Source organism: Perca flavescens, chromosome 20 (genome assembly GCF_004354835.1).
Source record: "Perca flavescens isolate YP-PL-M2 chromosome 20, PFLA_1.0, whole genome shotgun sequence".
Lineage (NCBI taxonomy): Eukaryota > Metazoa > Chordata > Actinopteri > Perciformes > Percidae > Perca > Perca flavescens.
Window position 1 is genome coordinate 30,394,718 of NC_041350.1, and position 72,089 is coordinate 30,466,806.

The following is a 72,089-nucleotide window of genomic DNA, read 5'->3' on the forward strand; positions in this document are numbered from 1 at the left end:
TGTGCGCGACCTGTTATTTACGGTAGTTTGATTGACTCATATTTCTGACTGGGAACAATACAAAGAGGATTACCAACGGCCGCTGGGCAGATAAACTAACGCTAGTCTCGTTACTGTAAGGAGGCTACAATTAAACCTTCGTGAGTTAAAAGTCAATACTTATCAGTGCACTCACCTGTGTAGACCGGCATCAACATGCAGGAGGCGATATATCAATCTGCTCTGTTTTACGCAAACACAGCTCTACTCTGCAAATAGCACATTTTTACAAAACGAGCTAAAACAAAAGCGTTCGGTTTGTAGTCTGCTCTGTATCTTAGTTTGCAGGGAATCTGGAAATTTGGACAAATTCTTATAAACTTAAGCTGTCTGAAGAAACCATCCTCTCCGCTGGAGCGGTAAATATGGACGCATTATAAGACCAAAAGAAATACATGTGGCTACTTAATATGCACGTGAATGACGCAATCGTTATGTTCATGTTGATAATGATGCTGGTTGTGTTATTATTTTGCCACAGCATCGTTTCATTGAAAATGAGGCATACAGGACCTGCTTATCAGTCCATTCATCATTAAAGCTGGGCTTTTCCACTTCAACTTTTCCTTCAGGCTCTTTGACAGTGATAGTTTTGTCAGCCCATTTTCCACCAATCAGGACAGCATACTAAAACCATGTTTCCATAATCATAATAATAACATACAATAATAAAAATACTTACAAGGTCCTGATTATGAGAAATACATGTTATCAAATGTTGCTATGTAATAAAATTACAGATTCCCTGGATATTACATTTTGATGTGATGTCATAATAAAACTTAATGTTAACATGGCACACTAATAAACAAATATTTTGAAAAGGGCGCTTCATATCAAAAAGGTTGCCGACCCCTGCAGTAGAGCGTCTGCACTGTAAGAAGCAGGAAGACCAGTAAATTATTCTGAAATGACAGTAATTTGTTATCTATAATGTAATACATTTTGGAAGTAATTTGCCAAACACTGCAGATTATTAATACAAAATATTATGAAAAAATGATGTATTAAATTGGATAAAGATTACTTTATTGATCCCAGTATGTTATTTAACAGCAATATGTACTGGTATTTTAATATAGGCTTATAAAAAATAAAAAATAAACAGTAAAATCCACTGCTGAGTGAACAGAAAAGCCTGGGTCATACTACTGTCTTTTCTTGATTTGACTCAGTGAGCTGCTCAACCGATATTCATATTTACACACTATATAGGTGATATGAGGTGTTTTAAACTGTGTTAAGTCAAAAGTAACCTCTAAAATCTCATAAAATTAGCCTGAAGTTTTTTTCTTTATATAATCCATTTCAGAACACTTCTCAGGTGATTTATATACCATTTCATAAATTGCAACAGCAGCAAACAACTTAAACAAAACATAAATACAAAACATGATGAAATACTATGTAACTTTTCCAGCTTCAGTCCACCACCAATTCAGTCCCCTACAGGTTGTCTTTGAACTACAGCAAGAAAGCTTGCGAGCTGTAGTTCTAAAGAAACAATCTGTAGGGGGACCAAAGCTGGAAAAGTTACATAGTACGCCTTTAAAACACACAATTTTTAAATGCAGTAAAAAAGGTAACGCATTTACGCATACTGGTACCAAACTTCAACAGTAGTACAAATAGGTTCTGTACTCATACTCAAAGTACACCAGGAGTTTATTTAAATAACACTTGCCTGATGGCTTCTACTCTCTGCTGCTAAATATTCCAGAGTGGTTATTTTACAGTTAGTATTTGGTTTGACATGGCTTTTTTGTAAGAACAGACGAAAAAAAAATTCGTAAGTGTTAGAGCAGGGGTTCTCAACCTTTTGCAAGCTGGGCCCCCAAAGCTGGTTCATTGCAGTTGCCCCCCCCCCTCCAATTTCTTGGCAAAATGTCTGATAAACGTAGCCTCAAATCATCCTCGATTTGTGCACGATTGCGGTATTTCGTTTTGAGTGCAGTCATTTCTGAGAATCCTGCCTCACACAAATATGCCGACGCGAAAGGGAGGAGAATCTCCAAGGTGACGTCACAGAGTTGAGAGTATTCCTGCATCAATGCTGCCCAGAATGACGAAAGAGGGCAGGAGGTCAGTAGCGTAACTAGCCAACACCGGCCCCCTATGCAGGATTATCAAGGCGGGCCCCCCCCCCTACTATAGCATGTGATGACAGCGCAATGTCCACGAGTAGGTTACCATGAATAGGACAGGACAGGATCATAGAGACACAGCATATAAGAGATGGGATGACTGACAACATCAGGAGTAGCCTACCACAACAACAAAATAACACTGGTGAATGCGCATCATAACACATGAAAAAACACACCAGATCAGTCCCTCCAGGATTTCACAGCCTTTTTTTGAGATTGTTGCGGCCCAAAATTCCTGATTTCACGGGAGCTTTTGTTAAAAATTGTGATAAAAGTTGTGGTGTCTTTTGTATGTGTGTTGCAGAAGACAGTGAAAGGTGCAAAAAAATTTTTTTTTATAGTTCTTTAAAAATAAAAAGGATCTTGTTTTGAGGAGAATAATAATTAGTACTATTAATTAATTACTCTGGTTGAGATTTCCTAGGAACCTTAAAAGGCTCAGGATGCTGCAAATGTTGGTATAATATGAAAATGGCTGGTGGATTTAAGACAAAATAATAATTTATTGAATTAATCAAATATGAACATATATGACACTGTCAGTGGCTTGTTGATCTTTACATAGTTAGTTAATTTCCTATCCTGGCCACACACACACACACACACACTCACGCATTCATACGGTTTGATAAAGTACTTATTGGACTTTAACTTATCATTGCACTTACAATAACGAGCATAGCTGTCCTCAATTTAGGTCATCTGCGTTTTTTCCTGCATCCACCGTGTGTGATTGTGTGTGTGTGCGTGCGTGCGTGCGTGCGTGCATGGGAAATGGAGCAGCAGCCCCCCCCGCTGCAGAGAGCAGACAGTACTGAAACAGCAGCCGCTCCAGTGACTATATAATGAGAAATCGTTCCAGCGTACATTGATGTTAAAATGTCTACACGTTGGCAGGACAGTCTGAAATGTTTTGACGGTCTTTCGCTGTACGTTTTGTTGGTAAATGTGAGATGTTGGAGTCACACACACAATCGTCTTCATAACAGAAACAAGGAAATTAATTTGACCCGCTCTCTTTCCCGCTTGGTCAGTGGCTGTTCTCTCATTGCTGACAGGTGCTCAGACGCCGATTGAAATAAATAAAATAAAGTCTGCGAGGCTGGGGGGGAACATGTCGCAGTTCCCTCGACTGATGCGGCCATGCCAGAGGTCAAGTTCTTGTGTGAAGGCGTCCACTCTGTCTGCAAGGAGCAACATCTGAGTTTCTATGAGGAGTGGTGTGTGTCTCCTCTCTGGTCCGACTGCAGGCTGGGACTGCTGCGCGAGGCTACTGAGAGACTGACCGCCTGGGAGGGCTTTTGGACGGGGGAGGGGCTCACGGCAACACCCGCTGCTCGTTGAGCACAGTAGCTGCAGAGTGATACGTGCTTTCGAGTCTCCAAAGTCCACCAAAGTCTCCAATAACACCAGTAAAAGTCGCTAGATTAGTTTTTGACAAAAGAGTCGCCAGGAGGATGATTTGTTTGTGTTACAGTCCAACCACTTGCATTTCAACATGGGGGAAATTCTTTTTCTGAATTCTTTTTTTTTTTTTTCTCCCATCCTGTAGCCTACTTGCGCCCCCCCGGGAGAGTGTCCGCTCCCCCCCAGGGGGGCGGGCCCCACCGGTTGAGAACCACTGTGTTAGAGAGTATTGTCAATTCCAATCCATAGATTTGGAATACAAGGACAGTAATATTAGGGAGGCGGTTTCTGGAAGATGTGTGCTCTGTGATGCTTTTAACCCTACAGTCACACATGCTACAAAAAGAGAGCGACAAAGAGACAGGCTGCCATTCATTTCCAAGGCGGGGCCGAAATAGACAAGGCTATTTTATGCAAATTCTGAGCGTTGCGACAAAGCGACTGCCAATTGGAGTAAAGACAGTGTGAGGGCAGCGTGACGTATGCACGTTGGTTTCTCCAGTCAAAGAAATAATTCAAGATGGTGGAAAACACTTCAGGACATCGTATTTCTGTATATATCTGATAAGTTTGGCATTTTATCTCATATATTTTTTTACTTTTATCGTGAGAAATACACACTTCAAAATCCAAAACATTATTCGTGTGACTTGACAATACCTCTAAAAGGGACTTGTAAGACGTGCTTGAAGGTAGCACCGGAGATTTTCTGTTTACTGTTGCCAGGCAACCAGGAGTAGGCTAGGCACGCCTAGGAGGCCCATCAAGCGAGTGCGTGTCGCTCTCTTGTAGCATGTGTGACTGTAGGGTAAGACTGACTGATATACATTGCCAAGTTGTACACATGAAAAGGTCAAACTCACTTACACAAAATGCTAAATGAAATACCAAGACTTTGACATGGCTAAAATCATCATATGCCCATTAAAATATGCATTCCCTACAGTCTATAATGACAAATATGTCAATAGTCCATTCATTTTTTTTTTTGAAGGGCACAGTCTTCCTTGTTAGTTCTCAGAGGCTCCTCCTGCTCTTGTGTGGGCGCAGGTCTTGCTGCTCCTACATTGGTGCCAGCTTTCCACTTCAGCTTCCTTTGAATTAATGTCCTCCATGATGCCACACCAGTCCACTATTTGGATGAAAAAGCAACTTTTAGTGTCTCATACACTCTACACTGGATTACACAGACATTGGGTCAATCTCTCACATTCCACAGGCATTGAACCAATTTCCTCTGAATCCTGTCAGGCTCGTACACACCGCCTGGCACTGGTTCTGAGCTTCGTCTCACACCGGTGTGGTTGACAGCGTCTCGTGTGCAGTCCAAACCTCAGTGCCAATCCTCTGGTCTGCACACGAACCACCTACTCGCCACTTGCAGTTGGTTGCATCTTGCTCTGCTGGCCTTACACCAGTCTAAAAAAAAAAAAAAAAAAAAGGTTAAACACATTCTTTTAGCCACATGTAGAAAACACAAAAATGTAATGAAACCATATGATAAACAAATCTCTAAAACCTTTCCCTTAAAATGGAAACCATGATAAAACCCACAATAACTAATTTTGATAAATAACTATAAAAGAGCAGTTGCATTTTATTATATTTATACTTTATAGTCACTGTTGATGATCCCTCCATCTGGACATGGCTCGAGATGGAGGCCCTGGGCTTCCTCTGGGCAAGGTAACTCTGCATCTTCCTTGATTACTCATTGGGATTTTGAACCACTCTTTGTCTGGCCCCTCACCTGAGATCGCTTTGCCATGGGAGACCCTACCAGGAGCACCAAGCTCCAGACAACACAGCCCTCAGGTTCATAGGGACACACAGACCTCTCCACCACAATAAGGTGATGGTTCCCGGAGAGGAAAATGATTTGTCAGTAAGATATATTACTTATTTTATATAACAAATAAATAAATAAATACTTAACATGTGCAGCAGGCAGCATAATTATTTAAAAACAATGATTTGTCAGTAAGATAAATATTTTACAAATTATAATAAATAAATTAACAGACATAGCACAGCCAGCATGATCATGTGAATGTAGGAACATTTACAGGATGAAACATTAAAGACACTTTAAAAAAGTGGACATTTAAGGCCAACTCTGGGACTTTGGATATATTGGCTATGTAATGGACACACAAATCATGAATGAAATATGTTTTTGGAACATCCCTAGGGAGGTGTTCCAGGCACGTCCAGCTGGGAGGAGGCCTCGGGGAAGACCCAGGACTAGGTGGAGGGATTATATCTGGTTAATGTTGCTCGGGAAAGGGAAGTTTGGGGTCCCCTGCTGGAGCTGCTACCCCCGCGACCCGACACCGGATAAGCGGACGAAGATGGATGGATGGATGGATATACTCTGTTCCATTCATGTTTACAGTGTCTTTGTTGTCTATGTCCATATATACGAGGGAGCAAGGTGCTTACTTTTAAGGCAAAGAGTACAACTGTTAATTTGTGTAAATGATTAATAGCATAATCCTTGAATGGTATGATTATGATGGCTTCAATTCAGTGATCAGTTCATCTGATCATTTAGGCTACTTACGCATTCAGTCAGTCCGTGATCATCTGCCTCGCTGTTTGATTACGGCGAGACATTAACCCAATTGCAATACCACAGCAATTAGTACAAGGGCACTGCATCTAAAAAAGGACAGTTTGTTATGTACAGAAATGATGATATGGTTAATGATTGGTTAACTTCTACTCATCTTGATTAAAAAAATGACACATCTGTGTAGGTTTTGATAGATATCCACAAAGGCATCTTCTTCTCTGTATTCTCTGACTCTGTCTTGGGTTACAGTATATCAACATTAATGACCTGCCCAATTTCTATCCTTTGGTATCATACATTCTTGATGGATACAAAGTCATTCCACTAAAACACAGTATTGTGGCAAAATAAAGTCCAATTAAAGCTCACTTACTTCTCACTGTAAATAGTTTGACATTAATATAAGTATTACCTGATGCCTGATGTCCCTGCTGTGTTAAGTATATGTACTGTATATTTTTTCTGTTCTGTTTGAAGGTGGCATTTCTTCTTCAGTGCAAATATGAGTGACTCAGAGCGAACCTTCCTAGATGTCGCCATCATGGAAGTCCTACCAGAACTTCCAGCAGTAAACAAAAACCTACTGGAAAATAGAAGAGACGTATGATAATCTACACTTCGTAACGGAGGCTGATTTTGATGACAGCATTAAGACCTGTACAAGCCAGAAAGCTTCTGTTTAGAAACGGAAATGTAAGTAAAAACACCACACACCATCACACAACTATTCAAAATCAAACGCAGACATGGACATTGTGTAATATTGTACAGTGTGAACCACTTGTCATTTAAAGACCAAACATCCAAGAATAGCTCACTATCATCTGTGGAAGACTCAGCTACCCAATCACTATCAATCGCTCTCTGCGTCACCCTGAAGTTCATCTTCAACCTCCTCCAGCAGCCCAGGACTTGACACACAGTGAGACAACAACTTTGACACTCCATGGAGTACATTTCTTGAGGAAGTGATGCATTCTTTGGAGAGGGGAAAAATGCCAGGCCCAAAACTGAGGAGGCAAATGGTCCGGATTGTTGTGACTGAGATGATGGAAAAATGCCCTCATGTAAGTAAAAAGCATTCAACTGACGTTGCAAAAAAAATGGTGGCAAAATATCCCAATTCTCTGCAAGATGTAATAGAGGGTGATATTGTTGGAACAGGCTACCATTCCCTTGTCAAACAGTTGCATAACAGAATTGAAAATGTGAGGCGCACTTAAACACATAAAAAGAAAACATCAGACCAATGTCTCAGACCCTACAGACGAGATCCCATTAGAAGAGGGCGCATCAATGCAGGACACTTACGGATGCATTAAATGGAATGTAAAATTTCTGCCCCTTGAAGAAAGCCAGCAGCAAAAAATGGAAAAACTCAAGGTGATGTTCCAACACACTGATGCCAATCCAGAGGAGGTCAAATGTCTAATGAAGTCCACTTTTTACACACAGCGTCAACATGTCAACCAGGGACAAAGGATCAGACGCCTTAGAGAGGAGGAGTTGTTTTGGTTTCATGAACTGGACATGTCCGTCCACTACAAGGAACTCACTGGGATTGACCTCAAAGAGACATTCACACAAAATTTGGATTTGAAGGGAAAAAGGCTTCTGGACTACATGACCACAGTTTGTGCCAACAAAAGCAAGAAGTTCCTTGAACCCAAATGCAGACATAAACACAGAGCCGGAGTGTGAACTTAGAATCGAAAATTGAAATCAAAGATTTGGAAATTCTCGATAAATTTTTGATTCTCGATTTTGACACTTTTTTTTTTTTAAAGCACAGATTGCTATGCCATTTTTAGACTAGACTTTTATGCAATATAATATCTGATCTTTATTCGCAATGTACCACACAACATTGTCAAATTGAAAACATTTATCAACAACATAATGTAACAACTTATATTTTCAGTCAATTGGAAACTTGACAATTTGTCAATACAGTAAAAAGAGAAAAAAAAAAAAGGTTTGCCAACAATGCTGAGGGCAGACGCAGCGGCGTTTGGCTTTTTTAGCCCCCAACGTCCTCTTCCAGGCAGCGCTGCCTCGGCAGTCTACTAACTTGTTGCTCTCTCTAATCTAACCAATATAAGCTGCTCTGTTTCGACTATAAAACATGTGAAATACTTCAACACCGGTGACTTCAGTGAAAGAGGAGGGGGTTCAAGGGGTTCCGCCATCCATTCCGACATACCCCCACTCCAACATTGAGGTCTAATTGTCGGAGTGGCGGCACTTCCATTGTTTTCAAACGTCCCACGACTGACAATTTTTGTTTCCATTAGGGTTAGGGTTAGGGAATAGAAGCATGTCGGAGTGGCGGCATGTCGGACTGGCAGCATGTAACCGGGTTCAAGTTCTCTTGATAGATCTCCTGCATCTGGGTGGTTGATGTGACGCTCCATTTTTGTGTTCATGGTGACAAACAAATGAAAATGTATATTTCATTAAATTATCAGTTTTTATATACAGTTTAATCTTCCAGAACTAATACATCTGTAATTAATGAGCATTATAATTCAAATATGTAAATATTTAGTTTTAAACATGACATTTGTCCACTGGCATGACTGTCCGGGGTAGCGTTCCTTATCTTAAAACTACTGTATTTAAATGAAAAATAAGTCTAAATACATTAAAATAATTGAATAGATGTTATACTAGAATTAACTTAATGAAATTAAAGGTTATAAGTCTTAAAGTCCCCATTTAGAATAATTATGACACATTACATTTTGTCCGCCAAACTGGTGTCCACCTGGTGTGATGCCATTCTGTAGATATAAAACGGGCATTAATTTGGGCACCCTATCACTGAGAGGGACCCTTCATCATCCAGGAAGTACAGTAGACTTCACTGGAGCACATGGACTGCACACAAGGTGAGTTCTGTCTCAAATATTTTCATATTATTGCTATTTCCGTGCACTGTTGGAAATGGGATCCATTATGCGTTCCTTTGGTGTGACGTAATTAAGTATTGAGCTGAAAATTTTCATCAATTTATATTGATTTACTATTGAAAATAATGTAAACCTTAACACTGTTAGTCAGGATTCAAGTCTCTCATATAGCTAGGCCGCAAACTGGCCTTGATCTTGAAAACGTCCACTGGTGTGACAGCACTGTCCTATAGTGTGACATGAAATCAGCGTCATACTGGTGGAAATGGCTGTCACACCAGTGGATGTAGGCTTTATCAAGGCTTACAAAACCACCACTGAAGCTGTAAAAAGAAGAGCGGATGGGTTTTGACGTAAGAATCAACGCCTTGTGCAAAGACGCAATGTGGATAAAAATGCACACACACAAACGCACAAGCAAAACAGTCAAAACGAAGAACCATTGCTCAAGAAAGGAAGAAACAAATAGAGTCCTTCCTATTTAGAGACAAGAGCAGCAGGCTTCTTCGGGGGAAAGAGGACACTGTTGGGAGGAAAGAAAAAAGACTGGCTCCCAAGTCTTTTTTATGGGAATGTTGGTTTCTTCTTCTTTCTTCTGACTTTATTGTACAAAAAACATTTGAACTTGAAGTTGTAACTTTATTTTAATGAATTTTTAAATTAATTTAAACAAGAAATAAAACATTTTTGTACAAAACAGGGGCACACTGGTACTTTTTGTTGTCCAATGGTATGACGAAATGTCCTGTGGCGTGACAAACTGAATTATAAGTGGAAAAGGCATTTTAATGCACAAATTCATATAAAAAGTGTTGAATAGTATAATAATGATATCATCACTATGCACATATAAGGATGGAATGAAGCTTCATTAGGTTTTATAATAATTATAATGAATATAATCCAGACGTTTGGGTAAAGTCCCTATGTGTGTGCTTATAGAAGGATAGTAACATGATTGTGAATTTTTATTGGTTACTTTTGATGTGGGAATACAATTAGGATTAATTGATAAGGATTGTGCATATTTGTCTTATCAGTCACACAATCTCTGAATTAAATATTAACATTAAAAATGTTGTCACACCAGTTAATAAAAAGTTAATAAAATGCTAAATGAATAAGGAATTAGAAAGGGACACATTCAGTTTTGAGTTATTCACATATTAAGCAATATAATTATATGTCATTTGACATACATTTTAGAAATATATTTTTTTTTCCACTTTGGATTTGAGTTCACGTCAACCACCCATCTGCAGTTGCCAAGCTAACTTTTTAGCTGTAGCTAAGTTACAGGAGGTTGACTGACTCGCAGCACTTCAACACGTGCGTTTTTTCGCTAGACAAGCCAACCGGACTGACATGGGGGCGTGGCAGTATCAACCTTTTTTTTTTTATTATTCGAAATTCAAGATTGTGACTTAATTTTGGTCGATTAAGATTTAAAATCGAAATCGTGACACCCTTATTAAGTATAAGTCCAGATTTCCAGAAAAGGGGGGAAAAAGTGTTTCCAGGGACGCGAACAGGTCCGGTGAGTTCCGAGCAGGAGTGGTTCTGTCAGAGGTCGGCTAGTGATGAGGTCTAGTGGTGGTTGTCTGGTCCGGTGGATGGCAGGAGTGAAGTGGTAGCAGGAGGCAGGTTCCAACAGTAACTGAAGCACAAGAGAATGGATCTGTCACGTTTGTTTATGTCTGTTTCCTGTTTTATGTTGAAGTCTTGTTTTCCTCCCTAGTCTTGTCTCGTTTTGCTTCCCCTTGTGTTTTCCTGCCTGTTCTGATTGTTCTGCCCCGCCCTGATGTGTTTCACCTGTCCCTCGTTGGTCCTCGTAACCTGGTATATTTAGTCCCTGTTCTGTATTTGTCTCTTGTCGGATCATTGCCTTGCCTTGCCTTGCCTATAGTGTTTTCCTATCTGCAATAAATCTCTTAACTGCATTTGGGTCCAAGATTCGTCTACGTCCTATGCAGCACCTTACAGGATCAGAACAGGCATAAACTAGTCATGTTAACCGTGAACCCCCTGCTTCGAGGCATGTATCGGAGAAGTGAACCAATTCGTAACCAGTGACGTCTGACGCTTCGTTTCTCACACACACCCACGTGCCTGCTTCGAAGTTGAATTCAAAGCTTTAAAATAGTGCGACACAGGGCGCTCCTTTGTGGGTTGTTGAGTAAACAGAGTCAGTGAATAGAGAGATTATTATAGTGATTATTATAGCGAGTAGAGAGTTTATTGCAGGTAAGATTATAGCGAGTAGACAGGTATAGCGTTGATAGAGTTTAGCGAGTATTAGACATGGAACCTGTGGCAAAGAGGGCATTCAGAGATGTGGGAACACTTTGATTTGATTTTGCCCAACAAGGTTGGCAATACACTGTTATTTTATTGCTTATATGGGATACGCATTAGGCTATGCGGCTCTCCATAATAGACCTTTTTCACAGCAAACATTTTGACTTGTCATAGTAGGAAAAGCACCTACAAGTATGGTATTAAATCATTACTGATGGCTGCATTCTACTTAGGAGAGGCCCTGGTATTAAACCATTATTGATGGCTGCATTCTACTTAGGAGAGGCCCTGGTATTAAACCATTATTGATGGCTGCATTCCACTTAGGAGAGACCCTGGTATTGTACATGCTGACTCACTGAAATAGCTTACTGGGACACTTGATGGAACTGAGCCATCGTTAAGGTTATCAATCACAGCTGTTATTTTCCTACTTTGACAAGTGAAAATGTCTGCTCTGAAAAAGGTCCAAACAGAAATGTCTAGATTTAAAATTAGCTACATCCTAAACTATATCCTAATAATGAAATTTGTATTTGACTATAGGAACTTCTTAATATTCACATCTTTCATATACATTCCGCCAAGCACTAGTCTATTCTACCATTTGGCATGAAGGCTTGGTGTAGCTTGTTCACAAATTCTGTTGTGTGTTTGCATCTATCATGTATCATCTAATATTTGCTCATATTCTGCCACTGGCCGGGATCTGTTTTTAAAAAGACTGATCACAGACTATGGCCAAATATGAGAAAAGCACATAGTGTCATTGGAAAACCTCACTTAAGGCTACTTATTGTGATTTCTTTTGTAGGTCCAGTGTTTGATATGTGACCAGAAGCTGGCCTACAACAACACCTCATCCATGTTGAGGCACTTCGGTGCCAAGCATGATCGTGCCACTGCCTCTGCACAAGCTGAATCCAGCAGTCAGTGTTAGGGAGCTTGTCTGACCCAGAACGCAGAGAAATCACACCGACAACGTAAAGCAGTTTAAAAAGGTTTAATGTAGCAGAGTGTACTCAGAGAATCACTGTAGGTAGTGTCAGGGTGGTGAAACTCCTGGCTGGTCTGAGGCTTGTGGCGAGCCAACAGGGAAGAATCCAGGTCTTTATGGGACACGAGGGGAACAGGCAGAGACGAGAACACGGAGGGTTTCCCAAGTTGGAGACAGAGGCTGGATGGTGGGGCTTGAAGCAGGCAGGCAAAGCAGAGGAGGCAGCTGGGCAGAGCGCTAAGTGGAGAGAGACACAGGGTTAGTAGGAGCTCAGGGAACAGAGACAAAACCGGAGTAAAAGGCAAAACGGATTATACTGGATGTAGACTGGGAGCCAAGTTACCACATGGGTTGTAGATAAGAAACTGGCGCCAACAAGGTGATCAGCCCAGGTTTAAGTATTGCAGGGGTGAATCATGAAGATGAGCTGCAGCTGTGAAAACCGTCAATGCAGTGTTGGATCGGCCACGCCCCTTGACCTACTTCCTTCTGGACACTCCTCCAGCACTCCAGGTGGAAAAACACAGAACACAGACAAACAGGGAAAACAAAACCACCCAACTCAGGGTGGAGAGACAGCAACCCATAACAGTCAGGGTGAGTTTGTCTTCTGATTCTGTTGTTCCTTTTCAAGTGTGAACTCCGTAGTGTCTCTATATGCTTCTGTCTTAACCGTTTGTGTTTCTCACATTTCAGTAGGCCTACATGCATGCATTTATTAATGACATGTAATCATACTGCATCATTTATAAATGTACATTTGTTGTGTTGTAGGAAATACAAAAGGACCGGATTGATGAAGCACTTGTCAACATGGTCGTAAAAGACTCACAACCGTTCAGTATTGTGGATGATGTTGGATTCCGAGCTTTTGTGAGCCTTTTGGATCCATCCTATATTCTGCCATCACGGCAAACTGTGAAAGCCATGGTGGAGTCCAAGTTTGTGGAGGAATTGCTGAAGGCTACAGCTGTGAGTCTGACCTCCAGACATCTATCCATATGGATGCATATCTTGCCATCACCTGCTATTTCAGTGATGCCGAAGACAAATTGTCCACCATATTATTATCTGTGGGGAAGTTCCCTGAGAGGCATTCGGCAGCCAACATCGCAGCTACAAAGACATCGGTCATGGAGGAATGGGGGATTCAGGGAAAGGTGAGATGCCTTGTGACTGATGGTGCTGCAAACATGATGGCATGTGGGAATATTTTGCAACTAAAACACAGCATTTGTATTGCCCATGCTATCAACTTGGTTGTGAAGAAAGCCATTGACCAGACACCAGGTCTGGAAGAAATAAGGGGCAAGGCCAGGGAGATCGTGGCCAGAGAGCAGCTCATCAGCACCCAGCAGCAGATGGGGAGACCTACTCACAAGCTTGTGCAGGAAGTGGAGACACATTGGAACAGCACATATGACATGATGGCCAGGCTGTATGAGCAGAGGGAACCAGTCAGTGCTGCTGTGGTGGCACTCTGCACCGATTTGGCGGCTCTGACTTCTGTAGAATACCACAGCATAGCAGAATGCCTTGGAGTACTGGCTCCCCTAAAAGAAGCAACGGTGGAGCTGTCAGCAGAAAAAAAAAGAAAACTGTCTCTGGTTCCAAAATTGTTCCCCTTGTGCGAATGCTGAGGCATGCCATGAGTTCTAAACTGTGGGAGGTGAATGGTGAGATGGCTAAGCAGCTCTGCAACAACCTCACGCAGCTCATGACTGAGAGATTAAAGGTGCTCCAAGTGATGGGACTCGTTTTTTAGGCTACAGCATTTTTTTGTCACATACAGCAAACATCTCCTCACTATCTGCTAGCTGCCTGTCCCCTGAACACACTGTAAAAAACATCCTCAGCCTGCTGCATCCTCAGGTATAAATCTATGGTCAATATTGTCATGTTTGTATGGTATTTTTGTAGCCTAATGCATTGGTTTTTTTTTTTGTCAATATTCAGGAACTGGCCTATGGGATTTGCTGGACCAACATGTTATGGAGACCAGGAAGGTGAAAAGTGCCACTGCGAATGCCACTGGAGAGGTGCAGAGGTACCTCAGTGAGCCCAACATACCATGCTCAGAAGAGCCACTCCAGTTTTGGACACAGCACAAACATGTTTACCCTCATTTGTACGTGCTGGCCCGTAATATTCTGTGCACACCTGCCTCCTCTGTGCCATGTGAGCGGGTATTTTCAAAAGCTGGTGAAGTGGTCAGCAAGACAAGAAATAGGCTCAGCCCTGGAACTGTCGAAAAAAAATTCTTCAAACACTTGTCACCAAGCACAATAATATCCCCCTGACCTGTCTATGAGCACTGTTATCCATAAGCACCATCACGGTTTAACTGTCACAAGCACTTCTACTGTCCCAAAGTATGTCCTTGCCACTGTCAAAGCACTTCCCCAATCAATTGACTCACACTATTTCTATAACCCCCACACTGGCAGTAGACTACATGTCACACTGTTAGATTGCTCCTATAGCGTACGCTTCTGCACTGCCTATCTCACCTATTTGGCTGAGGAGACAATGTTGCTCTAGGTTACTCAAAATAATCACAGAAACGTGTGTGCAACGTATTCTACATTAATTTCCCTCCAAAATTGACGTTCACAACCAAACTCCTAACTTTACAGTTTTATTTTGTGGAGAAGGCAATGACATTTTCATTGATGCAAGATCCCAGGCTTAGTTATTATTTATTTATCCATGAATTCATTAACAAAATGTACTCATCTTTGTCTAATATCTGTCAAACTTTATTTTATTTTTATCATGATCTAATGTTTTTATTTATACAATTAAACAATACACTGGGACATAACACATCCCAGGACCATCTGTTTGTGACACAATGCTATTCTTCCTTTCACCACCAGATGTCCTCCTAGAGTCCTGAAGCTTCAAGTACTGAACCTTTTTTCAATATAACTGGATTGAAAGCTTCAGTTGGCCATCACTAGCATAACCACGAGGTCTTTCATGAGCACCACTAACGGTGGTCGTCTTGACTATGATCTGACACAGGGTGGAGGAAGTACCCGCTACATGAAGCAGAGGATGATTGTGGTAGATGAACTGCAGCTGGAACCCTGACTCCCACACACCAGACTCCACTCCTGCAATTAGGACAGACGGGGGGCTACCTAGGAGCAACAGGCCTAACATACTCTTGCTTGAGAAGAGGTACTGTTAGTTTTCACTTTGTTATATCCACAATGGGTATTATGGTAATTTGCCGTTCGCAAAAACCACGCCCGCTAGTTACTGTTACTACACCTGTCAAACAATTGAGAACCAGACACATAGCCATGGCTGGGTTGAGCTCCATACCAGAGTCCATACCTATTGGTATAAGTGATTGGTTTTAGAGTAATGCAGCAGACATATCCTCCAGGGCACGACAGAAAGGGCTGCAATATGCAGTGGAGGGATATGTTCAAAATGTTAAAATAAGCAAAGACGGGAATATTACAACAATCGAGGCAAAGGTGTACCGAGAAACCTCGCGAGCTGTTCTTGCAATGCAACCAGCACAGCCTTGTGGACCAGTCATGTTCCCTCACTGCCGGGTAAGTAGCCTACGTTTTAAATTTTAAATATTTTCCCAGCCAACATTCTCTGTCATGTGTCAGACTTAACAGTTTAGTTTACAAAGATTCAGTTTCTACCTGTTCTATCACAGGTATGACAGGTTAGCTATGCTAGCTAAGCTAAGGATGACGACCAGCCTAAACAAGTAACGTTAGCCTACAGTTTCCCCACCTCTCAAGTTTAACCTTTCATTATCGCATATGTTCTACGTGTCTTTAAACATTTCATACTGCATGTCACAGCCCTTATCATCGAATTCATAGTTTACCCACCTCTTAACCCTTAATCAGTGTTAAAAAGGACAACGTTTAGGTTGTTTGGGGTACGTTTGTACCCCAAACTTTTAAAGAGCGATTGCATAAGGAAATTACATTTTTTAAATGGAAAACTATATATCATTTTTTTTATTTACTTCTCAACTATACATTTATGCTTTGTTTTTGTGGAAATTTGGAAGTGTTTTACTTATTTACTTCACAATTACTTAACTAGGCCATAAATTGGCTCATGAAAAATGATTTCTTTAAAGAAAAAAAATCACTTAAATGATGATCTTAATTAAATCTAAATAGATTTTGGACATTGCTCTATGTGTTAGGGATAGAATACTGCCATCAGGAGGTTAGTGGAAAAACTTTATTTCTTATAGTTAAAGAATTAAAGTGCAATGACCTACGATCTAATCCTAGCCTATGTAACAGGTGTAAAATAATTAAGTAGCCGATTACTAGAGAACTATTTCTCAGTGTAACTGTTTTTAGAAACAATGGTCCTAATGTAATGTTATGGCTTTTTACTAGGTCACCGGGTTACTGTTCACATGTTGTGGGCCTGATGTATACCTTGGACCTTGAGCGTGCAAGAAAAGATGAAGAATCTTCCACAAGCCAACCTCAACAGTGGCACAAAGCCAGAGGGAAAAAGATATCTGGGCAACCAGTGTTCAACCTGGTGGTCGCCAGGGCCAAAGTCAGCCGCAAGCGTAAGCTTATAGTGTCTAATTATACCAACAACAAGTAAGTTTTTACTCTCTGTGTACTCTACATTACCATCAATATTAAGAATGTATGTTCGTTTGCTGTGTAGCATAGACATTCCCAAGATCTTGAGGATGTTTTTCTATTATAGGAAAGTTCTAGGGACAGACATATATCTACTATCTATCTACTGAGGGAGATGACAGATGCACCCATAAGCTACCTTGTAGATAGAACCGCACCTATGGTAGAAGTTGGAGGCAAGAAGTATGCAATAGGTAGTGGTCTAAGCCACCAGGTGAGATGATTAATAGAATAACAAAACACAATATTCCCTGCACATGTTTTAGCATTTATTGTGTCATAACGTGCACATAGTACAATTTCATTTCAGTAAGATTTCATAAATGAACATACATATGGACATAATGTCCTGATCAGTGCCATAATTTAAGAATGCGTGGCTGGAAGTTAGAAAGAATGCTAACCACATACCAGATCTGATTGATAACAGCAAGCCTTGAATTAGGTATCCTGCCAGACACAATTTTAAACTTTTTGATTTTAGCGATGGACCTCTCAACGTGCACCCTGTGCTTTGCAATGCGCTTTGTTGCCAGCACATCTCCAGCAGCCATTTGCCTATTAGACCTCGCAAAAGGTGGAAGATTTAACTGCAGTCCGATTGCTTTAATGTCTTCTTCGATCAAAAACCCTTTATCGGCCATTAAGCCATCCCCTCTTTGTAAATAGCCATTCTCAATCATTTTCTGCAATAGTGAGATGATACCGCACTGTCTGACAATCTCCTTGTCTGACATGGAATCTGTAAAAAGCGCTGATGAGAAAATCACAGCGCCACGGGGGTCACATGCAACTAAAGCTTTGAGGGTATTGGTGCTTTTGTAGTTAGAAAAGCTCTGGCTTTGTAGAACAAGTGAGGTTGGCCTCTCAATTCTGAGCTCGGTGCAGTCTAATATGGCGAATGTGGTTGGGTAGTCAATTTTGTAGGCAGCTGGCATGTTCTGGGTAATGATGTCCCTGTGTGGCCAAATTGGCAAGTCACCCAAAACATCAAACATATAGTCAATCCAGGCTTTGAAGACATTGCTTGCATTTTGTGAAGTTATGTTGAATCGAAATGCAAGACTTTTCAGATCTTCATTGTTCCGCAATTTCATCAAGACGAACAAGAGCTGGTTACGGAGGGGCATATCATCAATTTCCCTATCAGTGCGTTTGTAGTTTAACGGGATAGTAATTGAAATGGTGTGTGGATTATTTGGAATTCCAAAAACGGTGCACAGTTGGTTGAATTGGTCATATGTGAAGCCAGTACTGTAATTAAACATTTTGGAAATTTTGCTGCTTTGAATGAGCTCAGGTGTGAGAGTTTTCTTTCTAAGTGTGCTTATTTCTGCTTTCAGTCTGTCTATCTCACCTTCTTTTACAAGCAATTTCAGTTTTAGGTTATTATTATCTTCTTCCAAGCTCTTCTGTTTTCCTGTGCCCTGCTCCTCCTCTGTTTCCTTTTCCAGCTGGAGTTCAGGAAGTAGGGGTTGCTCAAGATTATCTATAAAGAAAAAGTGTTTAGAATGTTAGATGTCAATGATTATAACTACATTCTCTTTCTTTTCCCTCTTTTTACAGCTGCCACTTTTTAGCAACATTGGCACATCATTTTTGACCCTGGAGCACGTCCTGTCAGCCAATCGGATGACTTCCCCAACTTTCCTCTGCCACCCCAACCCACGAATGTCTGTACAGTTCTTGATGAACAGGCCACACGTCACTACACAGAACTTAGCATTACCATGCCTGATTCCATAGCACTAGAGCGTGAAACAAGGGAACAAAACACAAACCAGCTGTGGTTCCATGCAAGGTCTGGCCGAATAACATCGACCTCTTTTAAAAGAATCTGCTCTAGGAGAGCAGATCAGGAAAGTCTCGCTGCAAACTTAAAGAGCGGCACAAATGTGCAGACTAAGGCAATGAGAAGAGGTGTAGTACTAGAGCCCATAGCTGTAACACAGTACACAAAGCTTACAGGCAATGTAGTGTATCCATGTGGCTTTGTTGTGAACCCACATTCCTCACTTCTTGGTACATCGCCTGATCGTAAGGTCATAGAAAGAGGAGAGGGTAAAAGCCCAAGCTATGGGCTTTTTGAAATCAAGTGCCCATCCAAGGAGAGCTTTGTACAGTGTCCCTACCTTTCCAAACAGGCAGATGGCAGCTACAAATGAAAAGGGAGTCATGCTTATCATTACCAAATAATGGGGCAGCTTGGCCTCACAGGAATATCATGGTGTGACTTCTTTGTGAAATGTGAGGAAGACTACCACCTTGAGAGGATACACTTTGATGTAGCAAAATGGGAGCAGATGAAAAACAAGCTTGATGTTTTTTATTTTGATTACTACATTGCATCAACATAAAATCACTTACCACTGTCAACAACACACTCTTGAGTGTCTTCTGCCTCGATGGTGCTGGAAGTGGAGGCATCTTGCAAACTGAATCTGCAATCATTTAACATTTTTTTTGTTATTTATATGGATTGTGCTAAATAGTTTTGGACACTGTTACAAAAAAAACAATAAAACATGTTACTTGCAATCAAACGGGCTATGTGTATGCACTTTTGAATGAAACAGGTGTGGGATGCACACAAAAATACACAGAAATAACTACCATTACCACACATTTCTTCAAAACAACTCAACTTTTTTGCAGAAAAGCAGTTTTTTTTAAAATCAATGTAGCATGCTATAATATAATATATAATAACATAATGCGATGGGACACATGGGTGGCAGTGAAGGTCAGGGGGCCTCGACGGACCAGACCCGGGCGGCAGACGCTGGCTCTGGGGACGTGGAACGTCACCTCTCTGTGGGGGAAGGAGCCGGAACTGGTGCGGGAGGTGGAGCGCTACCAGTTAGATCTGGTGGGGCTTACCTCTACGCACAGTCTTGGTTCTGGAACCATACTCCTGGATAGGGGTTGGACTCTTTTCTTCTCCGGAGTCGTCCAGGGTGTGAAGCGCCGGGCGGGTGTGGGGATACTCACAAGCCCCCGGCTGAGCGCCGCTGTGTTGGAGTTTACCCCGGTGGACGAGAGGGTCGCCTCCCTACGCCTGCGGGTTGTGGGGGGGAAAACTCTGACTGTTGTTTGTGCATATGCACCAAACAGGAGTTCGGAGTATTCAGCCTTCTTGGAGACCTTGACTGGAGTCCTGCATGGGGCTCCAGTGGGGGACTCCATTGTTCTGCTGGGGACTTCAACGCACACGTGGGCAATGATGGAGACACCTGGAGAGGCGTGATTGGGAGGAACAGCCTCCCTGATCTAAACCAGAGTGGTTGTTTGTTGTTGGACTTCTGTGCTAGTCATGGATTGTCTATAACAAACACCATGTTCGAACATAGGGATGCTCATAAGTGTACCTGGTACCAGAGCCCCCTAGGCCGAAGGTCAATGATCGATTTCATAATCGTTTCATCTGATCTGAGGCCGTATGTTTTGGACACTCGGGTGAAGAGAGGGGCAGAGCTGTCAACCGATCACCATCTGGTGGTGAGTTGGGTCAGGGGTGGGGGAAGACTCTGGACAGACCTGGTAAGCCCAAACGTGTAGTGCGGGTAAATTGGGAACGTCTGGAGGAGGCCCCTGTCCAACAGACTTTCAACTCACACCTCCGGCGGAGCTTTTCGTGCATCCCTGTGGAGGCTGGGGGCATTGAACCCGAGTGGACAATGTTCAAAGTTTCCATTGCTGAAGCTGTGGCGAGGAGCTGTGGTCTTAGGGTCTTAGGTGCCTCAAGGGGCGGTAACCCATGAACACCGTGGTGGACACCGGTGGTCAGGGAAGCCGTCCGACTGAAGAAGGAGTCTTTCCGGGATATGTTATCCCGGAGGACTCGGAGGCAGTTGCAGGGTACCGAAGGGCCCGAAGGGCTGCAGCCTCTGCCGTGAAAGAGGCAAAGCAGCGGGTGTGGGAGAAGTTTGAGAAGACATGGAGAAGGACTTTCGGTCGGCACCAAAGTGCTTCTGGAAAACTGTTCGCCACCTCAGGAGGGGGGGGCGGGGAACCATCCAAGCTGTGTACAGTAAGGATGGGACACTGTTGACCTCAACTGAGGAGGTAATAGGGCGGTGGAAGGAGCACTTTGAGGAACTCCTGAATCCGACTAATACGCCCTCTATGTTAGAGGCAGAGCTGGAGGATAACGGGGATTGTCGCCGATTTCCCAGGCGGAAGTCACTGATGTAGTCAAACAACTCCACAGTGGCAAAGCCCCGGGATTGATGAGATCCGTCCAGAAATGCTCAAGGCTCTGGGTGTGGAGGGGCTGTCCTGGTTGACACGCCTCTTCAACATTGCGTGGAAGTCTGGGACGGTGCCAAAGGAGTGGCAGACTGGGGTGGTGGTTCCCCTTTTTAAAAAGGGGGACCAGAGGGTGTGTGCCAATTATAGGGGTATCACACTTCTCAGCCTCCCTGGTAAAGTCTACTCCAAGGTGCTGGAAAGGAGGGTTCGGCCGATAGTCGAACCTCGGGTTGAGGAGGAATAATGCGGATTCCGTCCTGGTCGTGGAACAACGGACCAGCTCTTCACTCTCGCAAGGATCCTGGAGGGAGCCTGGGAGTATGCCCAACCATTTTGTGGATTTGGAGAAGACGTATGACCGGGTCCCCCGGGAGATACTGTGGGAGGTGCTTCGGGAGTATGGGGTGAGGGGGTCTCTACTCAGGGCCATCCAATCTCTGTATGACCAAAGTGAGAGCTCGGTAGTAAGTTGGACTTGTTTCAGGTGAGGGTTGGCCTCCGCCAGGGCTGCGCTTTGTCACCAATCCTGTTTGTAATATTTATGGGCAGGATATCGAGGCGTAGTCGGGGTGGGGAGGGGTTGCAGTTTGGTGGGCTGGGGATCTCATCGCTGCTCTTTGCAGATGATGTGGTCCTGATGGCATCATCGGCCTGCGACCTTCAGCACACACTGGATCGGTTCGCAACCGAGTGTGAAGCGGTTGGGATGAGGATCAGCACCTCTAAATCTGAGGCCATGGTTCTCAGCAGGAAACCGATGGAATGCCTTCTCCAGGTAGGGAATAAGTCCTTACCCCAAGTGAAGGAGTTCAAGTACCTTGGGGTTTTGTTCGCAAGTGAGGGGACAATGGAGCGGGAGATTGGTCGGAGAATCGGCGCAGCGGGTGCGGTATTGCATTCAATCTATCGCACACCAGGACGAAAAGAGAGCTGAGCCAGAAGGCAAAGCTCTCGATCTACCGGTCAGTTTTCGTTCCTACCCTCACCTATGGTCATGAAGGCTGGGTCATGACCGAAAGAACGAGATCCAGGGTACAAGCGGCCGAAATGGGTTTCCTCAGGAGGGTGGCTGGCGTCTCTCTTAGAGATAGGGTGAGAAGCTCAGTCATCCGTGAGGAGCTCGGAGTAGAGCCGCTGCTCCTTTTCGTCGAAAGGAGCCAGTTGAGGTGGTTCGGGTATCTGGTAAGGATGCCCCCTGGCATCCAGGCACGTCCAGCTGGGAGGAGGCCTCGGGGAAGACCCAGGACTAGGTGGAGGGATTATATCTACAACCTGGCCTGGGAACGCCTCGGGATCCCCCAGTCGGTGCTGGTTAATGTTGCTCGGGAAAGGGAAGTTTGGGGTCCCCTGCTGGAGCTGCTCCCCCCGCGACCCGACACCGGATAAGCGGACGAAGATGGATGGATGGATGGATGGATGGATGGATAATAACATAATATAAATATATATATAATAACCTACAACTTACCGTTCTGTTGGTGGCTTTCGACAGCCTCCTAGATGTTCCCTTTTCGGGTTAGGCACTTGAACAGCCTGTACAGGGTTGGGATACTCAGGTTTAGGACTCCCGTTCATAAAATGCTATAAAGATTAAAATACAATAAGTTCATAATTGCCTATTGGGACCTTAATACACAGTATGCTAGATGGAACCACAACTGTTAAATTCAGTTTTACAGATTTTATAGCCTCCAGTGACCGTCAACCTCTTGCTAAATTATCTGTGTTGATGTGCTTGACAGGCTAACAGCTATCAGGCTGCCTGCATTTCCTACGGAATAATAAAGTATCTAATGTTCTAACTTTACTACTTTCGATAATAATGCTATATAGAACCACAACTGTTAACTTAAGTCCAGTTTTACAGATTGTAACTGTTAATGTACTTAGCTACTTAAACTACTTATTGATAATTGATATAAGTTAGCCCGCTAGCTTTACTTACCTTAGAGCAGACATATGTATGCTTATTAATCTTCAAGGCATTTAGCTGTGAGTGACGTCTCCCACACTGCTTTATCCATTGTTGGCATCTTTCTGCTTGGGTCTTGGGCTTTGGAAAGGCGAAAAAAACGACCCCTCCCTCTAAACGTTTGGGGTACCTGGTGTCAGACTTGCAGGTGCCATAGGCGCATCGTTTCACGGTTTGACGGAGGTCCTTCTCCTTAGTTACAGTTGCTGAGCTAGGATTGGACGAGGACCATTCGAGGGCGGGGTTTTGCGAACGGTCAATTAAGGCACAATATATAATTGTTTGATATAACCGGTGTGGGAAACCAGCAGAGGCGCGGGAAGTCATTTTCAGCAGGGGGTGCGGGGTGCTGTCGGGGGGTGGGGGGTGGGTGGGGGGACAATGACTCTACTTCTGCCTCCCCCCCCTCCATGAAGTACGCTACATATGGTGCAAACTAAATGGGCACTAAATCACATGCCAATCACTACTGGTCAAAAGATTCCTTTGCAGCAGCCCGGGTTTTAATCCGACCTGCGGCCCTTTGCTGTGTGTCATTCCTTCTCTCTCCCCCTTTCCTGTCTATCCACTGTCACTATCAAATAAAAAATAATTTAAAAAAAAGATGAATGACTAGTCCAGCTGAGCAGGCATCAAGTATGCCTTTCCAGTTCAATAAACCAAGTACTGCCATCTGATTAACACATCACAAGACAATGTTACAATTAATTAAATCATACCAAAGCATTGTATGGCTCAAGACTATGGTGATATAGTATTCACTAAAAATCACCCAAGCAGAAAGCACAATAGTAATTCTGAAATGTGATTGACTGAAGATACAACAATGCCATCACACAACACAGCTGAGTGCAGGTTGTAAAATAACAGTCACTTAGTCAGCTGCAACTTCACAAACTGCAAAAGCCAACATATAGACTACTGCACTTGACAACTAAGTCTCACACAGGCCTATATAGCAGCATCACAAAATGATGATGCAATACGTCTGATATGCATGGCATTTCAATAAACTAAACTAAATATGTACATTATCTGGTCACACGGTCACAACAGATTATATTAACCTACTCAATTTACAGATAGCATAATAGCTCTTACCTTTAGAAGTTCTAATTTCTTGTCTTTTTCTTTGCAAAGTCGCAGATCAAATCCTCAAAGTCCAGCTCCCTCAGCAGCTCGCTACACCCTACTACACATGCGTTGCTGTGTGTTGGGAGCACTTTACAGGCAACGCAACAAATGTCTCCGGTGGACAGTGAATATAGAATCCACTCCCGTGGTACAGTTTCACCGTTGTGAAGGTGTCGGGTCAGTGCCTCATTAGTGAGAGAGCGGGTCTTTCTGCCGCCAGCCTCGTCCCCCCTCCGAGATGCTGGACATTTAGCCGCCGATTCTGAAAGGCTAATATCCCTCTGGGTATAACTTCCTCCCGGACGGTCTCTGTAATCAGTCCCCGTAGTGCAGGGTCTCCAGAGATGATGGTACCTGAGGGGCCATTATCTTGTTCTGTAATGCTGATGACCGGCCTCATCTCTGTCTTTTTCCACAACAACTTCGCTAAAGTTAACGGTAACGTTAGCCACCGTTAGCTGTGGCTGAGTGTAGCTGGTAGAAGGCAGCGATTCTTCCAAGCTAACGCTGGCTAGCTCCTCGACATCCTCCTCTTCGTCATTCCCAGCTCTTTTTAAAAAGCTATTTATTCGCGGGACATTTTTATAGCAGCCGCTTTCTCTCCGTTTTCCACACTTTCACTCGCTGATGCAACCCAATCTGACCGGGGATCAGTTACAAATTAATTCCACTCTTTCAATCTCAACTCGTTCTTAGAAAGCTGATCTTGGATCAGTGCGATGTAAACAACCTGCTCTATGCCCACCCACCTTTATCTTTAGCCAATCTACACAGTGCATGCGGCCTTCTCCCAATCATTACATTAAACAACTTGTATTTTATTCTGATTGGATAATTATCACCATAATGATTAATGCCCATTGGGTAATACGGGCTTGATTGCAGTTTGCCAACAAGGGATGCTGCCACCAACAGGGGGTGCTGCAGCTACCCCAGCACCCCTACTTCCCGCGCCTATGGAAACCAGGTAATTTTGAGTACCCATACCCTTTTTTTGTTTCTTTTAGAGATTTATTCATTCATTTCATTTGACAGGGCAGCTCAGCCATGAAATGTATGTAAAAAAACAAAATAAAAAAACAACAAACAAGTGACATCCTTCATAGACCCCGGCCTGCTGTGAGCTCTGTTAGGCTGGCAGCCCTGACAGAGCTCCAGGGGCCAACTCCCCTCTTCCTGCTAGCTAAATGGCCCGTTGTGTGAGAGTGAGAGCGCGGTCAACGAGCTTGTTACACCAGCAATATATTACCACATGTTACACACAATGTCACGCCACTTAGCTATACAACATACCTAAATGTCTTATAAAGCTAACAACGGTGTCCGATTTCAAGTTAATGAATATTTGTGAAGTTTAGCTCGGTGTTTCGTTAGCTGCGACTGTCCAGTCAATCCTATCTATGTGTAGCTACAAATCACGGATAGTTAGCTTAATTTTTGGTCGTAATTTGAGTATATTTACAGTTTGAATTTCGTCACGCCACTTATACAACATCTAACTAAATGTCTTATAAAGCTAACTACGGTGTCCGATTTCAAGTTAATGAATATTTGTGAACTGTAAGGGTTTCGTTAGCTGCGACTGTCCCTACCATCCTATGTGTACAAGATTGCGGCTAGTTAGCTTCATTTTTGGTCGTAATTCGAGTATATTTACAGTTTGAATTTCATCAAGCCACTTATACAACATCTAACTAAATGTTTTATAAAGCTAACTACCGTGTCCGATTTAAAGTTAATGAATATTTGTGAACTGTAAGGGTTTCGTTAACTGCGACTGTCCCTTCAATCCTAGCTGTGTGTAGCTACAAATCACGGATAGTTAGCTTCATTTTCGGCGTAATTCCGAGTATATTTACAGTTTGAATTTCGTCACGCCAGTTATACAACATCTAACTAAATGTCTTATAAAGCTAACAACGGTGTCCGATTTCAAGTTGATGAATTTTTGTGAAGACTAGCTAGGTGTTTTGTTAGCTGCAACTGTCCCTTCAATCCTAGCTGTGTGTAGCTAGCTACAAATCACGGATAGTTAGCTTCATTTTCGGCGTAATTCTGAGTATATTTACAGTTTGGATTTTGTCACGCCACTTATACAACATCTAACTAAATGTCTTATAAAGCTAACAACGGTGTCCGATTTCAAGTTAATGAATTTTTGTGATTCCAGAGGAATTCTAAGAGGAGGCTAGCTAGCTCCATCCAGCCGCAGGCTCTATCAGTGAGACTCGCGGACAAGAGGCGTGTATTTCACCGATCGTTTGTTTAAATAACTCAACACATTATAATTACACACATTATAAGATTAACTGGAACCTGTGGTAAGAGATTGCTGGCGTAACAAGCTCGCTGACCGCGCTCTCACTCACACACACCTGGCATTAGGAAGAGGGGAACTGCGGGTATGAAGTGCCGTGGGTTCCCAGCCGTAACGGAGCTCACAGCAGGCCGGGGTCTGTGAAGGAAGGCAGGTCCGCGGCGAGGCAGTAAATCAGGCAGCACCGGCCGCTGAAATCCGACACACAGTCGGACAAAATTTGCAATTAGACATACAGTGAGGAAAATAAGTATTTGAACACCCTGCTATTTTGCAAGTTCTCCCACTTGGAAATCATGGAGGGGTCAGAAATTGTCATCGTAGGTGCATGTCCACTGTGAGAGACATAATCTAAAAAAAAAAATCCAGAAATCAAAATGTATGATTTTTTAACTATTTATTTGTATGATACAGCTGCAAATAAGTATTTGAACACCTGTCTATCCGCTAGAATTCTGACCCTCAAAGACCAGTTAGTCTGCCTTTAAAATGTCCACCTCCACTCCATTTATTATCCTAAATTAGATGCACTTGTTTGAGGTCGTTAGCTGCATAAAGACACCCGTCCACCCCATACAATCAGTAAGAATCCAACTACTAACATGGCCAAGACCAAAGAGCTGTCCAAAGACACTAGAGACAAAATTGTACACCTCCACAAGGCTGGAAAGGGCTACGGGGAAATTGCCAAGCAGCTTGGTGAAAAAAGGTCCACTGTTGGAGCAATCATTAGAAAATGGAAGAAGCTAAACATGACTGTCAATCTCCCTCGGACTGGGGCTCCATGCAAGATCTCACCTCGTGGGGTCTCAATGATCCTAAGAAAGGTGAGAAATCAGCCCAGAACTACACGGGAAGAGCTGGTCAATGACCTGAAAAGAGCTGGAACCACCGTTTCCAAGGTTACTGTTGGTAATACACTAAGACGTCATGGTTTTAAATCATGCATGGCACGGAAGGTTCCCCTGCTTAAACCAGCACATGTCAAGGCCCGTCTTAAGTTTGCCAATGACCATTTGGATGATCCAGAGGAGTCATGGGAGAAAGTCATGTGGTCAGATGAGACCAAAATAGAACTTTTTGGTCATAATTCCACTAACCGTGTTTGGAGGAAAAAGAATGATGAGTACCATCCCAAGAACACCACCCCTACTGTGAAGCATGGGGGTGGTAGCATCATGCTTTGGGGGTGTTTTTCTGCACATGGGACAGGGCGACTGCACTGTATTAAGGAGAGGATGACCGGGGCCATGTATTGCGAGATTTTGGGGAACAACCTCCTTCCCTCAGTTAGAGCATTGAAGATGGGTCGAGGCTGGGTCTTCCAACATGACAATGACCCGAAGCACACAGCCAGGATAACCAAGGAGTGGCTCTGTGAGAAGCATATCAAGGTTCTGGCGTGGCCTAGCCAGTCTCCAGACCTAAACCCAATAGAGAATCTTTGGAGGGAGCTCAAACTCCGTGTTTCTCAGCGACAGCCCAGAAACCTGACTGATCTAGAGAAGATCTGTGTGGAGGAGTGGGCCAAAATCCCTCCTGCAGTGTGTGCAAACTTGGTGAAAAACTACAGGAAACGTTTGACGTCTGTACTTGCAAACAAAGGCTACTGTACCAAATATTAACATTGATTTTCTCAGGTGTTCAAATACTTATTTGCAGCTGTATCATACAAATAAATAGTTAAAAAATCATGATTTCTGGATTATTATTTTTTTGATTATGTCTCTCACAGTGGACATGCACCTACAATGACAATTTCAGACCCCTCCATGATTTCCAAGTGGGAGAACATGCAAAATAGCAGGGTGTTCAAATACTTATTTTCCTCACTGTACATTTTTGTAAAACAGCCCATATTTGAGCTTTACACTTTAAAAGTTTCAGAAGTGAATTTTGTAATGGAATAGCAGAGATCTGCGTGACCTAGATTCGGAATACTACCTGATCTCAGGTCAGTTGTGTAGCCTAGGTAAATGTTGGGGCGTGACCGTTCTCTTAATACACCCATGGGCTGACAAAGGTTCCGGTTTTTGGGAGGTTGACGTCAACTTCCAGCTTTGTTGAGATTCGCCCGTTTTCAGCGGCACTTTCAAAATATGAGATTTTCATAGTAAAGGGGTGTCAATGGGATTTTGAGCTCATATGTATGTCCTATTTACCCACTGTAAATAGAACTGTTGTTATTCAACTATGACAGGGTAAAATCGGTTTTGCATTCTATCACCCCTTTAATGGCTTGACTATCTACAATACATAGTACATCATTGAAAGTCAATTGCCATTAAAGGCTGCAATCTGTACTTATTATTCACCATAACAATGTGGTGTATATATTCATACATTCTTTATGACTATTCCATCAAGTTAAAGGAATTTAATTATTTGATGGGGAAAGGTTATGATGAGCAGGCAGGCAGAGATTCTATGGCACATTAAAAGCTGGTTAGAAGCTAATCAGACCAAATACATGAGGACATCAACAGGAATGCACAATTCAAGTGACTAAGCTGAGCCAAGGATGAGCCAGCAGAGAGTGGTTGCTATGGTGCAGAGTTGATTAGTGGATGGGTGTCAGGTGTGCAGCTGGGAGCAGGTGAATCAGCTTGGAACCAATCAGGAGCCGGGAGAGTGAGGGAGGCATCTATTACAGCTAAACTATACTACAATGGGTTTCTGAAAACATTTTAGGCAAGAAATAGGCAATGCAGTGACAGAATATTGAATCATGTTTGATCAGAAGCTCCTAGTTTGAAAGTCTGAGCTGAGTTTTGTTAGCCTGGTGCGTTGTGCTGGAGGCAGTATGCCAGTTACACTCTTAGAAGAAATACTGCAAATTACTTAATTTAAATAGTGAAATATTTTATAGATTACAAAGCTTTGAAATCAAGAAAAACAAGCCATAAATAATGATTAGATTTTAGTAATATTTTTAATTATGTCTGAATGAATTGATTTAGTATAATTACCAAATATAATTAAGTAAATGTAATTGAAAGACCATATAGAAAACATTAGAAAGTGAGTAGATACAACTGAAACCATTAGTATGATATAACTGAATACTTGGCTATGATTTATTTCAAATATGTGTTGTACTGATTTATTTCTTTTACTCCATTTACTACATTGTTTAGGAGTTTTCTCCTTGATGTTTAACCTAAAAAAAATTAAGACAAGACAAACAAAAATAAGGTTGCTGCTTCAGATTTGAGATATATGAAAATGTCTACTATAAGTGAAAACAGCTGATTTAAGCTCTGCATTCACATGTGAAACACCAGCAGCAACATCTCTGACACAGTATCGTGCAAATAAGCGAAAAGTGCATTAGAACAGTATTTGGCCACTTTTCTTAAAGAACTGGAGCCAACTGAACCATTTGTCATTTAATCTATTGACAAATGTCTTATCGTTTACCACTTAAGGTATCCTATTCACAGTGTTGTTAGACACTTAAAACAATCTGAACCTGTTAGATGCAAAAACATGACTCCGGCCACTTCAATCATTTACACTAAACAATTACCAAAGTTATCTTTTAGCATTCTACCTTTACACAACAGGGCATCGCCTGCAGATGTAACCCTATGGTGGTAGTTCTGCTTATAAGCAGGCTAAGAATCTATTATAGGAGTTATCTAAATCTAGATTCGATGAGGAGGTTGGTTTTGTACTAATCATATGGCCAGAAAACTCAGAGAATCCACCCCAAATGAAGCACAGCACAACAGATTAAAGTTTGAATGATGTTCTTATTAAACTTATTTTCCTTATTTTCTTATTCAAAATTCAATATTTAGTTCAGTTCACACAGCATCACTACTATTAATATTCACAAATCGGCCACAATTTTTGAGACCTCATGAAACAAAAAACAAAAAGAAAATCTTTCCAAAGAAAAATAGTTACCCTTGAGTGCACTCAAATATTTTAACTGTCCAACCACCCCTTCAATACTTAGCGTCCATATCAAACCACCCAATGGGACCGTTGCAGTGCTGTTAGATGAGGCAGTGGACCAAGGAACCAGGCACCAGGGCGAACAGAGAAGAATCCTGCTCCGATGGAAAGAACATCAGGGATCCGGGACCAGAAGAAGCTTAAAAAAAACCAGTCTACACAAACATGTGCAGAAAATTAACTAATGTAAATGTCCTTTTTTAATCTTTTCATCATTTAAAAGTCCATGTGTTCAATAATACAACTTAAAATAAAATCAATAAAATTTAATTGGACAAACAAAAGTACAGTATAGCACAGTAACTCAAAATTGGCATACTTGACTCAAAACTAAATAATTTCCTTTCAAAATGCATTTTTCATTGTACTAAACATTAGAATATACAACAAAATGTACCTGTGGGGTAACATCCACTGCTATTGTCGATAGCCAGACTGGTTTTTAATCCACTGAAATCCACTGTAACGTTGAAATGTAAACTTTTTAGTCATTTCACTATTTTAGCTTCAAGCTAATCAACACAAAATAATAGTTTCACTCACCGAGATAACTTTGTTTACAACAGATGTCGTATAATGTTCAATATAATTCAACCTCGAGGATATATTTCAGCTTCTAGATCAATTTTAATCGTAATAGTTACTTCTGCTCAAGCTCCCGTTTTTCAGGCTTTTTTCAAGGCAAAAACGAATGCCAGGAACAGCAGAAGAAGAACGTTTCATTGTGCACTGCCACCTAGTAGCGAACTAGATATTGCACTTTATTCTAGGTTTAAGCGTTTGCATTAAAGATCATTTCAGGGCTTTATTGGGGCAAAATGTACAGGGTTACACAGACATGGTAAGACACATATTTTATACCATCTACTTTGAATAAAATCGAATGATAAAAGGACAACCCAGAGCAATGTTTTAAAAGGGATAAACAACTAAATGGCCAAGGGATAAGGAACTTGTGTTGTAAATGTGTTTACACCCAAAGACATGGAAAAATAAAGCCCAGGTTCAAAAATCCTGGAATTATCCTTTGAGTAACTTTACATTAAACTTAAGATTACTGCTTAAAATCACAATCTGTGAAATAAAGCAAAAACTAAATTATCCCCACTATTTACTCTACTAGTCTCACTCTTCTGTCACCTGTGTTGGACATATTTTTTATTAAGACTCCCGTATTTCTAACAATTCAAGATTTGAACTTAAAATACATTAAAGTCATTTGTTGGGAAAGTGCCTGTAAAGTTAAATCAGATGCTTAATGGCTTATAAATGAAAAAAAAAATAGAGAAAAGGCTTATTAATGCAAGGTGTAAATGTAGACTCAAAACACACTGAAATCTGTCCAACACTGTGAGCCTGACCACACCTGGAGATCGTCTGATTAAATAGAGCTTTAGATTGTCCAAGTTTCTGACCAGAACCTCAATAATAATAAATAGTCTTTTACCGAATTCCACACATGGCTCAATTGGGTATGAGTCACATATTTTCTCATCTGAACAGCTGCCTCTTAGCAACTATATGACCACATTGATTATTGATTGATTATTGATTGTCTTTGCAGCGTTGCTGAAGGGTTTCCAGAATCCACTTCCACAAGCATCTTTTGAAATACAGCAAAAAGGTATTTAAGAGTTTTGGGGTATTTCAGATCCAAAAGCATAGGTCAGTCCTAGCAAGTAGCAACAGGCTCTGCTGAGATCCCCAAGATGGTTGAGTACAGTGGAACCTTCAATGATGATCCCAACATCATCGACCTGTCCACTTTCATTCCGGACCAGGTACACAGCCATCAGCTGTGCTGCCAGCTCTTCTTCCACATTGACAGCTGAATCAACATTCTGCAGACACTGTAAAAGGCAACTGGTTAGAACAGGCAGGCAGGATGTCACCAACATAGAATAAAATCAATTACCAAAACAACTATATCAATCAGTTGTACAAAGATTGTATAGTAAGTTGTGTATTGTTTTAACTAGCTTTGGGTTGATTATTTCTGATATATGATTAATTTGTTTGAATATTGGTAAATAAAAAACATGCAAATAATAGTATCCAGGTGGATACAAATATAGGTCAGTCAATATAAATAAAGATTGAATAAACAAGTGACCAGCGCTCTGTGCAGCAGTAGGGTAAATGGGCTTTGAACTGTATAAAATAAAAACAAAGTTATGGTTCATTTTGCTTTGTATTGTATTTAGGTTATGTTAGGTTACACGTTAAAACATCAACATCAGCCACACCAGTATTGTCTCCTTTTCAGTGGACAGCTAGAGCTACATAATGGCTGTGTATTTCTAATGACAAGAGTTTAATAAGGGTTCTTGCTTTGGTTAAAGAACACAGAAAATACACTGATGCATTAGCGGAAGCACTAATTTCAACTTTACACATTAATTGTAGGGAGAACCTAGACTGGGTGAACCCAGCCCAAACTGCAGGCAATTTGATTTCTCCCTGCAGCTCAGGCTGGAAACATGTACGTTTATCTATCTATCCTTCTGTTACAAATCTGCGGGGACCAATCACAAACTGGCTTATCCACCTGGCGCGATGACGATAGAGAAGCGACCAAGCAGCTTCTTGTTTACTGTACATTCAACATAGCGGCCACCAAAGCGCAGCAACCCGTTGATGCTGCTGTCACTGCTACGTGACTCGGATTGTTGATCTGATTGGTTGAAGGACTATCCAATTGCGTACAGAGTCATTTGAACTATGCCCGTTGATCACACCTCTTGTGGAGTAGAAAATACAGAGCAGACTAATCGGTCTGCTGATAGTCAGACTAGGGAGAACCCTGAAAGCCATATCACCTCAAACTCCTTGATTAAGGCACTCACATCTTCACCAAGGTGATCGATGAGACATCAGATGACAACTTTTCTGGTTTTCTGAAGGGAAATTCCGCTCTGTAAAGGAGAAAATGTATTCTTAAATGACAAGATACACTATTCACTCAGTGCACATTATGGCCTGGATATTTCTCCAAAAAGAGCTCATATTATGCTCATTTCCAGGTTATAAATTGTATTCAGAGGTTTACCAGAATAGGTTTACATGGTTTAATTTTCCAAAACACCATATTTAGAGTGAAACATCTCACTTCTGTTCCATCTTAGTTGGGAGTCGCACATGCTCAGTACCTAGGTAAGGACTACTAGCCAGTCAGAAGCAGAGTATGAGGGCGTGCCCTGACAGTACCTAGGTAAGGACTACTAGCCAGTCAGAAGCAGAGTATGATGTCGTGCCCTGACAGTACCTAGGTAAGGACTACTAGCCAGTCAGAAGCAGAGTATGATGTCGTGCCTAAGGACTACTATAACTCTGTTTGGGGTGGACTTTGGGCTTTTTCACTTTGTAAACCTATAACACGAACAAAAAAAAGATATATAACAATAAAGGAAAGAGGAAAAGCCAAAAATCATAATATGAGCACTTTAATGACAAGACAGGTGGGGGAAAGCAGCAGCTAAACAGAGGAGTAAACTGAAATACCTGGAGCAGAGTATTCATTATTGCTTACTGCTCCAACTAACAGCTTATTCCAGAAATTGTTTCTCACAGCCTACTTCAGAACTTAACAGCTGGTTGAGACCTAGTTCTAAGGTGCTTATAATATTGTTCATGTTTAACATAATAATTCACTCGACCTGTTTCAGTTTAACCTGTGACTTAAGACAGGAGGTGTAGTTTTGAGCTGGAGTTTTGCGCAAACTGTGTTTGATGTGGTCATGCATCTTACAGATAGGGGAGGGGGTCTTTGGTCTCAGAGGATTAGGGGGTCTGCGGTCTCAGAGGGTTAGGGGATTTATTTTACTTTTTATGTTTTTGTCACACCTTGCTCAAAGCTGACAGTTCAACCTTTGGTACAGATTTGTCAGCAAAATCCGGTAGGGTACTCGAGACACATTTGCGTGTAAATTTTGAAGATGGATGAGCTCTCAATCCTTTCAGTCAACATTAGGGGGCTTAACGGGCCGATCAAACGAGCCAAATTCCTGGATTATTTAAGAAGGAAAAACAGACGTGGCGCTTATACAGGAGTCACATTTACGTAAATCGTCTATGAAATAAATACTTTAAGATTGCTGCCTCATCTAGTGACGACACCAAAACCAAGGGCTCTATTGTCTTGCTTTCGCGGAAATGCACACTCACCGTAGACAAAAGTTGTAAAGACCTGTCGGCAGGATATTTTATAAATGTACTACAATACGGAGTAGGAAAATAGCTTAAGGCAATGTTTCACACGATAGCAATAGAACCAGCAATTCTGTGTGATCAGAATCAGAATCAGAAATACTTTAATAATCCCAGGGGGAAATTATTTTTGTTACAACTCCTCAACAGTGTCCACAGGGACCCCCTGGATGGAAATAGGGGTCCCAGATGATTTCGCCCTCCTCAGATCCACTACGAGCTCCTTAGTTTTTGTCACGTTGAGCTGCAGATGGTTCAGCTCACTCCAAGTGACAAAGTTGTCCACAACAGTCCTGTATTCATTCTCATCACCCTTTTCTATGCAGCCAACTATTGCTGAGTCATCAGAAAACTTCTGAAGGTGGCAGAACTCAGTGCAATAGTTGAAGTCCGAGGTGAAGAGGGTGAAGAGGAAGTGCGCTTATAACCACATTCCATTGTGACAGGTTAGGAGAAAGATCTAGGAGATGGCAATTTAATAATTCCCTTCTCCAAAACACAGCTTTTGATACAGAATTTAGAATCAAACTTGCTGAATTTATATCAATTAATACTGACTCAGTTTCTGACCCTGCATATACATGGCAAGCAACTAAACGGTTTATTAGGGATTTGCGTACTTTATATGCAAATCCCACGACCATAGTCTCAACCAATGGATTGCACTCGCAGCCGTTTCCCATTAAGCGGGGCTCAAGACAGGGATGTCCGCTCTCCCCCATGCTATTTGCAATCTCTCTTGAACCATTGTTAAAATGAACATAGTTCCTTGTGTGATTTTTTTAAGTATAATGATCCCCTTACCCCCACTTATAAATTTCTGGAAGAAACTTAAATACCTTAAAAATATTTGGAATAATAAACAACCTAGACTAAAATACTACCATGCAACGTACTTTTAAACATGGGAGGCTTGGCCCTCCCCAACCTTAAAGTGTATCACAGAGCCTTTCAGCTACGGGCCCTCAGAGTGTGGATGGACCCCTCATCTACAGTCCCATGGACAGAAATAGAGCAAAACCTCACTGGAAGTCTAAGACTGCAAGACCTTGCCTTTGCAGGTGTGTGTCCAAAAAAGTGTATGCTAGCCTATGGCCCTATTATCACCAACATATTGACCAACTTTAAACAGGTGGAGGAGCAAATATGCTACATCAACAAGTGGCATTTGAACACCCAAATTTGGCACAATGCACACTTAATGTCTGGTAACAAACCCTTTGCCTGTAGGCAGTGGAGTGACAGAGGTATTTATACTTTAGACCAGCTATTCAATGAGAAAGGTATGTTGTTTTGAAGACCTGAGAGCTAGTTTTGAGGTCCCCAGGACATCCTTCTTCTTGTATCTGCGCTTAAGATCTGCCCTAAAATGTTATTGAATGCCATGGGGAAACAGTCTTGAGATGCACCCAGTCATTAAATGGTTTGTTGATTTTCCTGTGAGAGGATTAGCATCCAAGATCTATGCAAAACTGCTGCAAGTATCTATAGGATAACTCCCAATTGCAAGGAAATGAAAACGAGAGCTGAGCCCTGAGGGTGTTTTGTCAATTAATGATGACTCTAAATTACATCTGCTTGGGAGACAGAGGAAAATTTGGTTAGCTGGCTCAACTGCAACATGAAAGAAAATGATAGCTCAGCGCTGCCCCCCCCAACTCACTTTGTATAAAACAGTGGTTGGCGTATTTTCTAGACATAGTTATGCTTGAGCTCTCTACAGCAAGGATTAACAAAGCCAGATCGTCGACTATAGACCTGTGGAGAAATGCAGCAGCACAAATATCAGTCCTAATGACCTCAGCATCACAAGGATTAGAGAAGAGTGACATGGCAAGGTGGGACTTTTGTTTTAGTTTGATTTTATTTGTTGTTTTAGTTTTCCTCAAGACCGCAGAGGGTGGGGGGTGGGAGAGGGTTTTGTTATTTCTCAATTATATTTGTATTTTCTAAATATAAAAAAAAAACAAAAAATTGATCTAAAAAAAATTAAATCTACATAGGTAATGCCACTTAAAGAATGAGCACCAAGCGGATTACAGACTTCAAAATCATCCACGTAAAGTAGACGTGAAATCCTTAGCTCTCCATCAGCAACAAACTCATTTGACTTGAAAGATTTGCCATCATAAAAGGATGAAAATTGTGCTAGAGTGCCTGAATATCTTGCAATGTCTTTGTTATTTATTAATAGCTGTAAGGCTTGTAGAATAGGTAGATACTGAAAGGTGCAGTTGTCAGATGGATCCAATTCAACTGGCTCAATAACTTGGAAGTTGTCTTTAAAAAACTTCCCCTCTTATATTTTGAAAAAATGGACCATCAGGACCAAGAGCTGTACACTAAGGCCCCGTTTACACGAAGGGAAGACGCAGATATTTTCCTGTGGTTTGGCCTCTCATTTACACGAAAACCTCGTTTTTATCACAGAAAACGATTATTTCTAAAAACTCTGGCCAAAGTGGAGATTTTGGAAAACTTTGTTTGCACGTTTGCATGTAGACTCTTCTAACCTAGCCTAGACTCTTCTAACCTAGACTATTTTAACCTAGATTCTTCTAAACTAGACTCTTCTAAACTAGCCTAGACTCTTCTAACCTAGACTCTTCTAACCTAGCCTAGACTCTTCTAACCTAGACTCTTCTAACCTAGCCTAAACTCCTCTAACCTAGACTCTTCTAACCTAGACTCCTCTAACCTAGACTCTTCTAACCTAGCCTAGACTCTTCTAACCTAGACTCTTCTAACCTAGACTCTTCTAACCTAGACCATTCTAACCTAACCTAGACTCTTCTAACCTAACCTAGACTCTTCTAACCTAGACTCCTCTAACCTAGACTCTTCTGACCTAGACTCTTCTAACCTAGACTCTTCTAACCTAGACTCTTCTAACCTAGCCTAAACTCCTCTAACCTAGACTCTTCTAACCTAACCTAGACTCTTCTAACCTAGACTCCTCTAACCTAGACTCTTCTGACCTAGACGCTTCTAACCTAGCCTATACTCCTCTAACCTAGACTCTTCTAACCTAGACTCTTCTAACCTAGACTCCTCTAACCTAGACTCTTCTAACCTAGACTCTTCTAACCTAGACTATTCTAACCTAGACTCTTCTAACCTAGCCTAAACTCTTCTAATCTAGACTCTTCTGACCTAGACTCTTCTAACCTAGCCTAGACTCTTCTAACCTAGACTCTTCTAACCTAGACTCTTCTAACCTAGACTCCTCTAACCTAGACTCTTCTAACCTAGACTATTCTAACCTAGACTCTTCTAACCTAGACTCTTCTAACCTAGACTCCTCTAACCTAGACTCTTCTAACCTAGACTCCTCTAACCTAGACTCTTCTAACCTAGACTCTTCTAACCTAACCTAGACTCTTCTAACCTAGACTCTTCTGACCTAGACTCTTCTAACCTAGCCTAGACTCCTCTAACCTAGACTCTTCTAACCTAGACTCCTCTAACCTAGACTCTTCTAACCTAGACCCTTCTAAGCATCAACAAAGGGCTCTCACTAACTTTCAAAGGTTGTAAACTTATTTCCATTCAGCAGTAGGTGTCGTTCCTCAAGTTGTTTGTCATCACCAAAATACTTTTTTCTGTGTGTGTGTGTGCGTGCGTGCGTGCGTGTAATCCTGCTTTTACCCCTTGATAAGTGCAAGCTTGTTTTCCGTTGGAACAATTCGATTAGAGATTTAGATTTGAATGAAAAATAGATTTGAATGTCAAATTGCCTGCTGTTTCTGATTAGCTACTGTTAGTGTTTGTAATAATAATAATAATAATAATAATAATAATAATACATTTTATTTCATACCTCTCAAGTCTCACACATTGGGCGTGAGACACACGCATTTCAACCCGTTCACATGCTCACACGCCACACCTTGTATTTCTCACGCAGAGAAATTACCCTACCGCCACGCACCAGCTGAGTGAGTGCGGATTTCAAGTTGCGGTGCTCATTGCTGTTTGTGACTTCATACCTCTCAAGTCTCATTTCAACCCGTTCACACGCTCACATGCCACACCTTGTATTTCTCACGCAGAGAAATTACCAGGCTAACGCCCACCAAGTTGTGCCGCTATTTTTTAAACAGTGGAAAAGGTAGAGGAATCAAGTGAGTTTCCCATAGAGTTCAGAAGGCCCTGCCACACACCAGCTGAGTGAGTGTGGATTTCAAGTTGCGGCTTTCGTCGCTGTTTGTGACTTTGCCTAAGATTGAGCGACAAGTAGTACTCGCCCTGTTGTTTATTTGGTTGCCATGACTTCGCGAGTGATGACGTCCTGTCACTGTTCCAGTTGAGGTGAGAGAGAGAGGATGACATTTGGCTTGAGTTCAGTAGAGCACACGGCTCTGTAGAGTCATGTAATTGACACAAAGAAATTCTGAATTAAATTAAATTAAATTAAATGAATTAAATAAAAAAAATATTTGTACAAATGTGTCATTTATCAGATCAGACCCCCGTCCCCACCCAAACCCCTGCCGTCAAAATCTCACTCTGAACTCTGTTCAAAACTTGAGAGCCCTGTTATTTAAAGCACCTTTCATGACACCCAAGGTCACATCACAACCAAAAAAGGAGATTCAAATTATAGTCATCTTCTAAAGGTGCTGAGGTTCACACCAGGGACATGCAGCAGGTCTTTTGATAATACCTATTTATAGTTTGAATGTTACGTATCTCGTCGTTCTGATTGGCTGCCGTTATTTAATTTGAATGTCAAATGGTTGCATTTTTTAAAAAACTGTAAATATTGCTATTCACATGGCTTTTTTGATACCTGGGAAACTAATGCATTTGTTGTTGGTCATTCAATGATTTGATTTATTGATTATTTTTGATAACAATAGTAACAACAATAATAGGCCTATATTAGGGCGTAATCATTAATATTCGGGGCAATTAGCCTACATAATATTTGATGGGGGGCGTTAGGGACCTGGATAATGGATAGGGGGCGCTGGCACAAAAAAGGTTGAGAACCACTGATGTAAACGAACACTTTTCTGAAAACTGACAGCTGTGCACGATGTTATTTTTGAAAACGGAGAGGTTGAAATGTCCGTTTATGAAAATAGCCACGTGTAAACGTAGCATAAAAGCGGGAGGAAGCGTGGGTTAATATGTGGATTGATACTGGGATGTCTACACAACTGTGGGAGTTGATTGACTTCAAAAAGTTTGCCACTTTACTCGAACCAAAGTTCAAAACACCTGTTCATGTCTGTCTTCTTTAGTCTCTTGGCTGTTATGTTTTTTCCAGGAACACGTCACTTACATATTTTGCACTTACTGCGGTGTCTTGTGTAGACTGTTTACATATTTATGACCATATGTAGGCTACATTTCATGTACTGGTGTTATTGTTGAATACATTGTGAATACATATTTCTAAAATTGTATGATGTTTTTTTGAGTTATTATTACATGGAATAAAATAAAATATAAACTAATGAAAAATGCAAAACTATAATAACCTTGCAACACGCAACATAAAGACAACACATGCAAATAAACCACAGCATGCAACAAAAAGAAAGACATTAGCTGTTTAGGTTTAATTACTAATGTTAACTAGCATGTTAGTGATCAATAATTAGCCTGTGCTTATGTTATCTCCTTACATATACCTACGCTCTCCATCTCTGTAAGATTGGGAATGATTGAGATTTCTCTCGGCACAGCTACCAGAAGACTTCACACTTTCAGACAGGTTGCTCACGTCACATTTACGTTGTCACTGTCAGTTGGAGGCTGCGCAGTAAAGCAAGAGATCACCGGAAAAGTGCTTCTAATAGCCTTCACTGGTCTCCGTCCAGAGACACGGGATCTATTGGTCCATTATATATATGTCAATGGCCGTTTCTCAAAGTCAAGGATCCTTCTTGGGTAGGACCATTGACATATACTGTATAAAATGGACCAACAGATCCCGTGTCTCTTGACGGAGACCAGTGAAGGATATCAGAAGTCTCTTTCCCGGTGCTGGCTGAGCGTTACTGAGCAGCCTCCAACTGAGCTTGAAGACGTAGATGTGACGTGAGCAACCTGTCTGAAAGTGTGAAGTCTTCTGGTAGCTGTGCCGAGAGAAATCTCAATCATTCCCAATCTTACAGAGACGGAGAGTGTAGGTATATGTAAGGAGATAACAGACACAGGCTAATTATTGCTAACTAAAATGATAGTTAACATTAGTAATTAAACTTAAACAGCTAATGTAAGTCCAAACTGCCTGCGAGCTTCTCCTGTACTATACGGTAATTCCTCTACTATGCGACAGTAAGTCTCGTGGTTATGACACAATCGTTAGCCTATTGTTATAAAAGCGTCTGCTACGGAGCCATAACGTGAGGTACAAGGTAATGGAGCCTTTTATACATTGTCGTGTTTCTTTAGAAATAAACAACGGACAAATAGTCTTTAAACTCTTCAGATGTAAAGTTATTCTCTGTCAAGTGACGTCAAAATGAATGGGAGTCAATGAATGCTAACAGGAGGTGATCTCTTTGTAGCATCAAAATGGCGCCATAGGAGCTACGCGTTCTGAAGGCAAGGCAAGGCAAGGCAGCTTTATTTGTATAGAACATTTCGGCAACAGGGCAATTCAAAGTGCTTTACATAAAACATTAAAGAGCAGTTAGAAAACAATTAAAAAACAATAATAAACAAATTAAAAACATTAAAACACAAGAATAAAATTGATAGTGCCATATAAGAATAAACGTTACAGTGCAGTATAAGAAATTAAAGTTAATAAAATAGATTATTTAAAGAAAAGCAACATCAAAAAGATAGGTCTTTAGCTTAGATTTAAAAGAACAGAGTTGCAGCGGACCTACAGGTTTCTGGGAGTTATGTGGAGCATAAAAACTGAACGCTGCTTCCCCCTGTTTAGTTCTGACTCTGGGGACAACAAGTAGACCTGTCCCAGCAACCTGAGAGGTCTGGGTGGGTCATAGTGTAGTAGTCCTGTCCCAGACCACCTGAGAGGTCTGGGTGGGTCATAATGTAGTAGCAGATCAGAAATGTATTTTGGCCCTAAACCGTTTAGTGATTTATAAACCAGTAAAAGTATTTTGAAATCAATTCTTTGAGGCACTGGAAGCCAGTGTAGAGACTTCAGTACTGGAGTGATGTGATCCACTTTCTTGGTTTTAGTGAGGACTCGAGCAGCAGCGTTCTGAATCAGCTGCAGTTGTCTGATTGATTTTTTAGGGAGACCTGTAAAGACACCGTTACAGTAGTCAAGTCTACTGAAGATAAAAGCATGGACAAGTTTTTCCAGATCTTGCTGAGACATAAGCCCTTTAACCCTTGATATATTTTTAAGGTTATAATAGGCTGATTTTTTTATTATGTTAATGTGGCTTTTAAAATTCAGGTCTGAGTCCATGACTACACCAAGATTTCTGGCTTTGTCTGTTGTTTTTAACATTGTCGTTTGAAACTGAGCGCTGACTTTCAATCGTTCCTCTTTTGCTCCAAAAACAACCACCTCCGTTTTTTCTTCATTTAATTTAAGAAAATTCTGGCACATCCAATCATTAATCTGTTCAATGCACATATTTAATTGTTGTATTGGGCTATAGTTCCCTGGCGATAAGGTTATGTAAATTTGTGTGTCATCCGCATAACTATGGTAATTTATTTAGTTGTTTTCCATAATCTGAGCCAGTGGAAGTTTAGCGAAGCTTACCCCCTTGGGTAGGACTAGTTCTTCCAAGTCAGGTCCTTCAGAGGCTAGGCCAGGCTCCTCCTGAGCATTCGGAGAACACGTAAATGGAACAGGCTAGCAAGTGCACGTCATTGCGTGCTTGCGTCATTGAAAATGTTTTGCAGACTTCACTTCCGCGCTGCATCTCAAAAAACTGGACGAAATGGATGTGGAACCGTGAACTGTGCTGTTCAATTTTTTTGTTGAGATGAAGAAGGTGAATCAGCGTCAGTCTGCTTGCAGGAGGAGAATATTCTGTCGGCAACTTTGTCCGCAACATGCAAAGGTAGGTAATGTTACCAACACTGATAGGCTATAATGTAAGCAATAGTCATTTTCTCTTGTTTATTCCATGTCAATAAATTAAAAACTCGTGGGAGTTCATGTTTGTAGTTTGCACTTTGGGTTCTTGAACTTCCTGGCAATTTTTTTGCTCTTTGTTACCGGGTCAGCCGTACTGCCAGGAAGTAGCCTACTCTGGGTCTGAGAGGGAAAAAGAAACAAGGACGCCTTTGGCTTACTCCGCAAAACATTTCATGGGCTTCATCGAGAAAGAGATCCGGAGGTTAATAAAATGGAATTTTATAGAGACGATGCAATTTTACACAGTTTCAATACACAGCATGAAACTGATGTGCTGCACAGAGAGTTTATAGCTATTGTTAATTTTCAACTCTTGTCCCTAGTTGGGCATTTTGTGTACAGTGTAATTAACACGTGACACGGGGCAACACCTGAAGTACCTTCATGTTACAGTATGCTTAAATATACTTATATACAATATATATATACACAATATATATATACACTATATATATATATATATATATATATATATATATATACACTATATATATATATATATATATATATATATATATATATATATATATATATATATATATATATATATGTATATATACAATTCTAATCTTACCAGGACAGGTTGGATAACTGGACTAACCTAAAGCTTTCTCCTTCTGTCTGCAGTCTTGAAGCAACCCCATCATCGGCAGCTGAGTCTGATCACCGCTTCATGTTGAATATACTTGTGTACAGTATATAGTAATGTTTGAATAAATGTTATAATAAAGATACACGTTTTGTTAGTGTCTTTTTAAAGCTATCTGTTTTAAATACCTAATGAGTTATTAAAATAAGTAGCATCTGAATATAATTATTCAGTTAGAAGTTTCCTGTGTCCAGGTCATAATTTGATGGAAAAATAGACATTGAAAAACTGTTTATATTATATACACACAATTATGTTAAGCTTTACATTGATGTAACACATTAACGGTGATAACAAATGCACGGCAAACACTAAAGATACTCACATTTAAATGATTATTGCGCCGTCAGCGAAGTCGCTCCGACTCATAGACAGTAGATTCCTTCTAGCCTCAACCATCTGCAGCCACGTGTGCATCACTTCAAAGGGTTACATGCTGCCATAGTCCACGGCCACATTCGCCGTTCAGCAGCAGCCATCAGTGTCCGCCAGTAATTACCTGCCTCTAACTTAACATAGGCCTACAAGGTGCAAAAGTTAGAGCCTAATGTTAAATAGGGTGACCATATTTTGATTTCCAAAAAGAGGACACTCGGCCCGGCCTCGAGACACAAATCCACACAGGCTTCTCAGAGGTTAATGAACATGCTTTATGATGCCTCAATGGTGCAAAAATAACTTCTAATAAAATATGTAACAACCTGTAACAAAATATTAGCTCTCATATGAAATAATGTTCTAAATATGACCTCTTCTGTGTTAGAAAATCCAGCTTCAACAAATATCTCTTAATACCTTTTCAATGTAATAAGATAAATAATAAAGACACTGAAACATATGTGCCAGCTTTGCACACGGTGCACTCCGCCCCACTTGTCCGATCCCGACCGGAATTTTTTTTGCAGGTTAACTGTGAAGCTGCACTAATTCTTTTTTTATTGTTGTGCGGAGGCTCCACGCAGAGCTTTCGCCAGCTTGCATATTGTGCTAACATTAGCTTTAGCAGGGTAAACGCTACGTTTGTCATTGGGAAGTTAGCTAAAAAACTAAAGCCGTTAAAAATTTTGCTGTTAGCTTTGCCCTCAACTGCCTTGTCAAACACTGAAGGTGAAAAAAATTATCTTGTTCCAAAATAAGCATGCATTTGATTTATATTTGAGAGAATTTACACTCCTAACCTGTCGCTCTTTGAATACTTTGAACAGGTCAGCAGCTTTTACAGATGGCTTTGTGGGATCCGTGGGCTCACCCGACTGTCGGCTATGATAAAGAAATAACTTCATATTTGGTTCCATGCGTCTGCTTTGTCAACAAGCTTAGCAGCATTAACGTTAGAGGTCGACCGATTAATCGGTAGGCCGATTTTTTGGCATTTTTTACATAATCGGCATCGGTCAATATCAAGCCGATTAATAGGCAGGCGCATCTGCGAGCAGCCTGGTGTTGTTGTTGTGGAACACGTGTTCGACACACGCTGCCCCGAGAGTCAATTACCAGCAGAGTGAGCAGACCTCACCCAGTGCCTAAAGGAGCTGTTCCTCGGAGAAAACGGTAAGGATTAAATTGTTAAAGTCCTATATATTTAATGAAAAACGTATGACATGTTACTGCCAACTTTGAGAAAAAAACATGAATAGTCGACATGACGTTCGGCTACTTTGGATATTGATAGCTGTCATGTCATGCTGTCATGTCACAATAATTAAGGTAGAATTTTGCAATCACAGACAGTGGATCTGAGACTTTTATTATTTGTTCTGTTTGTGTGTCTATATTTGAGAGAGTTGTCAACTCAATGCAGAGAAAGAAGTTGTAGTTAAAAGAGACCACCGCACCATAGTCTAGTGAAGGACTGGCTTTGCTTTGCTAGCGTCGTTGCTAGGGTTGGTACAGAGTAGACCCGCTGCTAATATGGCACTTGTGCCTTAACGACCCGTATCTACCGGAGCGAATAGCAGCGCGGATTTCTGTGAGTCATTTCGGCGCCACTGATATGCCTGCGTTGCTCTCTGATGCTCAAAAACGAATGTTAGAATAACAGAAACATCGCAGCATGTGACGCTAGTTAACATTACACTCGTCAGCAGCTAATGTTAGCCTACCGTTAGCTAGCAGATGGATTAAACAATTAAAATGCTGACAGCTAAACGGTGTAAAGTGTGATTTATTTCACTGTATATGATCCAACAGCAGCATGTTAAGCAGTGTGCAGCTGCCGTTGTCTACTTGTCTGAAGAACAACACAGACGGTGCGTCGCGGTGCATTCAAAGTTGTTGTAAAATACCCTTTTGCCGTGGTGGTTGTTTTTGTCGTTCAACAGCAATTTACTAGTGAAATACATTATTGTTATAAGTTATAGTTATTACATTATTATTAAATCATTTAATTTTGACCATATGGCCTAAAGTTGTTTTCCCCCCTTTTGCGATAATTAGGTTTTGTCCATTTGGCTTTGTCTGTCAACAAACAAAACAAAACAAAAATACATGTTTCAGGACAGTTTTTGGGAAGATGATAGAAACGTTTTTAGCCTTGTATCACTTACAATGCACTGAATTATTAGCTGATTTATAAAACAAATGTTAGATTTTATATCTATACCTATCTATAAAATGACTTGGAGAAGATACTATACAAAAATACTAACTTAACCTTATATTTTCCCTGTTTTTTAGTCATTAAGTCTGATGGCTGAAAAGAAAACCAGCCCCTTATGGCAGCGCTTCACCCAGCCAACACCAAAACAAAGAAATGCTGCTGGTTGCTACTGTGTGTCAGCACTACTATTGTTAAAATGGTTAATTTATTTTATTGTTCTCAGATGTTTGATAAATGCTGCTAAGTGCACTAAACTTTATCTTTTCATTGAAAAGTTTGACAAAGTTTATTTTCTTTCTTTCTTCTTACCAGTTTTGTTTATTTATACAATATATGTTTTTACATTATACATGTTTAATGTAAGTATACAAGTGCAGACTGGTGTTCAAGTGTTCAATAAATGTTTTTGTTGAGAAATTTTGTGTACCGTATTTTTCGGACTATAAGTCGCTCCGGAGTATAAGTCGCATCAGTCAAAAAATGCATCATGAAGAGAAAAAAACATATAAGTCGCACCGGACTATAAGTCGCATTTATTTAGATTATAAATACAATAGTTATTCAACTATACAATAGCACACAGAACAACTAGCTAGCAGGGCGTAACTGCACCGTGAACGAGCCCCTCCCGACTCGTTCCTCCAGCTCTGGCCGTCTTGCTTTCAGCCCACGATTAGCCGATTAGCTTTCTTTGTTTTCTTCATTGCAGTAAGAGTCACCTTTTCGCCAGTCTCCCTCATAAGTTTCTCCCTCATTTCAAACTCTTTCTGCTGCTCCATTACCGTTTTCGGGGCTGCATATTTTACTACCTGCAGTTTGTTATCGCTTTTCTTTCTCAGTTGTCTTTAGGAGGAGCGTTCTAGTTGTCACAAGCCTATAGCGCCCTCTCGCGGCTGTAGACGGTAATGTTTTCATGTAAAAACGTTAAATTATATATATTTTGATATATAAGTCGCACCTGACTATAAGTCGCAGGACCAGCCAAAGTAGGAAAAAAAGTGCGACTTATAGTCCGGAAAATACGGTATCTTAAGTACTTATTAGTGTTAAATTTTATTTTTCAAATAGAGGTTAAAAACAAGCAAATATCGGCCAAAAATAATCTGCAGCATATATCGGCCATCGGCCGACCCCGATTTCAAAAGATCGGCATTGGCCTGAGAAAACCCATATCGGTCGACCTCTAACGTTACCTTTATCCACATCTCTCTGTCACCGTGTGTGTTAGGGAGCTTGTCTGACCCAGAACGCAGAGAAATCACACCGACAACGTAAAGCAGTTTAAAAAGGTTTAATGTAGCAGAGTGTACTCAGAGAATCACTGTAGGTAGTGTCAGGGTGGTGAAACTCCTGGCTGGTCTGAGGCTTGTGGCGAGCCGACAGGGAAGAATCCAGGTCTTTATGGGACACGAGGGGAACAGGCAGAGACGAGAACATGGAGGGTTTCCCAAGTTGGAGACAGAGGCTGGATGGTGGGGCTTGAAGCAGGCAGGCAAAGCAGAGGAGGCAGCTGGGCAGAGCGGTAAGTGGAGAGAGACACAGGGTTAGTAGGAGCTCAGGGAACAGAGACAAAACCGGAGTAAAAGGCAAAACGGATTATACTGGATGTAGACTGGGAGCCAAGTTACCACATGGGTTGTAGATAAGAAACTGGCACCAACAAGGTGATCAGCCCAGGTTTAAGTATTGCAGGGGTGAATCATGAAGATGAGCTGCAGCTGTGAAAACCGGCAATGCAGTGTTGGATCGGCCACGCCCCTTGACCTACTTCCTTCTGGACACTCCTCCAGAGGCCTGTACTACAAAGCAAGATCAACATGTCCTGGATTTCTTTCAGTAATCCGGCTTCACTAACCCTAACAACTGTGGTCCCGGATAACCGGTGTCACGAAGGTGGTTATCAACTAGTTCAATCAATCCAGGTTTGTCCAATCTAGAGATGCGCGCGTTCACATAAAAGAGGCGGGGTTTGGGCACCACGACCAATCACAAACATCTACCAGAGCCGCATGTTATATATAAGGAGAGCAAATTATAATTCTACATGAATATGAAGGACACAGACTCGGTTTTCCAGGCAAAACGCAATAAAATCGCTGCTGCTTCCTAAAACAGGAATGAAAGATGGCAAAAAAAAAAAAAAATAGCCAACGCTGTAGATGTTTAAATCACAACTCCAATATCACTTCCCCATCAGTCAGGACCAAGATCTAACCATAATTACACTTGTGCTTTCCATTAACTGTCGTTGCTGTAGCCTTTTATTTCAGTTGCAACCCTGGCAGTGGTAAGCGATCGTGAGCGCAACATAATTCAAACCGATGTGCGCATTGGCAACACATGGCTCAAGAAGCCAATATGTAGCCTAATTCCCTCCCATTAAAATATATAGGCTATATTTCATAAAAATACCCATGTTAAAAGGGTTGTTGGTCTCTAAATGTTTTAACTTTTATGAGCGCATCCCTCTCTCCCCCTCTCTCCCCCCCTCTCTCTCTCTGCACTGAGCTCCGCCTGATCTTCTTTAAGAACGGTGACGCCGTTATCAATCGACCTATTGATTGGTCAGTAGGCGATGCTTTTACACCGGTTGATCTCTTATCTCCAACTTAACCTGCTCCCGACCAGGTTAGATGTTCAGCATGAATTACCACGGCGATTGAACCCGATAACAACTGATCCACCTTCGTAGTAAAGAAAATCCTGGGTTGAGCCTTAAGTTAGCTCGTTAACGCCAAATCCTGCTTCGTAGTACAGGCCTCTGCCCTCCAGGTGGAAAAACACAGAACACAGAAAAACAGGGAAAACAAAACCACCCAACTCAGGGTGGAGAGAGAGCAACCCATAACAGTGTGAGCTGCAGCGTGTGAAAGAGAATTAAAACCACAGTTCCTGCTCTGCACACACGCTGCTCGCTGTTACACGTCATCGTAACGCTAATAAAGCATGAATTAAAACTGTGTATTTAAAGGCGGAGTATCTCTGTAACTTTCTAGTAGCGGTACACTGTGCAACACTAGCTACTACCGTTGATGTTGCTGTTCACAGAGTGACCAAGTAATCGTGGTCACTCTGTGAACAGCAACATTAGTAAATTATTTATTAGCATGTTACACAAGCCCCGTTACCTGACTTGTTTATATATTTTTGGGGGCTTTTATATGTGCAGTGATAGACAGAAAAGGGGAGAGCGAGGGGATGACACGCAGCAAAGAGCCGCAGGTCAGATTCACACAAGGTTGAATGCAAAAAAAGAAATACTAAAATATACATATACAAAACCCATGAATAAATTAAAAGTTTCTTACCGTTAAACCGTAAAACATCTACTTCTGTCCGCCATGTTTATGGTTCAAGTTGGGCACCAAAACTTTGACTTTCTAAGTTGTTGTTCTGACTTCAACAGGTGCGTTATGTTTTTAACATCAAAATATACTTAAAGTACCAAAAGTACTCATTATGCAGAATGGCCTATTTCAGAATAATATATATTATGTTATTGGATTATCTGTGTTGTTGCCAAGGTGAATCCTTCACACACCCGTCTTCTGATTGCTGCCAAGCTGATTCACCTGCTCCCAGCTGCACACCTGTAACCATCCACTAATCAACTCTGAGCAAGTTAGAGCAACTTATTACTCAGTTGTGATTGATGCATTACCAATAAACAAAAAAGCAATTCACCACATAATGTTACATAAGCTGTATGGGTAACGTCGACTCATCTACTGATAAGTTAGCGAGTTAACGTTACCTTAGCTAACGTTACCTTGCGGATGTTTGATTAGAATGCCATTACATGAAGTGAATAACAACTAAACATAACATAAATAAAACTTTAATATATTTAACAATACAGTACCTTGTCAGTGAAAATGTTTTCTGTCTGAGTTCAATCTGGTCTCACGCCAGTTCGTGAAATAGTCATGTTATTTTGACGTTTATTGATTCATGTACAGGTCATGATTTTGACGTTTATTTCGTATACAGGTCACGATTTTTCAACATGTACTGGGCACGATTTTCGAACCTGCTCTGGGGGACGTAACAATGGGGAAATGAAGCGCCACAACAACGGCATGGAGCGCCACATGTGGGACGCGATCCCGGGGCACACAACAACAGGGAAACGAAACGCCACACGCCGGCCACAACAACAGGACGGGCCACTACTCGCGGGACGCGACCCCCTGGCGTAGTGGTACACAATAACTGGGAAATGAAACGCCGGGACGGTTGATGTTAGGAAGAGAATAACGCGGAAAGGAACTGCAACACGCGGGACACCATCCCCGGTCTCCGGGGTGAAAGTCCTGTGTTGTTTGACCCATCCACCACCACGACCAACCTCCCTACGCGGCCTTTCGCCTTATCAATACTACTCTGATCACGGAATATGCTTCCCATTGAAATACATTGCTTTAAAATTCGTGATCACCACACGAAAATAACGACATTATCGTGTCCTGTCCATGAATCAATAGATCCAATAATGTGACTATTTCAGAAACTGCCATGAGACTGGGGAATAAGGGAAAATTATTCCCTACGGGGCCTTTGCAGGGCCGCTAAAATTCAGCGACCCCCCTGGCCTGGAAGAGGGGCTTCCCCCGACCCGTACGGCACAAACTCTGTGCTGCCTGGAAGGCACTAGGATTAGGCAATAGTTATGGTTAGGGTTATTGTTGGGTTAGGGTTAAGGTTTGTGGTTAAGGGTTTTAATTTTTTGGCACTGGCCTATTGATCTGAAAAAGGTAGCTGAAGGTCTAAGAGAAAGGCTGAATATTACTGCATAGTAATACAATATAAGATAAGAGCAAAAAGTATCAAAATTACATGCATGTGTAGTGAACCACAGTAAGGTGTTGTGAACGTAACTCTGGTAGTCCAGCAAAACTCCTCCCTTAGCTCCTCCCCCTGCCCAGGCGCAGTATAAAAGGCCTCAGCTGGCTCAGTTTAGCCTTTTGCTGGTCCCTGGTGGTGGTTGCCTGCTGAAGGTGGTCAGTAGGGTCCCAATTTTTAGTCTTTCCTAGGGATTTAAAGTTGTTCCACCAACTAACATGTGCCTTTTCTGTTTTAGGTTCACCTGTTGCTGTTCTTGCTTTACTTGTTTTTGTTAGGTTTGCCTTTTCTTTTTTTTAGTTTATTTATAAAGTTTGTTTACGTTGAATATATGTCTGTTATTTCGCTTGAGTATATGTTCTGAGATTGTTTAGTTACCAATGGGGTTGTTGAATTTTATTAGTTTTTGATTCTTTGTGTCAAGAGTGTCTTTCTTTTGTTCCCTTGCTTTTTTGGTGTGGCCTGGGCACCGAATTGGAACCTCGCTCCCGTTGCATGCAAGTAGGCACTGGGACTCTTTTAGTGCATGTTTTGTTGTAGTGTTTCCCTCCCAGACTAGGGAGACAGGGTATCCTTACCAGTAATCTGCCCCCACTGAAGCCCCAGCCCACTGATTTGAGTTTATTACTGTATATGCATTTTATTAGATTTTTTAGTATTGTTGTAGTTGTCAGCTTTTAGATCATTTTTGTTAATAAAAACATTTGTTCTGTTTTACCTACTGTCTCTGCCTCATCAGTTTCGACCCTGTATCCATTACAATTTGGTTTTCATATCTTGGGGTGCAAGTCCCCAGGTGGCGTTGACGGTCCCTAAGTTTCCTCCCCTTATCTTTAGTTCCCCCTCCCAGTATATATATTTAAATATTCCACTCCTCGCCACACTTGGCGTTGTTGGTCCCTAAGTTTCCTTCCCTTGTTATCTTTAGTTCCTCCTCCCAGTTTATATATTAAAATATTCCACTCCTCGCCACACATGCAATCAACCAAAAGGGATAAAATCTATAATGGCACATACTGTATGTAAATATTATAAAACTGTGAAATCCAAACAAGTAATATGATTGACCAAGATGCATTCCAACAGTAGTGATATTCAGAAATTGCTCTCTTTTACACTTACGTACTATTGTGTAAATGCAATAGATCACTCATGGTTAGTGTGTTATTGGATAATCGTAGTGCAGAAGGTACCTGCACCTTTCTCCTATCTGTGACTTATTTTCAGATTTGTAACATGTGGGAAGTTGGGTCTGTACATAATCCGTACATAAAGAGTTTTAGACCATGCCAAACGTGACCCATAAGCATACAACATATCATTTAGAGTGAAAAAACAAACAGAAAATCCCCAAAAAGTCAAAGGTACAACACTGTGTACATAGTTTCATTATCGAGGGAAGGAACTACTCATCCCATAAACCACCGTGCAACACTGAATAAAGGAAGGAATTAGTTCGGCTAACCGCTAGCTGAGACAGCATGTAATAACTTAGCCTCTGCCAGGAAGCTAACGTTAGTTTAGCTAATGGCAGAAGCGTGGAACAGATCGTGATTCGTGTCTTAAATCCTCGTAAAACAGGATTATCATCTTGGGCACACGCATGACTGATCGTGCAGGCAGCTCCCCCTCCTCGCCAGCATGACTTCCACCAATCAGAGGCATCACTGTGGGATTGTTCAGGATTGTGGGTAAGGGAGTACTTATCCAAGACATCGCGAATAAAAGACATTTATCTCAAAACACAGTTGGTGCCCCATGAACTTTTGGCATCTATATGAGCATATACAATCGCTTAATCATGTTTTTAAGTCTACTGTCAACGGTTACGATTTTATGGCTTATACTCCAATTGTCAATGGAGAAATTGCATTGTGTTTTTACTTCCAGAAACTGTTGTTGAGCTCTATTGTTGTAAATAATTTAACATTATAAAGCATAGTGTCAACTACTTGACAACCAGTCATTTTATATTGCTGTGAAAACGGATACAATCTTTGTATTTATTCAAGTTTCTCATCAAAAACAAAATTTTACAAGATCACATTTGAACTCGTCATAATGATGTTAAAATTTCCATTCGTCCAAAACTAAATTTTTACGTAGGAGCTTGAACACCTCATAATGTATAAATCAATCCAACCTAATGATAGCTAAATTAGCTAGCTACTGCTTGATAGCAAGCTAACGTTGCTAGCTAACAGCAACACTTTCTACTAGGATTAATTTAGGTTAAGTTATCATCACGGCTGTAACAGTAGAGACTACAGCCAAATTCCGCTACTGGTACAGATGTATTTCAGAATCATTTCACTGCTGCTTTGGAACTTACCTCCAACGAATAGCACTTTGGCTGCCACTGGCTTCTGCTATTCTCTTGTCAGTTTGGCTCCCCAAACCACTTCTATCCAGCCTTGCTCAGATTCCAGGTCTTTCCTGCAGGCAACGGTAATTCTGATATTCCTGTGTAACGTTACATCCTGTATGATAGACGTATTTTCTGCTTTAACAGACCCGTCTTGAAAATAGAACAGCCCAAACACAGGCCTCTGAGACATAATGCTAATGTAATCTTCCAGAGTCTTGGTGCTTGATTTCAAATAATAACTGCACATGTATACTTGGGACACTGCAATTGGCGCCCAAACAACTACGTTATGATTGGACGTAGATCGGCACACAGTGATGCCGCGCACACTGATTGGATGTGGGACATACCACTTGCATGGTTCATTCAAATCTCAGTTCTTGATTGAGGAGATACTAATTTTATTTGTATAGCACAGTTCAGCAGCAATGCAATTCAAAGTGCTTTACATAAGACATAAAGACAGTCAAACATTAATACAAATTGATAACAAATAGAAAGCAGTTAATAAAAAAATATAAACAATAAAATTATTATTTTTTTTAAATTAAAAGTAGATTGAATACTACTAACTGCTTCTGAATCTGCCTGCCTGAGCGGTGAATGGAACACACAGTTGCTGTCCTGGCCTGGCTTACAGCACATGCTCTTAGTCAGGTATTCAAGCCACTGATAGTCCTCATTGTTGAGGGGAAATGCAGCTTGACCGAATGATCTCACAGTTTTGTGGTCATCCACGTTAGGATATAAAATGCAAAACATTAGTGTATTTCTGTGGAGGGGTGGACTTTAAAAGAGCAGAACGATTCACTGCTGACTTTTGTGTGTGGTTTATGGAACTATGCAATGCTGACTTCAACAAAGATAAGACAGTTTAATTTCACCAATGAAATGTTCTTTGCTTGGACCCACCACCCCTAAATAAATACTAACCAGAACTTGCAACCTCTTGCCATGACTCCACATCTCACAGTTGATCACATGTTCCTCTGTCATGTTGGTGAGTGCAATGGATCTGTGTCCGGTGAGCATGGACAGGTAGCCCATTATGTAGCCAATCAGCTTGGAATGCTCAACTTCCTCTCCCCCATTGCAGGTTACGCTTTCTACAAAACATGGCAATATATATTCAGAAAAATACAGTTCAGAATGTCTTAAAGTCTACTGAAGAAGAAGGAATACAATGTAAATAATGAAGTCTACTTACTAAACAGTTCAGGAATTCTTCTCCTGGCAGTAATCATTAATTGCTTTTCTTGGACTGGACTAAGCTGATTGTCTGCGAAAACAGTTTGACATGCATGCATTTAGATGACAAAATATATATAGGACATACAATTTGATTTTCAGAAAGTAAACAATACCAGAATGAAAGAAAATGTTTACCTGTCTTAAGGCGTAACGCTTTCTGCCGGTGGACGACAAGTTTTTTCTGGACGTTAGCCACGATTCTCTTAAGTTCGTACTGAAGTGTCATGAAGTCTTTCTTCTTGAGCCTTTGTAAATGAGCTCTCAACGTGTCTGAAGAACACGATCACATTGTTCAACATGTTCTTGACCGTAGTTTGTGTAAAACAGGTATGCTGTCCAACTAAAGTGACTAAATCTGACTCCCAGTTCCACCACAGTCCATGTTCCAACTTCTCAATTCTCATCTATTTCAAAACACCATAGATGAAAATTTGGAATTAATAGATTAGAGAAGAATTTGTATTTGTAAGTATTTTGTGCCTAGTTAACTCTGAAAATTGTCATTTTTTTAGATCAAGAAAAATTTGAGATGAAAAATACTTAGGCCCGTAACTTGTCTACTTGGGTTAGGAACCTCAAGTCTTGGGCGACGGCATTGGAAGGCATGCCAGCAGCCATGTAGAGGCAAAAGTGAAGACCGTGGCTGGATGACTGCTGTGCGTTTTCAACATCCTTCTTTCCTGTCCGTGACCCCTGGCAAAACTTTTGAAAGTCTTTTAGAATCTTTTCTGCAGTTAAAAAACAGTTACTATTAGTTGGACATCCCCAAGAAACAAAGGTGAAAAGGGAAAGAATTAGCTAACTGTAAATGTCTATATCCTCTACAATCAAAATTGTAACTGAAAAAGAAAGGAAAACTTTCCAAATAAATATCCACCCCTCCACCGCTTGTTGACATGTTCTCCTTTTTGAGGAGGTTTAGAGGGTATACGGTTTGGTGTCTGCGCTGCCATCAAATCATCCACTTTTTGTTCCAGCCTAGGGAGTAAGCTTCGCTTCAGAGCTCGAACCTCCTATGGTGCCATTTTGATGCTAACAAGCTCTCACCTCCCATTAGCATTCCATTGACTGCCATTCATTTTGACGTCACTTTGACAGTGAATAACTTTACATTTGAAGCGTTTAAAGACTCTATTTGTCCGTTGTTTATTTCTAAAGAAACACGACAATGTAAAAAAGGCTCCATTACCTTGTAGCTCACGTTATGGCTCTGTAGCAGACATTTTTATAAAAATAGGCTAACGATTGGGTCATAACCACGCAACTTACTGTAGAGGAATTACCGTATAGTACAGGAGAAGATCACAGGCAGTTTCGACTTACGTTAGCTGTTTAAGTTAATTAATAATTAAACTATCATTTTAGTTAGCAATACTTAGCCTGTGTCTATGTTATCTCCTTACATATACCTATGCTCTCCGTCTGTGTAAGATTGGGAATGATTGAGATTTCTCTTGGCACAGCTACCAGAAGACTTCCAACTTTCAGACAGGTTGCTTACGTCACATCTACGTCTTCAAGCTCACACACACACATTTGATCCAGAATGCATGATTTCAATCAGACACATGAAATCCTACTGCAGTTTTCCGTTAATTTGGAGTTTGCAGTTGGAGGCTGCTCAGTAATGCTCACCGGCAATTTCCACTGGATGCGGAACGTCTCCGGAACGTCGACGGAGTCATTAGGTTTCCATTAAAGTCAATCTGTGTATTTCCACAGACTGCGGAACGTATGCGTCCCGACTCCGTCCCAGTTCCGCAGCAGATACGCAGAGCTTCTATTTTTGACGGACGACGGAGAGCTCCGCAGCAATTCAGCACACGGCAGATAGTGCGGGACAGGAAGTCGAGCACAGAAACAAAATAAATATCCGGTTAATTTTCAAAATAAAATACACTGTGCTCACAGCGGATCATATTTCCCTGCACTACACCTTGAAAACACAGCACAGAGTCGTTTCCCCTCTAGTCCTCTGATGGAAACTAACTGTTGTTGGTTTTGTGGTTCTATTCTACGTGAATTTGCGAGAAGTTGTGGGTCCTAGTGACTACAGCTGTCAGTCACGGCCGCAGCCGTTCCGCAACAAATCCGGACCTGGTGGGTATTGACGGACGGCGGAGCACGGAGCAGACACGCAGCGGAGCGGGTCCACAGCTGTTACGCATCCAGTGGAAATCCCCGGTCAGAGATCACCGGAAAAGTGCTTCTAATATCCTTCACTGGTCTCCGTCCAGAGACACGGCTCTGTTGGTCCATTTTATATATGTCAATGGTACTACCCAAGAAGGATCTGTAAAAATAGGCTAACGATTGTGTCATAACCAAGCGACTTACTGTCGCATAGTTGAAAAATTACCGTATTGCCAGGAGAAGCCAAGCTCGCAGGCAATCGGTGGCAGGCGGGGGGTGAGGGGGGGTGCGTGGAGGCATACAGTCAAGTGAGTTAGAGTTTATGAAAAGCATCAACAACGAAATATTTCAGCAACGTTTGTCGTGTTTCAAAATCGACTAAGTAGGCAAGAAGAGGACTGAAAAGTTTAACAAGTATTTATTTAAGTAAAATCATAAGAGCATAAACGTGTACACGGGTCCTAGTTGAGCAGGCACACAGGCTTCTCTCATCAGACTGAATTTTCTGGCTTATACATGAATTCATATATCAGTCTCTAAGAGCATTTTGATTTGTTTATTAAAAGTTGGAGGAGTACCGTGGTTTAGACTTAGCGTCCCCTGGTTGGTGCACAGACTGGTCCCAGTCTTTTGTCACACGCCCTCTTCATCAGCTGTTAGGCAGACTTTAGCTATGCTGATGGTCAGAAAGAACAATGCGCCGCTGTTGCCTGTCACAGGTTGAGGAGTAACTTATTCTCATGGTCAAACTGATATCAAACTGATATTAACTTTGTTGCTGCACTCTTGTTGCTTTCTGACCACCGTCATACAGTGCTGCTGTACAACAGTACAACAGTATCCTTTTGTCATTTTGCATGACTAAGCTGTCACAGTGCTCTTCCACTAAACACACAACTATAATTCAACTATGATTTGTATCCTCATAAAGCATAGCCAGCTTGACTGATTATTTTTATTTCTTACAGATCCCCTTTTCACACCTCAGGTGTGAATACTACTAAGCTTAGGATTATATGGCCCTCAAACTGGTAAATAATTGTCCGCACTAGGGGAAGAAGAAGCAAGATTAATATAGCATAGCATTACATTGGTGATTCACTTCCTTCATTGTCCGAATCAGTCTCATCACCATCCTCCATCCCCAACAGGGGCATGGAGTAGGCTGGAGGAGCATCTTTCTGGGGATCTTTTTTGGTCAGAGCCACATCAATCCATCTGTTCACCAGAGTGCGACAACAAGGGATGCAACAGCATCCACAACACACCAATATGCCCACAAACACTGCCACGGACATAAGCATGGAGAGCACAATTGCTTTGTATTTGCCAAAAACGTCCTCCAGTCAACTGGTGATGAGGTTTTCAGCCACACCCGAGTTCTCTGCTAGTTCATTGGCTAGAGAGGTCAACCCCTCCAAGGCTCTAGTGATGCTACCATCCGGGGAAGTATTATTGGGAATAAATGTACAACAAGCATCTCCAAACATGTGGCACACACCCCCTTTTTCTGCCAACAACATGTCCAGTGCCATACGGTTCTGAAATGCCATGAGTGAGGAGGCGGCTAATTGTTCGGACACACCCCTCAGGCCATCCCTAGTCCGGTTCAAAAACCTCTGCTGGTTGTAGTATATATAATTTATCCAGTCCACATTCTTGTTTGTAGTTATCCAGGGCAGTATAGACTCAAAACCCTTTGCTATCTGATTCTGAGCTTTGAACTCCTCTGGTACACCCCTTGGTATTCCAATTGCATCTACAGTATATACACCCTACTATCTATAGACCCGAACGGGGTGCTTGGATCTCCCCATGTACCAAAACCCAAGTCAGTGTCTCTTTTAGCCCTCTTCAAGGAATGTTTGTGGTAGGTAGACTGTACTGTCTCCTCTAGCTTCCCTGCGCTAATAGGAAGCATGGTAATTGGCAGTAATAGGGACACTAAGGCGCAGGTTCCCCCCCATTTAGCAGGTAAGGATGGTCTAAGGCGGGGCTGTGTCCCACACATCCACCAGACATCAGCGAGTCCCTTACTCTGATTGTTAAACATCGACTGTGTGACATTGGGAACGAACGAAGATGTGTTGTAGGTGTACATACAAAACTTCTTAGGTAGGTGTCCCACATTCATGGTAGAGCTGTTGGGTTGTGTGATGCAAGTATAGTTACCAGGGTAAGCGACCACTCCTGGAGGCGGTTGTATTGCACGCACTCTGGGATACAGGAGAGACAGGGTCCTGCAGACATCACTTTCCATGGTCACATCACTGTAAAGACTTAACATACAATTATAACCAATAAGGTCGTCCACAGGTGAGAGTGGGAATGGTACTGTCCCCAAATGAGGTCTTGCTTTAGCACAGATAACACAGTCAGACATTTTATGCGTTCTAGCAGTATATTTCATCATTTTGAGCCACGTGTTACCTGAGGGTGTGAAACCAGTTTCCATCTCCAACCTTTCCTCAATGGTAAAGTCCTCTAGGTTCAAATATTTCACTAATGGCCCTTTAGAGTCTTTCAGGACACCCATACCTGTGTTCATTGCGTCAACCTGGGCAGTAATGGATGTGGACGGTGTACTATTACTCCATGGGTCTGTGACTCGAATGATGAACTGTCCTAATGGATCTTTCCCTTCAGCATACAATCCCATAACATAAGTCCCTGCATCCTCTTGTTTTGGATCCTTCAACGTCACATATATAGGATTACATTTCTGTTTCTGGCATCGTCCTTCCTGCTTTCTACCTACACTCAGTCTGGATTTCAGGTCCCTATGTGTTATCGTAACTGAGCCTGTGTTAGCTATGGCACACTTCCAACTGCTACACCACTTGTCTGAGTTGGTCGTGATGCATATGTATATGACTTCCTCTCTTCTGTCTTTGGTGGTGCATGGCACTATGTCGCATAGGTCTAATAGGGCTGTGCTTGTGTGTCCCCTAATAAATGACAATGTGATCTGTCCCTTTGTTCTAGTCACCTGAACCTCCCTTCTTCCTCGGTCATATTTGGTATCTATGAACCAAAATAACATCATAACGAGTATGGCCGTAGATATTAGCATTCCTACCCAGACCTTCCATGTGCATCCATAGTAGTATTTTTGTCTGGGTTCGCTCCCTTGGCCTGATTGCCTAAGTTTGAACGGGAGCGGCATTGTTGATCAAATCAGCTCTAACTTCCCTCAAATCACGGGAAGGTGTAGGTGCTGGGGCACAATGTGTCAGGTGGTGCCAAGCAGCTCCTGCCCGGCCTTTTACTTGGACAGAGTGTGAGGTAACCTCCCTCACTGCCCGACGGTCCAAGCCACCTGGGCTCGGGTCCACTTTCTCTTGTGGACTTTCACTCGCACCCAGTCACCTACCTTGACACTGCTCCGGGGCTCCTCTTCTCCCGGGGTCTGTGCTCTGGCGACCTGTTCAGATAGAACTGAAGTAAGACTGGTCAATGCCTTCATGTAGTCATCATATTCTTGTTTACACACATCCAGGGATGGCATATAACCTCCATCCCTGGGTGGGCCTGGCATTTTTCTTCCAGTCAGTAACTCATGAGGAGATAAGTGTGTGTCAGATCCTGGGGAACTGCGCATGGACATAAGAGCTAACGGCAGTGCTTCTACCCATGTTAGTTTTGTACCTTCACATGCTTTAGCAATTTTTCTTTTCAGTGTCTGGTTGGCCCTCTCCACTATACCCTGTGATTGTGAATGATAAACTGACCCATATCTGTGTATGATCCCTAATGCCTCTTCTACTTTCTGTAGATGTTTGTTAGCAAAATGAGATCCATTGTCTGATCTTATTGTGCGTGGTACGCCATATCTGGGTACTAGTTCATTTTTCAGCCATTTTACAACTGTCTGTGCTGTTTCATCTTTACTTGACATCGCTTCAACCCATTTTGTGAATCTGTCTACCATTACAAGGAGATACCTTTTTCCCCCTACTCTGTTCTCTGGCCCCATATCTGTGAAATCTATGGTGATGTCTTGAAAGGGGGCTGTAGGCACAGGGAATTTTCCTGCTGGGGCCTTGAATGGTTTCTTGTTATTGTGTTTGTTGCATGTGTCACATTCTTCCACAAAGTTGGTGATGATGTCTGACATCCATGGGTGCCACCATAGTTCTTTCATGTTTGTAAGGGTTCTTCTGGTTCCCTCATGGGTGGGTCCGTGCATGGTTGGGAACAATAGTCGACATAGCTTTGCCGGAGCCACTATGTGTCCAGTGTGTGACCTCCAAATGCCGTCTTTATCCTTGCATGCTCCTTTTCTCTGCCATTCTGAATGTTCATATGGTCCGGCCTCTTCTTGGATGTCTTTTATGTTTTCTGTGGTTAGTTCTGTTGGTCCTCCCTCTGGTTGCAGTGTCATTTGTCTGGGAGTGTACCCTCCAACTTCTTTGGCTCTTTGGTCTGCTGCTTCATTTCCTTTTGCCACCCTTGTGTCTGCTTTGTCATGTCCTTTGCACTTCATTATTGCCACTGCTACTGGCGCTTTTACTGCTTCCAGTAGGGTTACCAGTTGATCCTTGTACTTGACAGGAGTCTTGCTGGTGGTCAGGAAATTCCTCTTCTGCCATTGTGGTCCATCTATATGCACCGCTCCATGTGCGTATGCTGAGTCTGTGTAGATATTGACCCTTTTCCCTTCTGACCACTGCAGTGCTTTTGTGAGTGCCAATATTTCAGCCATTTGTGCTGATGCAGGTTGTGGTATTATTCCTGAGTCCACTTCGGTGTGTGTACCGTCTGCGTGTTGTTCCATCACCGCATAAGCAGCCACATTTACATTTTCTCCTTTGTAGCAGCATCCATCTGTGTACAGCCAATGTTGTGCATCTGGCACAGGTTCGTTTTTCAGGTCTGGCCTGAGTTTCAGTTCTTGTGCTGCCACTTCTTCACAGCTGTGGGGTTTTCCATGTCCCATTTTGTCTGCCAAATTGATGGCTGAGGTTACAAAAGTGATGTGAGGTTGTCTCAGTTCCTTCTGTATTTTCAGTTTTCGTTCAGTACTGAACGTGAAAGCATTACTCTGCAGGAATGCGGTCACTCCGTGGTCCGTGTGGATCTGCAATGGGTGATGCATGACCAGGTGGGTTGTTTTTTGGACAGCTTTCGATAGTGCAGCCAGATGCTGAGCACAGGATGTTTGTCCTTGTTCAATAGTGTCCAATTTTGAGCTGTGGTAGGTTAGCACTAACCTGTCTCCCCCTTTTTTCTGGAAAGGGGCGGCATGAACATGTCCGTTCTTGACAGAAACATCAAGATAAAATGGAATGGTGTAGTCAGGTGCAGCCAATATGGTGGCCTGGGAGAGTGCTTCCTTAGTGAGGGAGAAGGCAGTTTCAGCTTCAGGAGACCACTGGAGGAGAACATTTAGGTTTCTGTTTCCAGCTTCAGCCACTAGGTCTCTGAGTGGTTGGATGTGGAGGGTGTAATCAGGGATATAGTTTCTGCTGTACCCCGTCAAACCCAGGAAAGACAACATGTCCTGTACTGTTTCTGGGCGAGGATGCTGGAGAATGGATTCTCGATGTTGGCTGGATAGGGTCTGACCTGTGGCAGAGACTTCTCTTCCCAGGAAGGCAACCTTCCTCCTGCAACACTGGACTTTTTCCTTCTTGACCTTATAACCTTTGGATGCAAGAAATGACAGGATGGTTCCTGTAGCTTGCAGGCAGAGCTCAGCGGAGGGTGCACCAAGGAGAATGTCATCCACATATTGGAGCAGGATGACATCTTCTGGCAGAGAGATTTGGGTTAGGTGTTCTCTGAGTACGTCATTGAAAATGCCAGGAGAGTCTCTGTAGCCTTGGGGCATTCTGGTGTAGGTGTACTGGGTGCCACAGAAGGTGAAAGAAAATATGTGTTGAGAGTCATGGTGGAGTGGGATGCAGAAGAAGGCATTGGCCAGGTCAATGACAGTGAAAAAACTGTGAGAATGATGTATGTTCTGTAGAGCCAAGTATGGGTCTGGAACAGGCCGAACATCTGGCACCGTGGCTTGGTTGATGGGTCTGATGTCCTGCACCATTCTCCATCCTTTTCCAGGTCCTTTTGTCACAGGAAACAGAGGCGTGTTCCAGTCACTCCAGGTGGGGACTAGAACTCCAGAGTCCAAGAGCCCAGCGATAGCGGAGAGATGCCCTCAGTTTGGTCTTGGGAGAGTCTGTATTGTGGTTTCCAGATGACCTCACTGGGTTCTTTCAATGTGATAGGAATGGGCAAGGTATCTACCAGCCCCACATCATGCGGACCAGTTGTCCATAGGGCAACAGGAACAGTGGCCAGTAGTCTGTCTGTGTCAGGATGATCTGTCATCTCGCGGCCATGGTGTCTTGCTAGTTCTTTCCTTTCAGGATGAGTTGTTTCTGTGGTAGGGGTGGAAATACACCACATATCTTCTTCTTTAGCCTTCCATATCCGTGGCAACGAGGTTTCCTCCCACGTTAATGTCAGGGCTCTTTTGACCATTGGTCCCAATGATCTGGCTTCATAGGCGTATCCTATGGCTAGGCTGATATGTGGAGCTGAGTCAGTACCTAGTTGATACCACGGTTGGATGTGTTCAGTAAGGTCAACTGCAGCTGCAACTCCTTCTTTGCCAATGAACATGGAAGTGGTGGAGATGGTGGGGGTGAGGAGTGTCATGTTTGCCTCCCAATTGTAATTGTAGCAATCATCTGGCGTGATGGTGTAGTTGAGAGTGCAATGGAGGTCATCCAATGGTGCTTTGTATGGATGTAGTGTGGAGATCCATTTTCTCCACTGCATATACTGGTACTGTATAGCAGTTGTTTGTGGGAGAGTGCCATCTAGTCTGAGCCAATAGACTGTGGTGAAAGGTTCCTCCGGTGGCAATGGGGCTGGAGCCATATGGAGAATTCTGCAGGCTGGAGTGAGAGGGGGAGGTGTGGAGGCGACATGCACACCCTCTTCATTGTAGTAGATGGTGATGCCCAGCTTGCAGAGGAGATCTCTTCCAAGTAAATCGACTGGACATTCTGGTGCATACAAGAACTGATGGGTGGTGCAATTAGTTCTCCAAGTGACAAGGGACAGGCGTGGTATAGAATTGTTTCTGTGGCGTTCCCGAGACTCCAACCACCACAGTGCTGTCATATGATAAGGGAAGCTGAGTTGTGATACAGGAATATGTAGCCCCAGAGTCAGCCAACATTAAGTGTTTCCTTCCATTTATGGTGCATTCAACGAGTGGCTCTTTCAGGGGTGAATATGTGTCCAATTGGTTGGCTGAACTCTCTGGGCCCCATCAGTATTGTTCTCCCATCCAAGCCTGAGTGGGCAGGTGGCTTTGGTTAGGCACCTGTGGAGTTTGTTGCTGTGTGGGTGGTCTGTAACCGCCTCTGGGAGCAAACTGTCCTCTTCCTCCTCTTGAATAGCCTCTTCCCCTGGATCCATTGGGAGGTGAACGACATTGAGAAGCCCAGTGTCCTGGTTTGCCACAAATGTAGCAGGAGTCCCTCCTGGGGGGACCTCCTCTGGAAGAGGCCCTCCCCCGTGGATTAGGAATGTACACTGAGGCAGTGGAGGGGTCCTCGACTTCTCCCGCATTCCACTCAAAGGATCGAGTCATGGCGTCTCCTATTGCTTGGCTAACTGCATCATGTACTTCGATCAACAGGTCTGAGAGGACTCCCATCTGGTTTGCAGGTGCAGGGTCTTGTACTGCCATTTGTTTAACAGCCTTTTTCTTGGTATTAACTTCTTCAGTGGCTTTCGAGACCTGTAGCTTCAGAGCAGAGCTTTTGGTCAATTGCTGCATCTCTTCATCATCTTTGGCTGTTTGTTCGCGATGTAGGTTGGTGTGATGGGAGATGTGCGCCAACCATTGTTCTTCTGGCAGGTGAGCTAGGCCAACGGTGAGTTTCAGTTGTTTTTGTACTGGCTCAGGCAGACCAGCTATGCATCTCTCTCTCCACAGCAGGATGGAGGCCTTGGAGCGGTCATACTTCTCTCCCCAAGCTGACCTCCATAGAGATTTAGCCCTGTTAAGATAATCAATGGGGTTTTCGCCTGGTTTCAGGGTTAGGCCTGTCATGGCTTCTGGGTTGGCCTTGGTGGGATATTTATCACGAAGCCCATCCCAGACAACTCCTCTATAGTTCCCGAAATTGTCTCCATCATGGTCATGTCTGGAGATGTGGAGGCTCTTGAGCAGGCGTTTGGCTTCATCACCACCCATGGCTCTGGTGAGGAGGGCTCTCATATCTCCTAGGGCCAGGGTTTGGCCCTGGCAAAGTTCTTCCAACTTTCATATCCATGGTCCAGCTCCCTGGGTGATTGGCGGGAGGTCATCCAGTAACCCCTCCAGATCTCTGTGTTTGAATGGCACAAACACTCCATAGTTGGTTGAGGGGCGTTCCATAATAGGGAAAGCTCCAGCACCCCTTTTTTGGGGTCTGTCTCTAAGGTCATATATTCTTCTTGCTTCATCCATGACCTTCGCTTCTCCTTCAAACACACCTTGCAGCTGCAGTTTCTGCATGCCTCCATCGTGTGGGGGACCCCTTTTGGTGAAGTGTTTTATAATTCTGTGCTGCTTTTCATCTTCATCGTCAGTAGAGGATACGTCAGTTCCTGATTCCTTCAAGCTAACCGCTGAGGTGTGTCTGGAGAAGGTGTAGTCAGAGTGTTTGGAGACTTTATCTGAGGGGGCATACTCATTTACAAATGGATCAAAAGGAGGTGGTCTCACTTGCAGACCCCCTCTAGCAGTGCTCTGGGACCGAGGTTGGGGCAGGAGTTGAGGCGTTGATTGTGATGGTGGCAGTTGGAGTGATGCAGTGGATGGTCCTGGGGGTCCTTAGCCTGATGGTGACTGTGTCCCAACCATGGATTCCCCCTTGAGCTGGCTCATTTCTGCTCTGGTGTTTTGCATTTGATTTTCTAGTTTGTCAACTGTGTCAGTCAGGTCGGCTGTGCATTTCACCAGATTTGCCAGGTCGTTGTGTTGGGGGATGTCCAGATCCAGAACTCCTCCATTCACTTCCAGTACACCTCTCTTTACTGGCACCACAGGAGCTTGAACCACTGTTATAGCCTCGTAGGATGGAGGTGCTGTTGGTTGTGGCAGGGAAGGGTACATGCTGGCAGTGGCTGTGGTTGGGTTATTATTAGTCTTTTCTGGTACTACTTCAGTTGTGCCACCAGATGTTGCCAACTTATCATTTTTCCTTTTCAGTTTACCCAGCAGTTCAGTCAGCCCCCTTGTGACATCTTTCTCCACGGCTTTCTTTTGTTTACGCCCCCATGCAGGCCCCCACCTACTACTCCCTTTTTCTTTCCATTCTGTGTCTGCCACTCGTGCCTGACTCTCTGCTCTGATATTCAAAGTTCTCAATACACTCTCATCTCTCCCTGTGTCTGCCAACAGTCCTTCCTTTTCCCACTTACACAGTATCTTTTTCCCTGTCTCAACCCATTGTTTCTGCTGCCCCCCCCTGGTGCTTTCTTCCCCAGTTTCACCAACAGAAAAGCTTTCAGTTCTTCCGTTTCAGCACTGTATGCACAATCTTTCACTTCTTTATGCCATGATACAGTTCCCAACAGCACCCAAAACACACTATATATAAGAAACTGTATATATTTTCAACGAACAATTGTCTCTGCTTTTCAAAGTGTCAATTTGACTCTGTAACGTCAGTCTGTCTCTTGTCCTGCTGTATGTTGCTCTCAAAATCTGAGTCTAGCTCTAAACTCACTTCGTCACCACTACCTGTTACTGTTTCACTCTTTTCCTAAAGTATTCTCCCCTGTCCGTTCGGACACTTCACTAGTAATTGTTTGTACTTCAAGCTGTGCCTTATTAATTTTATCCTCTTCACAGTATACCTCAAAATCAAACAGTGCTCTTGTAATTTTATTCTCTTCACAATATACTTCAAAATCTGCCTCCGTATCAAAATGTAAAACGTTTTCTGTCATTGCATTGAATTCACAATCATTGGCTTTTTACAGTATCTACCAACCAACCGATTGATTAACCAACCATTGGCTTTTTACAGTATCTACCAACAAACCGACTGAGATTCCTCTAATTAAGTCAAATTAAACCAACTCTCCGATTTTTCTAACCAAGAACTTTTACGGTGAATTCACAATCATTGGCTTTTTACAGTATCTACCAACCAACCGATTGAATAACCAACCATTGGCTTTTTACAGTATCTACCAACCAACCGACTGATTCCTCTAATTAAGTCAAATTAAACCAACTCTCCGATTTTTCTAACCAAGAGCTTTTTACGGTTTTATTTCACCCAATGTACTCAACTTTCCGACCAGTTGTAGATCAAAAGCTTTTTACGAGTCTCTTATAGCCAATTTATAGGTCTCTTCAGACCATTGAACCTTCAAAGGTTTACCTCTTTGATTTTAGTTTTGCCCAACTCTCCGATTTCAATGAACCAAGAGCTTTTTACAGGTCTAATTTAGATTTAATTTTTGTCGCCCAACTCCCCGGTCACGGCGGACCAGAAGCTTTTTACAGGCTAATTTAGATTTATTTTTTGTTGCCCAACTCCCCGGTCACGGCAAACCAGGAGCTTTTTACAGGCTAATTTAGATTTATTTTTTGTTGCCCAACTCCCCGGTCACGGTGAACCAGGAGCTTTTTACAGGCTAATTTAGATTTATTTTTTGTTGCCCAACTCCCAGGTCACAGTAGACCAGGAGCTTTTTACAGGCTTTCTTTTCACTCTGTTAACAGTTCTTATTTTGCAATTTTGTTTTACTGTTTAGTTTTCTTTTATACTCTTAAGATTTCATTCAATTTACCAACGGCACTCTTGTTCTTCTTCACTCAAAAATTTGGTTATGCTCAATGTGCAGAAGTTAGATATTAACAGGTCTCTGCTTACCTTATTTTTGACAGCGCGCTGTTTTGAGTGAAGGAAAAACCGGAGTCCGTCCTGTCTACTCAATTCAGGGGAAAGTCCTCTGGCGCCACCTAGTGGATCACGTCGGGGTCACCACTTTGTTGTGTTTCAAAATCCACTAAGTAGGCAAGAAGAGGACTGAAAAGTTTAACAAGTATTTATTTAAGTAAAATCATAAGAGCATAAACGTGTACACGGGTCCGAGTTGAGCAGGCACACAGGCTTCTCTCATCAGACTGAATTTTCTGGCTTATACATGAATTCATATATCAGTCTCTAAGAGCATTTTGATTTGTTTATTAAAAGTTGGAGGAGTACCGTGGTTCAGACTTAGCGTCCCCTGGTTGGTGCACAGACTGGTCCCAGTCTTTTGGCACACGCCCTCTTCATCAGCTGTTAGGCAGACTTTAGCTATGCTGATGGTCAGAAAGAACAATGGTCCGCTGTTGCCTGTCACAGGTTGAGGAGTAACTTATTCTCATGGTCAAACTGATATAAAACTGATATTAACTTTGTTGCTGCACTCTTGTTGCTTTCTGACCACCGTCATACAGTGCTGCTGTACAACAGTACAACAGTATCCTTTTCTCATTTTGCATGACTAAGCTGTCACAGTGCTCTTCCACTAAACACACAACTATAATTCAACTATGATTTGTATCCTCATAAAGCATAGCCAGCTTGACTGATTATTTTTATTTCTTACACGTTTTGATGGATTGGAATTACTCAGAAGTAACATTTATCCACGAACAAGTATGATATTTTAAGAAAAGTATATGTTGTTAAATAATGAAAGTAGGGTTAACGAGGTATACATGGGGGATGGGGAAATTATACAGGCAATGGAAAGAAAACCCGTCTCAATGCCAATTACGGTTAACGTTATTTACAGATCTACACTTGAAGATGAATGTGATCCCTTTCATCATGGTCGAAGCCATCTACAAGATGTCCTGTCTACATAACATAATGTGAAATCAAGAAAAACGTTCTGTTCAAGTGTTTTTAACCATGACTTACCGTATTTCCTCAAATAATAAATAATAATAATTAAATAGTGGCCGGGGGCGTGGCCAACACGGACAAATAAAGGCCGGTCTCAAATTAAGGCCGGGGAAAAAATAGTGTGGATAATCTCCTAAATGCCTTTCATATAATATTAAGTCAAAATAAAATTCAAGGTCATTGTAATGTACATTTCTACCAATTTAACGGATTCAACAATATATTCATGCTTCTTTCCGCACTTTGTTTTTCTGGATTATTGTCCTATGCGGCTGTACGTGTAACTCAGCCAAGTATAGTTTGTATTAACGTACAGGTGCCAATAGATGGCAGTAGCTACATTGGATGTAACACGGGTCTCCTTTAATGCTAGCAGAGAAAGACGGACTCTGGTGCTAGTGACGGACTTTTCAACAACAAAACGAAAAGAGTTTTAAAGTATGCGGAGGAAAACTTGGGTGAAAAAGCTGCGAGACGTTTCGACATTGAGCCCAGGAGAATCCGATACTGGAAGAAACCGAAGGATGAGCTGACAAGATCAGAGCACGGCTAGCTAGCTGGAGGTGGGAGGAAACAAGTTAGCCTGGAGCAAGAAACAAAGCTAGCTAGCTAGCGTCTGAAACGTTAATCAGATACTGGTGTAACTACTGTATGCTCTTATTGTAATCTACCAGCAATACCGTAGTACCTGTATTTGAAATAAATACCCGGTATATTTACAGGGTTCAAACATCCTTCACTGGTCTCCGTCCAGAGACACGGGATCTGGTGGTCCATTCTATATAATGTCTATGGTTCCAGCTGCAGCAACCTGGAGGAGAGCTGCTTGCAGTTTTCGCAATTTGACACTGAACCATTTGAAACTTCACTCCGGCGACTCGAGTGCCCTGCCAGGCCGAGTAAAGAAGTCCCACTGTCTGAGGGTGGGGATCTATGGATGGTTCCAGACAGAAGGGTGGAGTGGCGTTGGTGACTCTTGACTATAGGAGAGGAAATGTGGGACCCAGGAAGAGGGGTGGCGGACCGGCAGTAGGGTCAGTGGAAGAGGAGGAGTTGTGGGGCCCAGGGACAGGGTTGGAACTCTTGCTCCTCAAAATCTTTCTCATCGGAAAGGTCAGCCAGTTCCAAGTCCAAGTTACGACAATCATCCCCTGTAATGAAATTTAACTGATTTAAATTGTAAATCAAAACCCTGTGCTTCCAAATTTCTGTATATGTCACAACATTTTTGGTTGATACAGAAAAGCCATAAAAAACTACACAATAGAAAGCCAAAGTTTAATTTGTGTATAGTTGGATGGGAAAATTAATGGAATATGATAATGAAAGCCCTCTTTTCAGTCCCTGGACAGGTAATCCCCATGTCCAACCCCGATACCATGGCCTCATCAGGCTCGGACCTCCGCAGTTCAGCAAGCTCTTTCACGATGGCTGCTCTCTTGGCCTGCTTCATGATAGGTTCTCGTTCCCTTAACAACCAAATTCTAATATTAGACAAACTTAGATTTACAACAGATCTTGCACACGTGTTTTTTGCCAAATTAAAACCAATTTAATACACTTACCTTTTGTAAAATAATGCCATGTGACTCTTGTAAATGCTTATCGAGGCGGACAAGCTTTTTCCTTCCACAAAGGTCCCAGTCCAAGCTGTCTGTAGTTCTGTGATAGGCCTTTATCACATCACAATAGAACGCCGGAAGTAGCCGTTAAAAAATTGCTGAAGCAGTGTACTGCGACTTCCTGTTATTGTGTTCAACATGGCTGCCTGTTATAGCTGGACTGCTTTGCTATCGCATCTCCCAAAAGTTGGTCAAGACGATGTGGTGAGACTCGTGAATGAACACTCCAAGGTAAAATCTTCTACGAGAATTTTATCTTCAATTATAGAGGTAAGTGGCTTGAATTCTGTTGTCGAGTTATCGCTGATTGCTAGCTTGTTATGTTTAATAAGCTAATTAGCTTGTTAGGTTCAAATACAGCCAAAAAAACGTATCCTGTTTGAATGAATAATGACTACTAATGACTGATTATTGCTATTATGCTTAATGCTATTAAGATATATATAAGGTTTTTCATTAACCGAAATGCCATTGCGGCAGTTTAAGAATCATAGGTTATGGTTGAGTTCTATGTGGTTAAACATTGAATCCTTTTCCAGTATGATGTGATAATCTTTCCCCTTTTTACTGCAGTGTCAGATTTAGTGAGTGAGGAAGTGGTAGTGCAGGTGAGCTGCTACCTTTCTATGCACAAGAATGAAGAGCCATATACACTTCAGGTTACATTATCAGGAATCCAGGCTTGAGTCCGAAATCATGCTCTAGTCCCTACTCATCAACATGTGTTACTGGCTTTCTGTAGTTAATCAACAGGCCTGTTAAGATTAGACTACTGTCTGTGTTGTAGATAGTAGTCTAATCATTCTGATTCCTGTTGGATTTCATCAGATTTACAGTACACCAAAATACCCCAAACTTGTAATGTGTAGTGAATAGAGCATGGTTTCAGCCCTACACAGGTTCAGGTGCATTTGTTCAGTATGTTTTTGTTTCTTCTGCTGTTGCAGATGCTCTCTTTTTGTTGTTTCAAATCTGCTGTTGCAGATGCTCTGTTTTTGTTGTTCCATATCTACTGTTGCAGATATACCTTTTTTGTTGTTTTACTGCTGTTGCCTTAATTTTGTTCAACCTAGTTTCACAATAATGTTACTAGTGTCAAGTAAATGCTTCTTACTGTATAACCTAAATATCCAAACTTTCCCTCAAATATATGTTCTCTATTTCTAGATTGTGCAACGTTGAAGATGCCGTTAAACCTGTGGAATTAAATGGATGCTCTGTTCGTGTGCTGCTGGAATGGCTTTATGTAACCATGTGGTTGCACTCCTATTTCAAATGGCTCATTACAGCACCATGGGGCTGAAAACTGTGCCAACCCCACTGTCGTGCACCGGTGTGCTTCAATCGTGGCACCAACCAAGGCATAGGTAAGTTTGTCTGATGCAAGTTGTGTGTTTAAAGTTTGTAAGTGTACACTGTTGGAATATTGATTCTGCACTACTAGTGTAGATGTTTCTGCACAGTGTATCCATCCCCCTCTACACCTCATCCATATGAATTGTTCACATGGTAATGTAAGATTTGTGTAGGTCCCTCAGATATAGCCATACATACTGTATACTTATATATAAATATAGTATAGATATCACGATATCGATATAATATCGATATATTGCCCAGCTCTACACACAACCCACACATCACATATACATTTGTATAGAGTTTCCTTCTATTTTGCAGAGCACCTGTTGCCTGCAGAGGATGTACACCTACAATATGACTTGTATGCTGAATTGACTTGA

The 72,089-nt window shown here is 42.1% G+C and overlaps 1 protein-coding gene and 3 long non-coding RNA genes across 4 annotated transcripts; all 4 read right to left on the reverse strand.

Annotated features, from left to right (window-relative positions):
* Nucleotides 1-12,366: 12,366 nt before the first annotated feature.
* LOC114546316 (uncharacterized) lies at nucleotides 12,367-12,802 on the reverse strand. Its single transcript, XR_003691017.1, has 2 exons — nucleotides 12,719-12,802; nucleotides 12,367-12,600 (listed from the first exon to the last, which is right to left on the reverse strand). It is a non-coding gene; the product is annotated as an uncharacterized LOC114546316 (long non-coding RNA).
* Nucleotides 12,803-17,334: 4,532 nt separating this feature from the next.
* LOC114547316 (uncharacterized) lies at nucleotides 17,335-22,817 on the reverse strand. Its single transcript, XM_028566625.1, has 3 exons — nucleotides 22,750-22,817; nucleotides 19,398-19,471; nucleotides 17,335-18,519 (listed from the first exon to the last, which is right to left on the reverse strand). Exon 3 carries the CDS (start codon nucleotides 18,296-18,298, stop codon nucleotides 17,384-17,386), a length of 915 nt encoding a protein of 304 aa, XP_028422426.1. The 5' UTR covers nucleotides 18,299-18,519; nucleotides 19,398-19,471; nucleotides 22,750-22,817; the 3' UTR covers nucleotides 17,335-17,383.
* Nucleotides 22,818-47,486: 24,669 nt separating this feature from the next.
* LOC114546984 (uncharacterized) lies at nucleotides 47,487-48,126 on the reverse strand. Its single transcript, XR_003691102.1, has 2 exons — nucleotides 47,839-48,126; nucleotides 47,487-47,720 (listed from the first exon to the last, which is right to left on the reverse strand). It is a non-coding gene; the product is annotated as an uncharacterized LOC114546984 (long non-coding RNA).
* A 5,901-nt stretch (nucleotides 48,127-54,027) lies between these two features.
* On the reverse strand, nucleotides 54,028-55,131 carry LOC114546985 (uncharacterized). The gene is made up of 3 exons (XR_003691103.1): nucleotides 54,807-55,131; nucleotides 54,628-54,699; nucleotides 54,028-54,526 (listed from the first exon to the last, which is right to left on the reverse strand). It is a non-coding gene; the product is annotated as an uncharacterized LOC114546985 (long non-coding RNA).
* Between the last annotated feature and the right edge of the window lie 16,958 nt (nucleotides 55,132-72,089).

Excerpts from the sequence above, each read along its gene's own strand:
- LOC114547316 (XM_028566625.1), bottom strand. The coding sequence starts at position 18,298 with ATGTTTAATTACAGTACTGGCTTCACATATGACCAATTCAACCAACTG.